General features: G+C 47.9%; 2 protein-coding genes across 2 annotated transcripts; both read right to left on the bottom strand.

Moving 5' to 3' along the window:
* Window positions 1-18,009: 18,009 nt before the first annotated feature.
* Window positions 18,010-33,622, bottom strand: LOC309408614 (nucleolar protein 8-like). The gene is made up of 16 exons (XM_082004500.1): window positions 33,460-33,622; window positions 33,232-33,294; window positions 32,165-32,243; window positions 31,714-31,861; window positions 30,725-30,793; window positions 28,465-30,408; window positions 28,064-28,180; window positions 26,737-26,856; window positions 26,305-26,389; window positions 25,319-25,460; window positions 23,697-23,780; window positions 22,665-22,942; window positions 20,607-20,733; window positions 20,104-20,174; window positions 19,040-19,122; window positions 18,010-18,712 (listed from the first exon to the last, which is right to left on the bottom strand). Exons 1-16 carry the CDS (start codon window positions 33,596-33,598, stop codon window positions 18,659-18,661), a joined length of 3,603 nt encoding a protein of 1,200 aa, XP_081860626.1. The 5' UTR covers window positions 33,599-33,622; the 3' UTR covers window positions 18,010-18,658.
* Window positions 33,623-53,200: 19,578 nt separating this feature from the next.
* LOC309408624 (nucleolar protein 8-like) lies at window positions 53,201-68,718 on the bottom strand (the record flags this gene model as incomplete). The annotated part of the gene is made up of 16 exons (XM_082004512.1): window positions 53,201-53,833; window positions 54,168-54,250; window positions 55,231-55,301; window positions 55,735-55,861; window positions 57,784-58,061; window positions 58,816-58,899; window positions 60,438-60,582; window positions 61,424-61,508; window positions 61,857-61,976; window positions 63,184-63,300; window positions 63,585-65,528; window positions 65,845-65,913; window positions 66,834-66,981; window positions 67,285-67,363; window positions 68,352-68,414; window positions 68,580-68,718. 16 exons carry the CDS (start codon window positions 68,716-68,718, stop codon window positions 53,780-53,782), a joined length of 3,606 nt encoding a protein of 1,201 aa, XP_081860638.1. The 3' UTR covers window positions 53,201-53,779.
* Window positions 68,719-70,176: the final 1,458 nt, after the last annotated feature.

Here is a 70,176-nt window from a genome sequence, read left to right as displayed (position 1 = left end):
CCTCTGGGCCCAGCCCCTAGCGCTGCTGCAAGAGAGGGAGAGGAGGGGGAGGAGGCGGAGGAAGGCAAGAACTGACCATGGAATCCCCCAGTGCAGAGATTAACGGCCAACTTTATTGTGCCGCTGGAGGGGGATCAGGGCCAGCACTCGGGGATGGCGCACGGCTGCTCCCGCGGCGGCGTCCGGGCCGGCTGTAGGGGTTTTGGGCCCGACGTTGCAAGCGGGAGCGCTCGCGAGTCCGCACGGGCCCGGGGGTGCTGGAGCGGCTGCTGCTCTCGAGCGCTGGGGAGCCACAGGAGGACCCCGATGGCAGCTGGCTGGGGGTGCTGGGGCTGCTCCCGGTCTCAGGTGCTGGGGAGCTGCAGGAGGACCCCAGCGCAGCCTGGCTGGGGATGCCGCTCTCAGCACCTGCTGCTGGCGCACAGCTCCTCTCACGATGTCTTCTGGGCCGGCCGTAGGGGTTTTGGGCCCGATGGTGCAAGCGGGAGCGGTTTCTTATGCGGTCGGGCCCAGGGGAGCTGTTGTGGCTGCTGCCCTCAGGGACTTGGGAGCCCTGGGATGACCCTAATGCCAGGTGGCTACCAGTGCTGCGGCTGCTGGTCTGTGGTGCTGGGGAGCCGCAGGAGGACCCCGATGGTGCCTGGCTGGGGGTGCTGGGGCTGCTGGTCTCTGGAGCTGGGGAGCCGTGGGACGGCCCCAGCGCAGCCTGGCTGGGGGTGCCGCTCTCAGCACTTGCTGCTGGCGCACGGCTCCTCTCACGGTGTCTCCTGGGCCGGCTGTAGGGGGTTTGGGCCCGACGTTGCAAGCGGGAGTGCTCTCGCACCCGCGTGGGCCCCGGGGGGACAAAGAGGCTGCTTCCCTGAAGCGGTGGGGAGTCGCAGGAGGAGCCCGATGGTGCCTGGCTGCCAGCGCTGGGGCTGCTGGTCTCCGGTGCCAGGGAGCTGGAGGAAAGCCCTGATGCCGCCTGGCTGGTGGTACTGGGGCTGCTGGTCTCTAATGCCGTGGAGACGTAGGATAGCCCAAATCCTGGCTGGCTAGCATTGCTGAGGCCGGCGAGCTCCGAGCTGGCACTGGAGGCTGTAAGGGGAAGCAGGAAGGTCAAGGCCACAGTCCCCCAGGCCTGGGGCAGGATAGGCCAGAGCGGCGCCTCCAGCCCTCCTGGAGCACAGAGGCTGTGCCAAGCCCACCCTGGGCACCCGCTGCCAGGCCTTGCCTGGCCCCCGGTCCCCACCCAGGGGCACCCGCCTGCTTTGCCGCTTACCGGTGCCCAGGCCAGCACAGCTGTCGCACTCCCAGCTGGCCATGCTGTTGCTCAAGTAGGAGCAGCGCCTGTGGGTGCCCTCGGCAGCGCAGGAGCGGCACAGCAGCAGTTGCCAGGGCCTGGGGAAGCAAACGGGTTCATGGCTGTGAGGGCAAAGCGACCGCAGCACGTGACTGTCCGGCAGAGCCCTCGTTCTCAGTCCCTGTGCTTCGAGCCCTTGGCGAGACAGAGATCCCATGCAGGGTTCCGGGGTGCAGCTTTGGCAACTCACCCCTCTTCGTCTGCCTGCTGCCTGCCTCCTGGACAGAGGCACTCCCTGGCATCGCAGCGCCTGTGCCTCTCATTCAGTGCTGCGTATGCATGGTTGTCCTCCCACGATGGCAGACTGATGGAGAAGGGAAAATTGGTGAGGCCCCGCTGGCCCAGCATAAGAGCAGGGTCTGGCTCTTCCTCCCGGCCCTGTTTCCAACTCCTCCGTGAAGTAGAAGGCCAGACTCACGGGACAGCTGAGGGCCAGGACTGCTGGGGCAGCCCCGGGCACGGCACGGTGCTTATACCATCCTGTCTTGTGAGCCGGGTGGAAGGACACAAACCTGCAGGGGATTTGGATGCCCATGATGAGCATTTCCGAGAAAAAGAGGTCCTTATCCCTACAGAGGGGGCACTGGAAACAAGAAATGCCAGCGCACGCAGCCTGTCCCTGCAGGAGAAACATCAGGAGCACAAGTGAGGCCCGGGTGCTGCTGAGCACCTGCCGTGCCCAGGGGCGAGGGAAGGGCTCCTACCTGGATGCAGCCCCTATGGAACCAGGCGTGTTTGCACGCTGGGCACACCATGGTGCCGTAGGACAGTCTGTCCCCGACAAGGTCCAGGCAGATGAGGCAGGTGGTGTTCTCCTCCGGAGCCGCCTGCACTGCCTGCTCTGGGCGGTGCTCCCAGCAGAAGGACCTGGGGGGAAGAGGAACGCAGTGGGCACGGGGAGAAGCACTGGTTTCATCCTGTGGTGGCGAGGAGGGGAGAGGAGGTACCTGTACTGAGGAAAGAACTGCGTGACGCATCCACCCTCCACAGAACAGGGGAGATGGAAGCTGCGGCTGCAGCCCATCTCCCGGCAGGTGATGGCGGCCCCGCTCTCGCCGCAGACGAAGCAGTGCTGGAAAGAGCACAGCAGCCCCCATCAGCGGCAGCCTCGGGGCCTCCACAGCCAGCCCCACAGCTCCGGGCAGGGCGCAGGATGTGGCCGTGACTGGGTCACACCCCACAGTTCCACCTGGCAGACGAGGCTCCTGTGCTGGAGCCTCCGTGGAGCTGCTGGGAGCAAGACGTTTGTCCCAGAGCTGGTTGGAAGGGCTGGGATTTCTTCCTCAGGGTCTGGGCTGAGCCCCGTCAAACCTCTGCTGGCACAAATGTCCCTGTACTTGTCGGGTCCTCACCTTCTGCGCTGCCCGGTCGACTGTACGTCGAACATCCTCAGGGAGAAATCCCATGAGTCCTACTTTCTTGACCCGTTGCTGATAAAGGTCGTTGGCAAAAAACTGCAGAAGAGAACAGACGAGGAGCGGATGCGGAGAGTGTGGCAGGGACTGCCTGTCGGGAAGCCGGAGGGAGCCCCAGAGGAACTCACCAGGCAAAACTTATGGGCACAGAGCCCTCGCTTCTCCAGTTTGCGCCCACAGATATCTGGGTCAGCCTCAGCCCGGCGACACAGCACACATGCTGGAAGGGAGAGAGCAAATGCCACCGGGAATGAGCACCTCTGCGGGGCCGGGGGAAGCGTCACGCAGGGATCGCCCCCGAGGGCCTGCTCTGTCCCTGCCTAGCCGGCTGACGCGCAGAGCGGGAGGCCTTGCAGAGGAGGGGGTCATTGCAGGCACGGGTGTCCCAGCAGGTGCCCACTGCCCAGCCTGGGCCTCGCTTGCTGAGGAAAGAAGGGGCCCTTGGCCCGGGGCGCTGGGGAGCCCCTGCCTCCCCCTGGCGCTGCTCTCGGCCCCACGCTGACCAGCCCGACAGCCCCGGGCTGTGGGAGGGACACTTTGCTCTCACCCTGCTCCATCGAGTCGGGGGCCTTCTCCATCCCGCCTGACATGGCGCACGGCAACGGTGAGCGCTTGGAGAGTGCCCGTCCACCCTGTGCCAGGGTGTCTCCTCCAAATGCTCCTCTGCTGACTGGGGGAGAAGCGGGATGCAGGGGAGCTTGCAGCACAGGCCCAGAGCCCCGAGGTGCAGGCCCCCCTCCTCCCTCGGTGGCCCCGTGCAAGCCCCGTCCCTCCCCTGCCCTCTCCTCACCTCACCAGGTCGCACTGACGCACGGCCGGAGCCCAGCGCTCCCTTTTGTGGGCTTGGCCCCGCGGGTCACAGTGGCCTCTGTGACAGCAGCGCGGGGGGCCTGCGTGCGCCCTGGGGATGGGCAGGGACGCCAACGCCCTCGCCCTCCTGCCGCCCGCTCTGGCACAGCCCCCGCCTCACAGGGGTGGCTGTGAAGTGCCGAGGTGGGGGGCCGAGCCCTCGGCGCCCACGTAAGCGGGGTGGCTGCTCCTGCAGCAAGTGCAGAGGCAAATGCCATGTACCCCGAGGCAGCCGTCGAGGGTGGCAGGGGTGGCCGAAAGGTGCTCTTCAGGGCTTTGCCACTCCAGGGCTCCAGCCCCAGCCATGGGACGTCTCTGCTCCTGCCCCCGGCACTGGGAGCGCTGCCAGCAGGTCGGGGAAGGCGCTAGGTCCTCTCCGCGCCGCACCGCTACGGCTGCACCTGCAGCACTGCCTCCGGTTCTGGGCTCCCCGCTACAGGGGACAGAAGCGACCTTTGAGCTTGGCCTGGGCTCATGCATCCCATCTGCTAAGACGCGGCGGGTGGCCGGGTCGCAGCACAGGACCTCAGGACAGCACCTGAATACCGCAGGCGGCCCAACGTCTTTCTCCTGAACTCCTTAACGCTTTGGTGATGCGCTGCCTCCAGAACAAAAAGCGGCGGAAGCGCAAGCTGGGGAGTCACGGCGGGAATGGCCTTTTTCCATGGCAATAAACTGCCTTTCCGAGTCTGCGAGAGCCTGTCCTGGGTGGGGTAGGAAACTGCAAGTGGCTGTGGGGCAGCTTTGGAGGCGGTGGGTGGGAGCGTTGGTCTGTTTGAGGGTCAGAGGGCTGTACAGAGGGAACTGGACAGGCTGGATCGATGGGCCGAGGGTGGTCAAGCACTGGAACGGGCTGCCCAGGGACGTGCTTGGGTCACCGTCCCTGGAAGTATTTAAAAGACGTGTAGACGTGGTGCTTAGGGACACGGTTTAGTGGTGGACTTGGCCGTGCTAGGTCAGTGGTTGGACTCAATGATCTTAAGGGTCTCTTCCAACCTAAATGATTCTGTGACTCTAATTACCCTTCAATCATTGCTTATTCACCATTTGGTTACCGTTTGCTTTTCATTCGATCATCAATTAATTACTGTTTGATCATCGCTCAATCATGAATGAAACCCTCTCAGTGAACACCATAACGATGACTTGTCTGAATAAATCACCCGTGACACCAGGACAAAAACCAGATGGGCTCTGAGGCACAACCAGCGCAGGAAGGAAGGAATGCGAAATCCGGTGTTGGGGAATGCAGGTCCGCAATGCAATTCAGGACCAGGAGAGAAACCTGACACCGTGTGTCACCCCTGACGCCCATCTACAATACTAGCTGGCTGCCACTGCCGAGAGCGACGAGGGGCTTCCCAGGCTGCCTCCTTCTGGAGTGCGGCCATCGATGGCTCTACAGGCTGTTCAGAAGGGACAGGCGAGGAAGGAAGGGCAGAGGCGTTGCCCTCTGCGTCAAGAACTGGCTGGAGTGTGAAGAGCTGTTTCTGAAGAATAGCTACAAGCAGGTCGAAAGCTTATGGGTGAGAATCAGGGACCGAGGCAGCAAAGGGAACCCTGTGGTTGGTGTCTACTCCAGGCCGCCCGATCAAGGGGAGTCCGTTGATGAAGCCGCCTTACTCCAGCTACAGGAGGCATCGTGCTCATAGGCTGGGGGACTTCAACCCCCCCGAGATCTGCTGGAAAAGTAGCACGGCGAGCCATAGGCAGTCCAGGAGACTCCTGGAGTGCATGGAGGATAAATTCCTGGCCCAGGTAATAGACAGCCCTACCAGAGGGGATGCGATCCTGGACCTGTTGTTCACCAACGCATGTGAGCTAGCTGGTGGCGTCAAGACTGGAGGCAGCCTGGGCTGCAGTGATCATGCACCGGTGGAGTTTGCAGTCCTGAGGGATATGGGGCAGGCAAAGAGTAAAGTCAGGAGCCTGAATTTTAGGAAAGCAACCTTCCAGCTCTTCAGGGTGTTAGTCAATAGGGCCCCCTGGGAAACTACGCACAGGGACAAGGGAGCAGGACAGAGCTGGCAGATCTTTAAGGTCGCTTTCCATAGAGCGCAAGAGCTGTCGATCCCCAGGCGTAAGAAATCAGGAAAGGAAGGCAAGAGGCCGGCATGGCTGAGTCGAGACCTGCTGGGCAAACTGGAAGGTGAGAAGGAAGGGCACAGGCAGTGGGAGCAGGGACAGGGATCCTGGGACGAGCACAGGGACGCTGCCCGCTTGTGTAGAGATGAGGTCAGGAAGGCCAGTGTGCGGCGGGAGCTGAAGTTGGAAAGGTCGAAAGGTCCTTTGACAGAAGAGGAAGGTCAAAGAAAGCGTACCCCCCATGACGAGCAAGACTGGCAAACTGGTAACAACGGATGAGGAGAAGGTTTGGGAGTGCCTCGGAGCTCACATCGCAATCCCCCTGCAGAGCACTACCTGTTCTGGCCATGGCTAGAGCTTGCGTCTTCCCCATCACAGTCGTCAAGAAGAGAAGGGCAAAGTGCTGCCCTGAGTCCTCTTTTGGACCCTCTACACCTCCTTCCCTTGCTCACTGCCTCTTTGTTGGCAGAAAAGCCCATCAGGTCGCCCAGGCTCCCCTGCCTTCCGCAGGGAGGACAGCTGCTCCCTACGTTAAGGAATCGGCTTTCACGCTGCATCGAGGCTGACCAGGGAGGCACTTCCTGCGCACACCAGACCACCACCGGTAGCTTGCCTGAAGAGCAGAGGCTGGTTCAGATCTGTACAGCCACCCCACGGGATTTCCTTCGTGCTCCGCTCACCAGTGTTCTTTGATTCGGCCGTCTAGCTCTCCGCCAGCTGCCACGGAGCTGTTCAGCAGTCCCTCTGCAACCAAAGCTTCCCTCCTGCCTCCATTACAAAGGTACTTGCTGGTCCCCAACAGGAGGGAAATCCTTTCAGGTGGCTGCCATTTCCCAGGCTTGTGATTTTGGGGGATGAGCCATGAGGGCCATGCCGGCTAGGTGGGCACAGCCCACATTGCTGGGAGACGGGTGGCAGCACTGCCTGGGCCGTGCTGTACCGTGCCAGGCCGCGCTGCCGGGATCAGGGGCAGAGACCCCTGGTCCTGGCGGTGGGTGTGAACTTCCCCGGGGAAACAGAGCAGGCTGCAGGGCCAGCGGGGCCCGAAGCACACGGCCATGGCGCTGGGCAGCCAGCCAAGGCCAGCCCGCAAGGAGGGAGGTCTGGGGAAGGTGCTGCTGGCCGCCGGGGAGAGGACAACCCTCTGGGCCCAGCCCGTAGTGCTGCTGCAAGAGAGGGAGAGGAGGGGGAGGAGGCGGAGGAAGGCAAGAACTGACCATGGAATCCCCCAGTGCAGAGATTAACGGCCAACTTTATTGTGCCGCTGGAGGGGGATCAGGGCCAGCACTCGGGGATGGCGCACGGCTGCTCCCGCGGCGGCGTCCGGGCCGGCTGTAGGGGTTTTGGGCCCGACGTTGCAAGCGGGAGCGCTCGCGAGTCCGCACGGGCCCGGGGGTGCTGGAGCGGCTGCTGCTCTCGAGCGCTGGGGAGCCACAGGAGGACCCCGATGGCAGCTGGCTGGGGGTGCTGGGGCTGCTCCCGGTCTCAGGTGCTGGGGAGCTGCAGGAGGACCCCAGCGCAGCCTGGCTGGGGATGCCGCTCTCAGCACCTGCTGCTGGCGCACAGCTCCTCTCACGATGTCTTCTGGGCCGGCCGTAGGGGTTTTGGGCCCGATGGTGCAAGCGGGAGCGGTTTCTTATGCGGTCGGGCCCAGGGGAGCTGTTGTGGCTGCTGCCCTCAGGGACTTGGGAGCCCTGGGATGACCCTAATGCCAGGTGGCTACCAGTGCTGCGGCTGCTGGTCTGTGGTGCTGGGGAGCCGCAGGAGGACCCCGATGGTGCCTGGCTGGGGGTGCTGGGGCTGCTGGTCTCTGGAGCTGGGGAGCCGTGGGACGGCCCCAGCGCAGCCTGGCTGGGGGTGCCGCTCTCAGCACTTGCTGCTGGCGCACGGCTCCTCTCACGGTGTCTCCTGGGCCGGCTGTAGGGGGTTTGGGCCCGACGTTGCAAGCGGGAGTGCTCTCGCACCCGCGTGGGCCCCGGGGGGACAAAGAGGCTGCTTCCCTGAAGCGGTGGGGAGTCGCAGGAGGAGCCCGATGGTGCCTGGCTGCCAGCGCTGGGGCTGCTGGTCTCCGGTGCCAGGGAGCTGGAGGAAAGCCCTGATGCCGCCTGGCTGGTGGTACTGGGGCTGCTGGTCTCTAATGCCGTGGAGACGTAGGATAGCCCAAATCCTGGCTGGCTAGCATTGCTGAGGCCGGCGAGCTCCGAGCTGGCACTGGAGGCTGTAAGGGGAAGCAGGAAGGTCAAGGCCACAGTCCCCCAGGCCTGGGGCAGGATAGGCCAGAGCGGCGCCTCCAGCCCTCCTGGAGCACAGAGGCTGTGCCAAGCCCACCCTGGGCACCCGCTGCCAGGCCTTGCCTGGCCCCCGGTCCCCACCCAGGGGCACCCGCCTGCTTTGCCGCTTACCGGTGCCCAGGCCAGCACAGCTGTCGCACTCCCAGCTGGCCATGCTGTTGCTCAAGTAGGAGCAGCGCCTGTGGGTGCCCTCGGCAGCGCAGGAGCGGCACAGCAGCAGTTGCCAGGGCCTGGGGAAGCAAACGGGTTCATGGCTGTGAGGGCAAAGCGACCGCAGCACGTGACTGTCCGGCAGAGCCCTCGTTCTCAGTCCCTGTGCTTCGAGCCCTTGGCGAGACAGAGATCCCATGCAGGGTTCCGGGGTGCAGCTTTGGCAACTCACCCCTCTTCGTCTGCCTGCTGCCTGCCTCCTGGACAGAGGCACTCCCTGGCATCGCAGCGGCTGTGCCTCTCATTCAGTGCTGCGTATGCATGGTTGCTCTCCCACGATGGCAGACTGATGGAGAAGGGAAAATTGGTGAGGCCCCGCTGGCCCAGCATAAGAGCAGGGTCTGGCTCTTCCTCCCGGCCCTGTTTCCAACTCCTCCGTGAAGTAGAAGGCCAGACTCACGGGACAGCTGAGGGCCAGGACTGCTGGGGCAGCCCCGGGCACGGCACAGTGCTTATACCATCCTGTCTTGTGAGCCGGGTGGAAGGACACAAACCTGCAGGGGATTTGGATGCCCATGATGAGCATTTCCGAGAAAAAGAGGTCCTTATCCCTACAGAGGGGGCACTGGAAACAAGAAATGCCAGCGCACGCAGCCTGTCCCTGCAGGAGAAACATCAGGAGCACAAGTGAGGCCCGGGTGCTGCTGAGCACCTGCCGTGCCCAGGGGCGAGGGAAGGGCTCCTACCTGGATGCAGCCCCTATGGAACCAGGCGTGTTTGCACGCTGGGCACACCATGGTGCCGTAGGACAGTCTGTCCCCGACAAGGTCCAGGCAGATGAGGCAGGTGGTGTTCTCCTCCGGAGCCGCCTGCACTGCCTGCTCTGGGCGGTGCTCCCAGCAGAAGGACCTGGGGGGAAGAGGAACGCAGTGGGCACGGGGAGAAGCACTGGTTTCATCCTGTGGTGGCGAGGAGGGGAGAGGAGGTACCTGTACTGAGGAAAGAACTGCGTGACGCATCCACCCTCCACAGAACAGGGGAGATGGAAGCTGCGGCCGCAGCCCATCTCCCGGCAGGTGATGGCGGCCCCGCTCTCGCCGCAGACGAAGCAGTGCTGGAAAGAGCACAGCAGCCCCCATCAGCGGCAGCCTCGGGGCCTCCACAGCCAGCCCCACAGCTCCGGGCAGGGCGCAGGATGTGGCCGTGACTGGGTCACACCCCACAGTTCCACCTGGCAGACGAGGCTCCTGTGCTGGAGCCTCCGTGGAGCTGCTGGGAGCAAGATGTTTGTCCCAGAGCTGGTTGGAAGGGCTGGGATTTCTTCCTCAGGGTCTGGGCTGAGCCCCGTCAAACCTCTGCTGGCACAAATGTCCCTGTACTTGTCGGGTCCTCACCTTCTGCGCTGCCCGGTCGACTGTACGTCGAACATCCTCAGGGAGAAATCCCATGAGTCCTACTTTCCTGACCCGTTGCTGATAAAGGTCGTTGGCAAAAAACTGCAGAAGAGAACAGACGAGGAGCGGATGCGGAGAGTGTGGCAGGGACTGCCTGTCGGGAAGCCGGAGGGAGCCCCAGAGGAACTCACCAGGCAAAACTTATGGGCACAGAGCCCTCGCTTCTCCAGTTTGCGCCCACAGATATCCGGGTCAGCCTCAGCCCGGCGACACAGCACACATGCTGGAAGGGAGAGAGCAAATGCCACCGGGAATGAGCACCTCTGCGGGGCCGGGGGAAGCGTCACGCAGGGATCGCCCCCGAGGGCCTGCTCTGTCCCTGCCTAGCCGGCTGACGCGCAGAGCGGGAGGCCTTGCAGAGGAGGGGGTCATTGCAGGCACGGGTGTCCCAGCAGGTGCCCACTGCCCAGCCTGGGCCTCGCTTGCTGAGGAAAGAAGGGGCCCTTGGCCCGGGGCGCTGGGGAGCCCCTGCCTCCCCCTGGCGCTGCTCTCGGCCCCACGCTGACCAGCCCGACAGCCCCGGGCTGTGGGAGGGACACTTTGCTCTCACCCTGCTCCATCGAGTCGGGGGCCTTCTCCATCCCGCCTGACATGGCGCACGGCAACGGTGAGCGCTTGGAGAGTGCCCGTCCACCCTGTGCCAGGGTGTCTCCTCCAAATGCTCCTCTGCTGACTGGGGGAGAAGCGGGATGCAGGGGAGCTTGCAGCACAGGCCCAGAGCCCCGAGGTGCAGGCCCCCCTCCTCCCTCGGTGGCCCCGTGCAAGCCCCGTCCCTCCCCTGCCCTCTCCTCACCTCGCCAGGTCGCACTGACGCACGGCCGGAGCCCAGCGCTCCCTTTTGTGGGCTTGGCCCCGCGGGTCACAGTGGCCTCTGTGACAGCAGCGCTGGGGGCCTGCGTGCGCCCTGGGGATGGGCAGGGACGCCAACGCCCTCACCCTCCTGCCGCCCGCTCTGGCACAGCCCCCGCCTCACAGGGGTGGCTGTGAAGTGCCGAGGTGGGGGGCCGAGCCCTCGGCGCCCACGTAAGCGGGGTGGCTGCTCCTGCAGCAAGTGCAGAGGCAAATGCCATGTACCCCGAGGCAGCCGTCGAGGGTGGCAGGGGTGGCCGAAAGGTGCTCTTCAGGGCTTTGCCACTCCAGGGCTCCAGCCCCAGCCATGGGACGTCTCTGCTCCTGCCCCCGGCACTGGGAGCGCTGCCAGCAGGTCGGGGAAGGCGCTAGGTCCTCTCCGCGCCGCACCGCTACGGCTGCACCTGCAGCACTGCCTCCGGTTCTGGGCTCCCCGCTACAGGGGACAGAAGCGACCTTTGAGCTTGGCCTGGGCTCATGCATCCCATCTGCTAAGACGCGGCGGGTGGCCGGGTCGCAGCACAGGACCTCAGGACAGCACCTGAATACCGCAGGCGGCCCAACGTCTTTCTCCTGAACTCCTTAACGCTTTGGTGATGCGCTGCCTCCAGAACAAAAAGCGGCGGAAGCGCAAGCTGGGGAGTCACGGCGGGAATGGCCTTTTTCCATGGCAATAAACTGCCTTTCCGAGTCTGCGAGAGCCTGTCCTGGGTGGGGTAGGAAACTGCAAGTGGCTGTGGGGCAGCTTTGGAGGCGGTGGGTGGGAGCGTTGGTCTGTTTGAGGGTCAGAGGGCTGTACAGAGGGAACTGGACAGGCTGGATCGATGGGCCAAGGGTGGTCAAGCACTGGAACGGGCTGCCCAGGGACGTGCTTGGGTCACCGTCCCTGGAAGTATTTAAAAGACGTGTAGACGTGGTGCTTAGGGACACGGTTTAGTGGTGGACTTGGCCGTGCTAGGTCAGTGGTTGGACTCAATGATCTTAAGGGTCTCTTCCAACCTAAATGATTCTGTGACTCTAATTACCCTTCAATCATTGCTTATTCACCATTTGGTTACCGTTTGCTTTTCATTCGATCATCAATTAATTACTGTTTGATCATCGCTCAATCATGAATGAAACCCTCTCAGTGAACACCATAACGATGACTTGTCTGAATAAATCACCCGTGACACCAGGACAAAAACCAGATGGGCTCTGAGGCACAACCAGCGCAGGAAGGAAGGAATGCGAAATCCGGTGTTGGGGAATGCAGGTCCGCAATGCAATTCAGGACCAGGAGAGAAACCTGACACCGTGTGTCACCCCTGACGCCCATCTACAATACTAGCTGGCTGCCACTGCCGAGAGCGACGAGGGGCTTCCCAGGCTGCCTCCTTCTGGAGTGCGGCCATCGATGGCTCTACAGGCTGTTCAGAAGGGACAGGCGAGGAAGGAAGGGCAGAGGCGTTGCCCTCTGCGTCAAGAACTGGCTGGAGTGTGAAGAGCTGTTTCTGAAGAATAGCTACAAGCAGGTCGAAAGCTTATGGGTGAGAATCAGGGACCGAGGCAGCAAAGGGAACCCTGTGGTTGGTGTCTACTCCAGGCCGCCCGATCAAGGGGAGTCCGTTGATGAAGCCGCCTTACTCCAGCTACAGGAGGCATCGTGCTCATAGGCTGGGGGACTTCAACCCCCCCGAGATCTGCTGGAAAAGTAGCACGGCGAGCCATAGGCAGTCCAGGAGACTCCTGGAGTGCATGGAGGATAAATTCCTGGCCCAGGTAATAGACAGCCCTACCAGAGGGGATGCGATCCTGGACCTGTTGTTCACCAACGCATGTGAGCTAGCTGGTGGCGTCAAGACTGGAGGCAGCCTGGGCTGCAGTGATCATGCACCGGTGGAGTTTGCAGTCCTGAGGGATATGGGGCAGGCAAAGAGTAAAGTCAGGAGCCTGAATTTTAGGAAAGCAACCTTCCAGCTCTTCAGGGTGTTAGTCAATAGGGCCCCCTGGGAAACTACGCACAGGGACAAGGGAGCAGGACAGAGCTGGCAGATCTTTAAGGTCGCTTTCCATAGAGCGCAAGAGCTGTCGATCCCCAGGCGTAAGAAATCAGGAAAGGAAGGCAAGAGGCCGGCATGGCTGAGTCGAGACCTGCTGGGCAAACTGGAAGGTGAGAAGGAAGGGCACAGGCAGTGGGAGCAGGGACAGGGATCCTGGGACGAGCACAGGGACGCTGCCCGCTTGTGTAGAGATGAGGTCAGGAAGGCCAGTGTGCGGCGGGAGCTGAAGTTGGAAAGGTCGAAAGGTCCTTTGACAGAAGAGGAAGGTCAAAGAAAGCGTACCCCCCATGACGAGCAAGACTGGCAAACTGGTAACAACGGATGAGGAGAAGGTTTGGGAGTGCCTCGGAGCTCACATCGCAATCCCCCTGCAGAGCACTACCTGTTCTGGCCATGGCTAGAGCTTGCGTCTTCCCCATCACAGTCGTCAAGAAGAGAAGGGCAAAGTGCTGCCCTGAGTCCTCTTTTGGACCCTCTACACCTCCTTCCCTTGCTCACTGCCTCTTTGTTGGCAGAAAAGCCCATCAGGTCGCCCAGGCTCCCCTGCCTTCCGCAGGGAGGACAGCTGCTCCCTACGTTAAGGAATCGGCTTTCACGCTGCATCGAGGCTGACCAGGGAGGCACTTCCTGCGCACACCAGACCACCACCGGTAGCTTGCCTGAAGAGCAGAGGCTGGTTCAGATCTGTACAGCCACCCCACGGGATTTCCTTCGTGCTCCGCTCACCAGTGTTCTTTGATTCGGCCGTCTAGCTCTCCGCCAGCTGCCACGGAGCTGTTCAGCAGTCCCTCTGCAACCAAAGCTTCCCTCCTGCCTCCATTACAAAGGTACTTGCTGGTCCCCAACAGGAGGGAAATCCTTTCAGGTGGCTGCCATTTCCCAGGCTTGTGATTTTGGGGGATGAGCCATGAGGGCCATGCCGGCTAGGTGGGCACAGCCCACATTGCTGGGAGACGGGTGGCAGCACTGCCTGGGCCGTGCTGTACCGTGCCAGGCCGCGCTGCCGGGATCAGGGGCAGAGACCCCTGGTCCTGGCGGTGGGTGTGAACTTCCCCGGGGAAACAGAGCAGGCTGCAGGGCCAGCGGGGCCCGAAGCACACGGCCATGGCGCTGGGCAGCCAGCCAAGGCCAGCCCGCAAGGAGGGAGGTCTGGGGAAGGTGCTGCTGGCCGCCGGGGAGAGGACAACCCTCTGGGCCCAGCCCGTAGTGCTGCTGCAAGAGAGGGAGAGGAGGGGGAGGAGGCGGAGGAAGGCAAGAACTGACCATGGAATCCCCCAGTGCAGAGATTAACGGCCAACTTTATTGTGCCGCTGGAGGGGGATCAGGGCCAGCACTCGGGGATGGCGCACGGCTGCTCCCGCGGCGGCGTCCGGGCCGGCTGTAGGGGTTTTGGGCCCGACGTTGCAAGCGGGAGCGCTCGCGAGTCCGCACGGGCCCGGGGGTGCTGGAGCGGCTGCTGCTCTCGAGCGCTGGGGAGCCACAGGAGGACCCCGATGGCAGCTGGCTGGGGGTGCTGGGGCTGCTCCCGGTCTCAGGTGCTGGGGAGCTGCAGGAGGACCCCAGCGCAGCCTGGCTGGGGATGCCGCTCTCAGCACCTGCTGCTGGCGCACAGCTCCTCTCACGATGTCTTCTGGGCCGGCCGTAGGGGTTTTGGGCCCGATGGTGCAAGCGGGAGCGGTTTCTTATGCGGTCGGGCCCAGGGGAGCTGTTGTGGCTGCTGCCCTCAGGGACTTGGGAGCCCTGGGATGACCCTAATGCCAGGTGGCTACCAGTGCTGCGGCTGCTGGTCTGTGGTGCTGGGGAGCCGCAGGAGGACCCCGATGGTGCCTGGCTGGGGGTGCTGGGGCTGCTGGTCTCTGGAGCTGGGGAGCCGTGGGACGGCCCCAGCGCAGCCTGGCTGGGGGTGCCGCTCTCAGCACTTGCTGCTGGCGCACGGCTCCTCTCACGGTGTCTCCTGGGCCGGCTGTAGGGGGTTTGGGCCCGACGTTGCAAGCGGGAGTGCTCTCGCACCCGCATGGGCCCCGGGGGGACAAAGAGGCTGCTTCCCTGAAGCGGTGGGGAGTCGCAGGAGGAGCCCGATGGTGCCTGGCTGCCAGCGCTGGGGCTGCTGGTCTCCAGTGCCAGGGAGCTGGAGGAAAGCCCTGATGCCGCCTGGCTGGTGGTACTGGGGCTGCTGGTCTCTAATGCCGTGGAGACGTAGGAAAGCCCCAATCCTGGCTGGCTAGCATTGCTGAGGCCGGCGAGCTCCGAGCTGGCACTGGAGGCTGTAAGGGGAAGCAGGAAGGTCAAGGCCACAGTCCCCCAGGCCTGGGGCAGGATAGGCCAGAGCGGCGCCTCCAGCCCTCCTGGAGCACAGAGGCTGTGCCAAGCCCACCCTGGGCACCCGCTGCCAGGCCTTGCCTGGCCCCCGGTCCCCACCCAGGGGCACCCGGCTGCTTTGCCACTTACCGGTGCCCAGGCCAGCGCAGCTGTCGCACTCCCAGCTGGCCATGCTGTTGCTCAAGTAGGAGCAGCGCCTGTGGGTGCCCTCGGCAGCGCAGGAGCGGCACAGCAGCAGTTGCCAGGGCCTGGGGAAGCAAACGGGTTCATGGCTGTGAGGACAAAGCGACCGCAGCACGTGACTGTCCGGCAGAGCCCTCGTTCTCAGTCCCTGTGCTTCGAGCCCTTGGCGAGACAGAGATCCCGTGCAGGGTCCCGGGGTGCAGCTTTGGCAACTCACCCCTCTTCGTCTGCCTGCTGCCTGCCTCCTGGACAGAGGCACTCCCTGGCATCGCAGCGGCTGTGCCTCTCATTCAGTGCTGCGTATGCATGGTTGCTCTCCCACGATGGCAGACTGATGGAGAAGGGAAAATTGGTGAGGCCCCGCTGGCCCAGCATAAGAGCAGGGTCTGGCTCTTCCTCCCGGCCCTGTTTCCAACTCCTCCGTGAAGCAGAAGGCCAGACTCACGGGACAGCCGAGGGCCAGGACTGCTGGGGCAGCCCCGGGCACGGCACGGTGCTTGTACCCTCCTGTCTTGTGAGCCGGGTGAAAGGACACGAACCTGCAGGGGATTCGGATGCCCATGGTGAGCATTTCCGAGAAAAAGAGGTCCTTATCCCTACAGAGGGGGCACTGGAAACAAGAAATGCCAGCGCACGCAGCCTGTCCCTGCAGGAGAAACATCAGGAGCACAAGTGAGGCCCGGGTGCTGCTGAGCACCTGCCGTGCCCAGGGGCGAGGGAAGGGCTCCTACCTGGATGCAGCCCCTGTGGAACCAGGCGTGTTTGCACGCTGGGCACACCATGGTGCCGTAGGACAGTCTGTCCCCGACAAGGTCCAGGCAGATGAGGCAGGTGGTGTTCTCCTCCGGAGCCGCCTGCACTGCCTGCTCTGGGCGGTGCTCCCAGCAGAAGGACCTAGGGGGAAGAGGAACGCAGTGGGCACGGGGAGAAGCACTGGTTTCATCCTGTGGTGGCGAGGAGGGGAGAGGAGGTACCTGTACTGAGGAAAGAACTGCGTGACGCATCCACCCTCCACAGAACAGGGGAGATGGAAGCTGCGGCCGCAGCCCATCTCCCGGCAGGTGATGGCGGCCCCGCTCTCGCCACAGACGAAGCAGCACTAGAAAGAGCACAGCAGCCCCCATCAGCGGCAGCCTCGGGGCCTCCACAGCCAGCCCCACAGCTCTGGGCAGGGCGCAGGATGTGGCCGTGACTGGGTCACACCCCACAGTCCCACCTGGCAGACGAGGCTCCTGTGCTGGAGCCTCTGTGGAGCTACTGGGGGCAAGACGTTTGTCCCAGAGCTGGTTGGAAGGGCTGGGATTTCTTCCTCGGGCTCTGGGCTGAGCCCCGTCAAACCTCTGCTGGCACAAATGTCCCTGTACTTGTCGGGTCCTCACCTTCTGCGCTGCCCGGTCGACTGTACGTCGAACATCCTCAGGGAGAAATCCCATGAGTCCTACTTTCTTGACCCGTTGCTGATAAAGGTCGTTGGCAAAAAACTGCAGAAGAGAACAGACGAGGAGCGGATGAGGAGAGTGTGGCAGGGACTGCCTGTCGGGAAGCCGGAGGGAGCCCCGGAGGAACTCACCAGGCAAAACTTATGGGCACAGAGCCCTCGCTTCTCCAGTTTGCGCCCACAGATATCTGGGTCAGCCTCAGCCCGGCGACACAGCACACATGCTGGAGGGGAGAGAGCAAATGCCACCGGGAATGAGCACCTCTGCAGGGCCGGGGGAAGCGTCACGCAGGGATTGCCCCCGAGGGCCTGCTCTGTCCCTGCCTAGCTGGCTGACGCACAGAGCAGGAGGCCTTGCAGAGGAGGGGGTCATTGCAGGCACGGGTGTCCCAGCAGGTGCCCACTGCCCAGCCTGGGCCTCGCTTGCTGAGGAAAGGAGGGGCCCTTGGCCCGGGGCGCTGGGGAGCTCCTGCCTCCCCGACTGCCGCTCTCAGCCCCACGCTGACCAGCCCGACAGCCCCGGGCTGTGGGAGGGACACTTTGCTCTCACCCTGCTCCATCGAGTCGGGGGCCTTCTCCATCCCGCCTGACATGGCGCACGGCAACGGTGAGCGCTTGGAGAGTGCCCGTCCACCCTGTGCCAGGGTGTCTCCTCCAAATGCTCCTCTGCTGACTCTGGGGGAGAAGCGGGATGCAGGGGAGCTTGCAGCACAGGCCCAGAGCCCCGAGGTGCAGGGCCCCCCTCCTCCCTTGGCGGCCCCGTGCAAGCCCCGTCCTTCCCCTGCCCTCTCCTCACCTCGCCAGGTCGCACTGACGCACGGCCGGAGCCCAGCGCTCCCTTTTGTGGGCTTGGCCCCGCGGGTCACAGTGGCCTCTGTGACAGCAGCGCCAGGGGCCTGCGTGCGCCCCGGGGATGGGCAGGGACGCTGACGCCCTCGCCCTCCTGCCGCCCGCTCTGGCACAGCCCCCGCCTCACAGGGGTGGCTGTGAAGTGCCGAGGTGGGGGGCCGAGCCCTCGGCGCCCACGTAAGCGGGGCGGCTGCTCCTGCAGCAAGTGCAGAGGCAAATGCCATGTACCCCGAGGCAGCCGTCGAGACTGGCAGGGGTGGCCGAAAGGTGCTCTTCAGGGCTTTGCCACTCCAGGGCTCCAGCCCCAGCCATGGGACGTCTCTGCTCCTGCCCCCAGCACCGGGAGCGCTGCCAGCAGGTCGGGGAAGGCGCTAGGTCCTCTCCGCGCCGCACCGCTACGGCTGCACCTGCAGCGCTGCCTCCGGTTCTGGGCTCCCCGCTACAGGGGACAGAAGCGACCTTTGAGCTTGGCCTGGACTCGCGCATCCCATCTGCTAAGACGCGGCGGGTGGCCGGGTCACAGCACAGGACCTCAGGACAGCACCTGAATACCGCAGGCGGCCCAACATCTTTCTCCTGATCTCCTTAATGCTTTGGTGATGCGCTGCCTCCAGAACAAAAAGCGGCGGAAGCGCAAGCTGGGGAGTCACGGCGGGAATGGCCTTTTTCCATGGCAATAAACTGCCTTTCCGAGTCTGCGAGAGCCTGTCCTGTTTGGGGTAGGAAACTGCAAGTGGCTGTGGGGCAGCTTTGGAGGCGGTGGGTGGGAGCATTGGTCTGTTTGAGGGTCAGAGGGCTCTACAGAGGGAACTGGGCAGGCTGGATCGGTGGACCGAGGGTGGTCAAGCACTGGAACGGGCTGCCCAGGGACGTGCTTGGGTCACCGTCCCTGGAAGTATTTAAAAGACGTGTAGACGTGGTGCTTAGGGACACGGTTTAGTGGTGGACTTGGCCGTGCTAGGTCAGTGGTTGGATTCGATGATCTTAAGGGTCTCTTTCCAACCTAAATGATTCTGTGACTCTAATTACCCTTCAATCATTGCTTATTCACCATTTGGTTACCGTTTGCTTTTCAGTCGATCATCAATTAATTACTGTTTGATCATCGCTCAATCATGAATGAAACCCTTTCAGTAAAGGGACAGCGCATGGCTGCTCCTGTGGTGGCGTCTGGGCTGGCTGGAGGCCTTTTGGGCCCAAAGTACCAAACCTTGGTAGAGACACTGAGTTGACACAATAAACATGGACCCAACTATAAGCAAATTTAACAGTCTTTTCCAACATTATTTCTCATTACATCTTTGAAAGATCACAATTTTGCAAGTAACATGTTTCTGCAACTTCTTCAGAGAAGAAACAGGACATGGTGGGGACCATTAAGATAAGAAAGATTTATTGTTTTGCTTTCACTTTCCTTCTTGCATCCTTATGCTTCTTCCGACATTCCTGAAAATATTTAGAAACCTCTTATGATGTATTCAAATGTAAATTCACCTGTTTGTCTCAAACGTTTTTTTTTTTTTTTTTTTTTTTTTTTTTTACATGCAGTCAAGTAAACTCCATCCTGTACAATACAGAGTTTCAGTAATTCACCTGACTGGACATCACAACACAATGTTATATACTCTTCTGCACTAAAAATATTTAGTTTCAAGCCCTCCTAAACGTCCCAAATTACTTTTTATTGCAAATTAAGCAAATAAGCAGCTGTGTTCCCTCCTTATGCTGAGCTTTCAGCCACAGCTACCAAGTAACAGATATTAAAATACTCACCTCAAGCAATAATCTACGTCTGTCTTCCCAACCATCTCTTTCTTCACCGAGGTCTACTGATCTACAAAATAATTTAGGGCCCTCTGCACAAAACAAAGAACAAATTAATATGATTAAACACTTCTGAATACGCTGCTGCTTGTAAATCTCACAAGCAACACAGCAATAAAGACAGAAGGCCTAATCTTCCTCTTCCTCTCTTGCCCCCACAACACGGGTGGCTCAAACAGAAATATTATGTATTACAGCCTTGAGTACTAAGAAAAATGAAAGGCGGCAGCAAGCAGTTTTTCTTAATATGCTGAAATATAAATTGCAGTGAAACAGCAGCTGTTTCATTAAAAGCTGAGCACCGTTATCCCATGTCTCCCAAGAAAATTTAAGGATTCAGAGCTCAATTTTAACAGGGTCTGTAAATCAGACAGGCTGGAAGATTACAGTAACTGTATTAATACAGTAACTTCTACACAGACATTTAATAAGTGTTATCTAACATGTCTCAGGACACAAACATTATTTAAGGCCATCCTGAATATAAATATTAACTGCAATTGTTTTGGTGGCCTGTGGGTTGTTTGTCTGGTTTTTGTGTGTGTTGGTTTTGGGGTTTTTTTTTGCACAGGGGTTCTATGTTTGGTTTTATGTTGTTTTGTTTGCTTGTTTTTATCTATGAAATTCATTATATTCACAAGAAAAAGCCCCACATTACTTAGGATCCAGAACCATGTGGGCATATGTGGCAGATACGAATATTCAATATTTGTAACAATAACACCAGAAACACAGAAAAAAGTTACAGATCATATATATGCTTGAAAGGATCCAAACTGTCTAGATAACTTGTCATGTGATTTTTTTTTTTCTGTAAGCCCTAAAAGACCAGCCACATATTACGCAATCATCTGAAAACAGGAAAAGCAAGGTAGCTGTTTTTTTCTTAAACATCTCCTCTGTGTTTTAACTACAAAACATTAATAACTAGGCACTATTTTTTGCTCATTGAATTTCAGTAAGAGTTTGAAAAAAAAAAAAGAAAAAAGGGGGTGAAATAAGTTCCATTATACCTCTTAGTCGTTCATCATCTTTGGAGAAAAAGAAAAATCTAGTACTTTCTGTCTGTGGTAAAGAGAAAAACCTAGACAAACACAAAGGCATTTTAGCATCATAAAAGTTACTGTCAAATTCCATTAACACAAGTTAAAGCTGTAATGCTTCAGAGAAGTAGTATGCATTGAAGAACATTACCCCATAGTAACCAAATATAGCCTTATATAAAAAAACATTTCTTAAGAAAATTTAGTACGTATTTGGCTTTTGGCCAAAGCCAGTTAAGTTGTCATGCATTGAACTAGAAACTCCGCTTTTATATTCAACTTCAAGTGTGGTATTGGGATTTTTTTTTAATATTACATTCTGTGCAGCAAGGAATGGTTTCCTAAGAGAACTTCTATTGTCCAGAGATGTGGAATGAAGATTTTGGTTTCCCGTGACCTCAGTGCTGCTATTAATATTTGCATAGCATCAAACTACTACAGCCAAGTAGACAACAAATACAAATATAACTTGCATTTCTTCGTCCCTTTCCCTTTCTGATGCCTCTGGTTCATCATCACCCTCAGAACTGCTGTCTTGGAAACGTGGATCTTCTTGCCATGTGCCTTTTACAGGTTTTATTGTTTCAATTATGTACGGCTCTGCAATAATATCACAATTAAAAAAATAAATCAGCCTATGCCCCTACTTGCCAGTAAAAATTTCTACTTCAGAGTGAAATACTTAAATTGGAAAAGAGAGATTTAAGGAGGACAGAAACCTCCCCTTCCAGGTTTTCTATCGTCCTCTGAGCAGGTATGAATATCGTTTGCTTTCTCGTATGTCACAAATTCACCCTCAAAATTCACAACTGGTATCATCACAGCATAGGGAAAAAGTGCAGGAGTCCTTCTGAAGCTTGGTGTTAGGGTCCAGGGTTCTATCGAGTCACTCCAACCTAACAATCCTTATCAAGTGAGTTGGGAGTAATTGTGCCTATTCATATTTTTAGCTTGCAGAAGTTGTAATAAAAGCTTTCTTTCACTGCGAACTATCTCAAGTTCCTTTGCAAAGAAACTCAGAATGCCTTAGCTCATTCTTTCTGTGTGTTTAAGCTACGTTATTTTCATGTATGTATTCCTGCCTATAGCATACACAGGCAGTTGCCAGAAGCCCACGGTCACTTAAACACTTGCCTGAGCCCCTACTACTTCACCTCGCCAAAAGGACTGCGGTTACGAACCCATGGCACCCTTTTCTTCTAGTGCATAAGCACAGGACTTGTTTGGATGACCAGCAGAACAGAGAAGATGGCTCCTGTACTGCCTCTCTCTGGCAACATAAAACAGTTTCCAAGCCCAACAGTAACTAGACTACCAAACACAAACAGTATTTTACGCACGAGAAAGATCGGAAAATCCTACTTTGGAAAAAGTGAGCGTTTGCAAGTTTAAATTGTCCAGAAAACATCCATAGTTTACGATCAAAAAAAAAAAAAAAAAAAGAGAGAGAGAGGAGTATCCACATGTTCCCCCTTTCATGGATTCCACATGACACACATGATCTGAAGTCAGGCTAAACAAAAACAACAGCAGCAAGTAAAATCACAAAAATCAACAGAGGTATGTGCAATGGAGAGACTTTTCTTATTTGTTTGTGCCAATACAGCAGCTAGCACAGTGGCCCTGTTGCCACCAAACAGGCTTCTTATGCAATATAAACCAATAATTATTTATAATATTTTATTATGAATATTATGAATAAGCAAATATAACTCTCAGTGCTCAAGCATGGTTCTCCGTGCTAAGAACTTTGTGACCTCTGAACTGCATCTCCACTCAGTTATTTTCCATTTTGTTCTAGTCATCTCCTACATATTCTGAAACCTGTATTACCGCATTCAGAAATCACTGAATACTTTCTGAAGTCAGCAGAAATGTGGGGGTTTGTTGGTTGGGGGTTTTTTTTTTTGCATTTCAGTTCACTTCATACAGTTTCTATTATTTCCTACATTACTAAAGTGACTTGATTTCAGTTTTTTTAATCTTGATTTCATAACGTTTGATTTTGTCTTAGGTTAGGACACCCCCAATAATCACATGTCATCCCGTTTCAATTTTCCAAAGGTACAATAATAAAATTAAGTACATAACAAAGTGTTCTTGGATCTTGGGGTCAACTCTCAGATTTTCTTTTGCGCATAATACTACCTTAATTAACACATTTTATTTAACATCTTGTTGGTTTATACGAAACCTGATTTGACTTGCGTATCATCTTTTTCCCTGTCTATTTGAGAAATTCAGCGGATGACAGCAAGTTTTTCCATCACCGTTCAAAAAAAATTTAAATAATAGTTCCTTCTCAAAACATCCCTTTCAAAAATCCTGGGATGCAAGCATGAATTAGCTGTGATTAAACTACAACAATCTTAGCAAGTGCAAGAGAAGATCGTAATGATTTTGCATAATTACTGACTTTTGCCTCTGAAAATCCTCTGGATTCTGAATTTCTACACGCTATATTAGTCACCAGTGCCTGACATAAGCCGCTCCTAGTAGAAATTGTACTATTACATGTGTTGTGCTGTTACCTTCTTTTATGCCTGACTCCTCCATGTCTCCAAAGAAGGAAAATGTGAAACCACTAGACTCCTGAGCTGTGTTACTCCCAACGTTAGGTCCCAAATCGTCAGGTGGGGTAGAGTCCTCTGCATTGTCTTTGTCCCAGGGTATTTCTTCATTTTTTTCTGACTTGCTCTTTGAAGATCCAAACAACGCTTTTAAATCAACAGCAATATCGTAATACATTTCTTTAGACACTTCAGGCAGTTTCTCGCTCTCCTCCCTCCTCTTCTTCCTTTTAGCTTTACTGAAATGAGATTGTTAAAGGATAGTAACACAGCACATACATTTTTTAAAAGAAAGGTTCCCTAAGAAGCAACCTTGTTAGTAAAATCCACCCAAAGTTATCTAAGCACATTAATGAGTAGTTCACTTGTAAGGTTTGGGCGGTGTTTTTTTTCCTTAGCAATTCCAGGTTCTGGCAACAGGATGTTTCCTATTGCCAGAAACGGGTTTATAGGGCAGCATGACTATCATTTTGGTTTAGACTTTGGACCCGTTTCTTTTCACCTTCTGCAATTTACACACCCTTTGAGGGTAAGCAGTGGGAACAACATCTGAGGTCTGACTCCAAAGGCAGGAACAAGCCTACTTTATAATTAACCACACCCTGACTTTTCCTTTAATATGTGATAGCATATAAATTACGATATTTAGGAGAGATTTCTTTTCTGGCAAAAGAAATTGTTAAGAGCTAATATATGTTTTTCATCACAGATTTGCAAATCTTGAAGTCTATGACCTGAAGCAAAGGGCTAGCCTGAAGGTGAGAAAGACAGACAAAAAATGGCATGCTGAGAGTAGATGGACTATAATGAAAAGATGACATTACATGGTGTTTTTCACGGTCACATTTCTTATAATATCTTGATTTTAGCAATAACAGAGAGAACTAAAGAAAAAACAGGGCAGTCTGCACAGTTTCAAGCTCAGTCTTCTGCTATAGCCATCTTTCCACAGGAAGAAACGTCACAATTATAGTTACCAAGCTGTAATATTACCTCTCTTTCTCTGTAGCACTTGGTCTCCTTTCAAAAACCGCATGGTCCTGTCTTGTGGGATCATAGCGGAGGGCATTAATATCTCTACAAAAACAGAACAGAAAAGGAAAACCATGAGACATGCTAAATGTTCAGCTGAAAGCTACCCTAAACCTTTACAGTCAGATTCAAATTCACACTGACTTCTTTACCAAAAAAGCTCCAGATCAACCCAAAACCTAACTGGCATTTAGAAAGTGCCTGCTAGCCAGTGTCCTGATCACGAAAAGTTATAAACAGAAGTGGCTTTAATTCAAATTGTTGCATTTCATATAAAACATAGACCTCAAGTTGTGTGTGTTATGGAGTAAGTTTATACCTGCACCTGTGCATCTTTTGAGGAGCTCTATCAATATAGCTATACACTGCCATATTCCTTCTAGTACCAAACATTGCATAAATTGGAATAGTCCAAGGAAAAAAAGAGCCCAAAAAACCAAGAAAACCAAACAAAAAACCACCCCATTACGCCCACCTTTCAAGATCTAAACACTTTGGGGACTTTCAGCTAGAGCAGTCTAGGGTTTAGACTGTCCCCAATACTAGCGTAGCAAAGCCCTTATGGCAATGCAAGAACGTAATCGCTTCTTTCCCCTCCCCTCCCTAAATTAAAGCTTACAGCATAAATTAACTGCTTTTAAATGGTTACATACTCTACACTAACTGGGTATTAGAGAACGCTGCCATTCGCAAAACCTTCCTAGATGATCTCTGGGGTCGCACAGATTATTTCCCCCTCTGCTTAGTCTTTAGAAAATACATGAAAATTTGTACAGCAGTCATAGAATTAAACATGATTGTGCAGCAGTCACAATGGTATTTAGCAGTCAGTTGATGCAATTCCAACAGTGACTGTCAGTAAAAATTTACTAATCGCACACTACTGCATTACCCTTAACGCTACGAACTTCCACCAACTCAGTCCACAGACCAATTTCTGTTAAAGCGCATAGTTAAATGTCACTGTACTTCCAACAGTACATTTCCAAACCTCTCTCACCGTCCTCGAACAAAGCTGAGAGCATGCCCAACAGCAACATGTAACAAATTCCTCATCTCATGAAGACATTTCTCTAAAGCAGAAATACAGGTAAATGAAAAAAAGTAAAAATTCTCCACTGCAAAAGAAGTTTGATGCTAATCACCTGTAGGCCAGAGAAAACAACCACCTTATTAACGGCTATGGAAGTTACGAGTCCAACTTACTGACCTACTGCCCAACTCACATGTTCTTTGTTTAGCCACCTTAAGTTTGTCTCCACAGGGAACAGAAATATATCTTACGTAGGCAAGGAATTATTAAAATATTAATTTTCATAACCAACAATCCAATCATTCAGAATCTACTGGAAGAAACTCAGGCAGGCATACAATAATTTTTTTCCCCTAAAATAATGGTAATTACCAGCTGTATAATCTATTGGGACACTCAAGTTGGGAAACTGCATTAAAGACCGACTTCAAATGCACACAACAGAGAAGGACTTGTCTCGGTCAGCTAGGCAGAAATTTTAGTTGTGAATCTTCAGCAAAAGTTAAACCTTCCTAAAATTCCTTTTTTTCTGGTAACAGATGATTCATACTTGAATTTCTTAGCGCTTGTGGCTGTTTTGGTTGGCTTGGGGTGTACCAGGTTGATATTCAAGAGGCTTTCCAGTATTTGCAGATTTTTCTTCTTCTCCGCAGCAAGCTCTTCTTCCTCATCTGCCTTCAAGGTGTTTGTCTCTGCTAAGAGAAAAATATATACATTATTTTTCCCCCGCCACTATGACCTCAGTAAGCCTGTAATATTTTATGTATAACATTACTATAGTGCCAGAAAAGCTCACATGTATCAACATGTCAGTTCCTTTATTTTAAAGCTACTCAAAGGTTTTCACTGTAGACAATCTTTGATTAGAAATGTCACGGGCATCTACTTCATGTGAAAATCCAATCAGTTATTTAACCTGTTCCCTGCTTAGATCACATAACTCTGCAATTACTCTGCCACTGATAGATGCTGTACAGAAGATCACATTAAAGCAATGAAGAGAGTAGCAGAACTAGGCAAGAATTTAAGTTTCAGAAACAAATTCTGAATCTTGAAAACCAGGTTAACAATTTTGGTTTTGGCAGGGGCGGGAAAGAAATGCTGTTTAAAAAAACAATTTAAAAATCTTTCAAAGGCTGACAAATCAGCTGTGGACTGCAGGATGACCACAAAACAAACAGTGGTAAATGAATGTAACGGTCAAAAAGTTTATTTTAACAAGTCACCATTTATCCTGTGAGAAACACGGATAAACGCATTCTGGTATCATCCTGTATTAAAAAATACCTTCAAATACCGACTTATCAGCCAAGTATGTCTCATTCAGCTATTAAAAATGCTTTTGCAACAATCACATTTAAGAAAAACACAGCTACCAATATATGCTATGTTCAGCCACAGCAGAGCTGGGTTCTTTTCTTTAAGGAATCACCAAAGAAGCAGAAGCAGCCCGTAAGTTGCTTCAAGCATACCAAATTAAGGCTCCATGATATAGCTCTATTAGTATCATTACCCAGGAATTATGAGCAGGTTTACCTTCTTCTTCACTGTCACTTTCAAGGAACCGAGCATCCATGCGAAATCTTTCATCTGTGCCAAATCGTGATTGCAATTTCAAGAGCTAAACAAAATGAAATAGATCCTATTAAGCACTGGAGAAGAAAATCATCAACACTGAGTAACTGTTTTTTTTACTATAATTATGGCACCGTACTCATAACCTTTAGCTCTTGATGCCTTTTCCAGAAATTTCTTTGTATTCAAAGACGACAACATCAGAGAAACTCCTCCCATTCCCCAACACACACCATTTCCTCCGTGGCTACTGTTTCCACTATTTAAAAGAATTCTATTGCAAGTTTGTCAAAATCATATTCCACAAGTATGCAAACCTACGTGTTATGTTCTTCTGAAGTGGCATCATGGAAACATAGAAGAAAACTAAATTACAGTGATGGGTTCACTCACTTTTTCACCAGCTTTGCCTTCAAACTGGGGCTTAATTGTGAATCTCTCATCGTCTGTATCATCCTGCTCATCCTCGCTGCTTTCAAAGAGTTTGCCCAGAGTTTTAGGAGCAGATTCATCCTTTGTTAAACAAAAAGAAAATACAGAAGAGCAGCCGTGTACGCAAGCTCGAGAGAATAAATCAGTATCAGCTTTGTTCATGTGCTTTCCAGCTTATCTGAAAAAGTGGATTTCTAGAATAACCAGCTCACTTATTGATCCACGGCCTTCAAATCTTGTACTGTATACACACCTTGTACAATTCTCTTTTACAGTTATGACTATTAAATTTCAACATAGACAAAATATTCATGTAAAGGGTAACTTCAGTTTTACAATATGAAAGAGTTAGGTATAAAAAAAATCCAACTTTCTGATTAGGTCAAGGGAGATCAATTTAAAAACATCAATGTCTAATTATACCTTTCCTGAACAAGCCTCATTTATGGTATAAACTCCAGGACACAGTTTAAATCAGTTGATAAAAATCAGTGATTACAAGAAGTAAGCACTCCATGGCTTCGAAACTATTTTCCACAGAAACTGAGGTTCTTTTAAAGAAAAGGGAAAAATACAGGGCAGGGATTCTAAACACAGGGTAAGGATATATTTGTAAAAGAATTGCTAAACGTGAGGAAAAGGGAGAAAAGTTTTTGAATTGAAAAGTAAGAATGGTCCCAATCTTACTACATCTCTGAAGAAAAAAAACAGCAAAAGCAAAACCAATAGTTTAAAGCTTTAGCAGAGATGTGACTAAAAAAATGTGATGATACAAGAAGTTCTATTCCAGAAAAAAAGTACTTAATTGTGCTCAAGGTATGGCTGTAGAATCCTGAGGAGTCTGCTAAACAAGGTCTCAGTTAGGCAAGGTGTAAAGAGGAAGTCCCACACAACTTCTTTGGACCCTCGCATCACTTGTAAAAACAAAACACTGCACTAATACAGATCCTTCGTCTGGTGTTGGAGATAGCAAAGAGTCCTTCTATACTACTCAAGCCAAATCTCCTCTCCTCCCTTTGACTAAAAGCAGCAAAATTTCAAAACTAATTATGCATAAGCCCTGTAACTTCAACATTCTTTTTCTTTTAATCAAAACCTGAGTATCTTTTATACAAATCTCAATCTCCTTACAAATTGTCCAAGTTCTCCAGCTTTATCAGATGCAAGGTTAAGTTCTCTGAAACCTGTTTCATGTTCGCAAAAAAACAGAAGAATCATTCATTTTAATTCAAACCTTATCTACATTTTTCTGTCACTTCGCTATGAACAACAGTCTAATAACACTTACTTCTTCGTGCACATTTCCCAAATTCGCATCTTTCTGCAACATCTCATCTTCTTCAGCTTCACTTTCCACATCTGAATTGAATATGATGTGTTTATGCTTGCCTGCTGGCTGGCTATCCTATGTGAGAGTGAAACTGTCAAGTCAACCATACCAAACACCTGCAGAGTCATACGTAAGTATCTAAAAGAGATTTCCGTGACATGAAAGGAAGAATCTACTATTCCTCTTGCAATTCTAGGGACATGCCAGGAATTAGGTATGCATCATTTTCTATACACTCGAAAGAAAACTGGCAATGTAATCAGAAATTCCAGAATTTTAAAGTATCTTAAACCACAGCTGTTAACGTCCCTTTCTCTTCTACTGCATACTACTCAGAGAGAAGTTGTGAGTGCAATTACCAGAGTTGAAAGAGCTCCTTGAATGAGTTTCTTCTGTAATTCTCTCTCTTTCTGTCTCTCTTCTAGAGCTGCCAGCCTCCTCTGGTTATCCTGCAACTGTTTCTTTTTCGTATTAGGTTCCTTTGGAGCAGTATCATGAAGACAAAGCTCCTTATTTTCCCAAAGGCTTGTCTTCCCATTCTCACATTGAGTAGCTTCACATTTGGGATTTTTATTGTTTACATCCCTCTTCAATTTTCTTGAAAGCAGCTTTGGGCTTTTCAGTTGTCGTTTAATATGCTTCTGTGACGCTGCAGCATTACTATCCATGTCACTGCCCTCATCTTCACTCTGATCAGCACTAGGAGCAGCGTCTCCATGGTCTGAATTTTGGTCGTCTTGCAAAGAACTCACATCTTTGTTTTTTCCTTGTAAACATGGCCTGGAAACAGGCTGATCTCTCTCATCTGTCACAGAGGAAGCATCTGACAATTCCTTGTGCTGTTCACAATGCCTATTTTGCCCCTTTTTACTGCTGACTTCAAGTGAATACAATGGATGGTTCTTAGACTGTCTTTTAGATGACTCCTCCCCACAGTAAGAAATACAAGCTTCAAGACCTAAACTTCCTACAGACTTCTTTAAGCCAGTGCTGTCCTTCGTTACGTCTTGTTCACAAAGGGACCCCATTCCTCTGAAGGGACGGTATTTCAAATGCAAATTATTTTGTCCCTTGGAGCTTTCTTCATCAGCATTCTCCTCCCCTGCTAAAATCGCAGCAACTACATCGTCAGGACAGATACATTTTTGTTTAACTGCAGCACGAAAATTAGAAAGTTTTGTTTTATTTACAACGTTGCCCTTAGGATTTTCTTCAACAGTGTGCTGACTAGAACGCTCTGTACTATCCGACTCTTCTACTGGTGTCCCAGTGTTTTCAGCAGCTAACGCTTTTAAGTCATCTAAGGTAAGGTCTAAGCGATAACAGTTTTGCATCAGGGATTCATAATCAGAACTGATTTCAGACTCCCCTCTCTCAGGCTCTGAGTAAGAGCTTTCACTATCACTTGTCTTTGTTGTACTGTTAACTGCTGTACTCTGTAAAGCAGCAATTTTGGATTTTTTCCTTTTCTCTTTTCTTTCAACGTATTCTTCTTTTAAATGGCGAGCTTTCAATGAGAAGTCATGTACCAAATCACATTTTTTGCTAGTTAATATTTCTTTATCTCCCACCTTCACCTGTTTAGAATCTTCTGAAATTGCAGTTTTCCTGCTATTTAGATCTGTAGTTTTACTTTCAGCAATAATGTCATCTGTATCTGCTGAATCATAACCATTATCGCATTTCATAGCCTCTTTCTCTCTGGAACTTCCTTTCAGAGCTTTCCTCATGGCATCTGGGTTGCTTAAGGACCAGTGACTTCTGTATTTTAATTCAAAGTTATCCCCAACAATGTCCAAGTGGTCACTTTCAGTCTCAACATCTTCAGCTTTCTGTATTTCTGTCTCTCTCTTTACCATTGCTCCGATTTCCTCTTCAGAATCAATGTCACTATCGGAAACACTCAGATTATTTTGAGCTGTACCTCCAGAAACATTGCTTTTATCTGACAATAAACCTCTCCCTGGTATTTTACTCTCAAGGCTGCTTGATGGAGGCAATGTAGACTTCTCATTGGGTTTAGATTTTGATCTTTGATCTAGCTGTGATGAGCTTGTGTTTTTTAAACGTGACTGGCACCCAGAAGAGAGAACTACTGCTCCATTTAGAGCCTCATTGCCCAGCAGCCTCAGTTTTTTAGGCGGATTCTTAGTTACAGGGAACTCTCCTTGCCGCTTCTTGCTTATGCCATCATCTTTCCCTTCCAAGTGCCAAGTAAGCTCGGATATAGGAACTACATGTGTCAAGTCTGGCTCCAGCTTCCTAAGGTTATGGCAATATTTTGACGGGTCGTATTTCACAACGTTAGTCTGAGTTAAGGAATTAAACCAACATGATCCTTTCAGCAAGCAGACTTCCAGTCTTCATAAGCAGGCTAAATTCTGCGTGAAAGGACAACAGAGTCCTTTGTAATGTTATGACCAGAAGCCTTTAAGCAACTGACTTGCAGTCTAAAACAATTATTCAAATCACACAAACTTATGGCAAGATTTACTATGGGGATTCAGTAAATCAAGTATGACATATTAGTCAATATTAAGACAGTTAGGCAAATGTTTCCCCATGCAACAAAAGAAAGAAGGGAACTGGGCCTATGCCCAACCAATAGGAAAAGGATATTTTTTTTTGTTGTTGACTCCTGAGGTGCAGGATAGGCAAGACTCTGCCAAATTTACCAACAACCCATTTCTAAAAGAAAAGAAAAATAATCAGTGTCAAACAAAAAATGAATGGAAGTAACCCCGGAATAAAACAAGATGCATGTTCGTTGATAACAGAAACACTAATAAAGAACCACCTGAGACTAATTCTTTTTTGTTTACTAAGTGAGAGATATTTGTACTGTGCAACTTAGCCAGCTTCCTTCTCAAAAGAATAATAAACCAAAACCAACCAACCAACCCACCCCCAAAATTTTTTACAACCTGCAAACAGAGACAGACAATAAAGAACTGAATTTCCTTACAAGTACTATTTTTAATATCAGGCTTCTGGTTTATGCATTAACAGTGGTAACTATACAGACAGGATCGCTATTATTTTTGCCTTTTTCCCCTTTCCCACTAAAAAATTAATCCCCCCATCACCCTCCAAAAACATTCTGTGCTTAGCGAATAATTTTGAAAACTTAGTGAATATAATTTTTCTTGCCTAAATTTGCATGTTCAGTGATTGTATTCTAAGTCTTACTTTTGTAAGCGTGTGTAGACCCTGCATGTGCTGAAGCACATAGATCCTGACAACCTAGCCACCAAAAAGCTATACGCTGTATAAAAATAAGACACACGTTCTCTTTACATGCTTTTAAGGGTGCCAGGAAGATAGCCCCAACAGAAGTGAGTAACAAAGCATTTACTAATTTAACATGACAGAGAGGACAGTACGATCAAGACTATTTCCAGTCGTTACACAGAAGGACAAGAGCATTCTACATGTCTACATATAGGGTATTTCTTTAGACTATTTTTCACAAGTTGGATTGTCACACTTAATAAAGGCTTCTTTACATAAAGCTTAGAGATTTGACATCAATTTAGGTGTAATAAGCTTGTGCCTGATTCTTGGGGTGTTGTTTTGTTTGAATTCTCTATATATCTACCCCACCATACCTTATGGTCTGGCACCTCTGTACCTGGTACTGCTTTCATGCGAAAGTCTACAACTCCAGCCCTTTTCAGTGATTCCAACAGACACGTTTTGTCAGTTCTCTGTGGCTCTTCTTTCTGCAGCTTTGCTTCCTCTCTCTCCATGGCGAGCCTGTACCAAGAAGTGCATCGTATTTGAAACAAGGTCTGCCTGTGCGCTAAATTATAGCTGGCAGTGACACTCTGCCACAGAGCGGTAACAATTCGCTACTTAAGGAACTAACATAGCTGCTACCTTTAAGGGAATAAGGACACAAAACATGTGGCAGTATCTAATATGCATCAGCAGTCCACCAATGTCAATGAAAACTAGAAAGAAGAAGATTGTAACAGGTGAAAGCACAGCCATAATGCTATCCTATAAACAGAAAAGGGTAACTTTAGCAACAACATCCACTTGTTTATGGACTTTCACCTGTGCAAAAAGCTTTCTCTGGCCAGCTCAATTTGCAGTGTCCCTCCTTTCCATTTTGTTTTATTTAAAATTGACATGCCTGTAAAACAAGGAGACCCGAAATGAGTATTTTTCTACATTAAAAAAAAAAACCAAAAAAAACGTTAGACCTAACTATGCCTCCTTCTATGATACAGTTTCTTTAACATGATCTTACACCTCATTACTCACTGGATTTCAGTTTGCATATGAAAGGTCTAATACCGAAATCTTAAACAAGAAGGTCTACATCCAAAATTAAAGTTTCAACTTCAGAAGAGTCATTCCAGCCTGTATGGTTCAGATATGTTCAAATACAAACCTGAAAATTCAGGTACACGTTCCCTGAAGTTTCTACACTACTGTCAGACAGGTTCTTCTCTATTTAACTTCTTGCGTACTTTGAAAAACATAGTTAAGGAGTACTGAAAGCCAGAGGAACCAGGAACTTAAGGAAGCTAAGTATCAAGGGCTGGGTTAGCTTTTAGTTGCTCTCAAACAACTTTCCTATTCCTAATAGCAGCACTCCCTAGCTAAAAGGGCATATTACCAATACCTCTCTTTGCGTATAGGGATCTTCACCCGCCATTTCGCTGCTCCATATAACACAGGTGGTTTTCTAACCCTGCGAGTAGTTTTATAATGCAATTATTCTGGGGTTTGTAAAATTGCTTTAGCAGAAGGATGCCTTACATAAACTCTCCTTCTGGCTTTCCGCTCACATCAAGTCACTTCTAACATTTTATTGGCCTGATTAAAGCATTTCAATCACATTTCTTATACCTTTTCATAAAAGGGTTAGAACAAATTCCTACATCACCTATTTTAGGCAGAAGGAATCTTTTTAATCTGCCTACACCCACTTACTGAAAACTCCAGTTGAAGCAACTTCCATAAAATTGCAGCTTAAAGAAAATGGCGTAACTATGACAACAGAATGACACAGGGTCTACCTTGACCACATCCTGATTTAACAACATTAGGTGCATTACCGGTAATGCAACTTGCCTCAAAAGCAGAAATTACATTAAAATAAAAAACGTACTTACACTTTCTAAGATCTGCATCAGATATGCTGACACTGATGTAAGCAAAAGTTTTCACAGGATTCCCTGCTCAACGAGAAACATTCAGTTAATTGCTGTATCATTTCAGCATTTCCTTTAAAACTGAAAATTAAGTTACTTCCTGAAAATAAAGCCTCTGAAGCAAAAACTCCATGTCACACTACCAATTGAAAAACAAGTCACTTTTAAAGGATGATGCAAAACTGTTACCCTGATCGTCTTTTCTGGTAATAATCTCTGCATCCAAAACATGCCCAAACTTGCCAAATCTTTCTTGCAGTTCAGCCTTGGAAACCGTATGGCCAAGCCCTCCAACATATAAGCGTTTTGAAACTTGTTTCTTCTCCATGTTGCAAAGTCAAGCTGTCACGCCTGTAATGCACACTCCGTTTTTCTGAAAGAAGGTAGTAACAGTTCACTAACACTTACGTTGTAGGCATTAATGCAATCACAACACCAAATTACGGAACCAATGGTCCCACCAGAAGTCCTCCATAAAGAACCTTTTGGGAAGGATGCTCCTTCGCTTTGCACCACGCAACTGCTCTAGTCCAGTGCCAGTAACCACTGCCTTACCACAAGCAACCAGGATGCAGGTGTTGGGTTTGGGGTTTTTTTTTTTTTAAGCCTTTCAAGGTTATGACTGGGCGCACGACAGCAAATGTCAACGGCTCTTACCAATATAACATTTCCCAAGGATTTTCTAAGAGGAGGGGAGAGAGGACGGGGACGCCACGCGAGCCACCCACAGCCCCAACCCCCGCCCCCGCCGCCCCCGAGAGGCCGAGGCACCCCCCGGAGCTCCGGGAACCACCACGCCGAAGAGACGCTACTGCTGTCCCTCACCGCCTTCACGTGCGAGCCTCCTAGCGCCACTCAATTTATCTTCCCCCTCGCATCCCTTCCTAGCGCTCACTCGGGGGGGGGGGGGGGGGGGAGGGGGAGGAAAACGCGCGTTCCGCTTCCTGGGGCCGTTGGATTCCGACCGCTTCCTCGCCTCTTTCAGGTTCCTGTTTCCGGCCGGTCCAATGTGATGGGAGCATACGAGTTGGGTCTTGTGACCGGGGAAGGTTTGGCCGTAACTAACCAGGAAGAAAAGTGGGGGGATTTTCCGCAAGACGTAAGCACAAAATTAAGGAAATAGGGGGCAAAATAACTGTTTTTCTGTCCATCTCGAAGAACGGCCCCCGGAAGCGCCCTTCAAAAGCAGCTCTGTTGTTTCGCGTGGGGGGAGCGAGGTCGCGGCCGGCGCTCCCTGCTCGGGCAGCAGCTGTGGTAGCGCCCGGGCCCGCAAGCGGGCGGCTTGGGCGCGCAGTTCGAAGGCGCGGGGCGCGCGCGCGGAGCGGTGCCTCTCGCGCTACAGTGCCTCAGGCGCCGCAGCCGTTGGCGGGCGGGAGCCTCTCCTCTCTCCTCAGCGTCGGCCGTTTGGGCGCCGCCGCTGTGGGGGCCCCTGCGCTGGCTGGGGCTGCGGGCTGGCTCTCCTTGGGCGGGCTCGGTGCCGCCCGGGTCGGCTCTGGCGCCTGTGAGCCCCGACCTCTGGTGTCTTGTGGGCGGACTAGGGGTGGCACCGGCTCTTTGGTGTTGCCAGCGGTCACCTTGTGAGGGCTGAAGGCAAAGCAACGAGAGGCAGAACCTCGCCGGCTCGTTTCTCACAAACTCTTGAACGCTCTTCCCAGCTCATCCTGTGGCAGCTTAAAAGCAAAGGAGTGTATACGGGCAGGTGCGTAGAAATGTGAAATATTTACCGTTCATGCACAAATAGATGTGTGCCTACGCTTAGGGTGAGGCGAAATGATGGATTGTTTGCCGTTAAAGTTATGTTTTATGTAGGTACGGGTGTTTTTTTCTGGAGATAATGCTCTTTGAAGTCATAACTAGTCTTTGAGTCTTCTGCAGTCTAGTAAAATCACTTGAGTTAATATAACTGTAAGCACAATTTGTGTTCTGTTGCTGTTTTCAAAACAGGCAGCTGTTAAAAGAGGAATTGGCTAGTAACCTAGGGTAAAGTTCTGGCTATTGTAACGTTTTTCTTTTTCCCAATGTACTCTTTATTATGACCAAAGCTTTTTTCAATGTGTCCAATTGAAAAAAAAAAAAAAAAGTGATAGGATGCCTTAAGTTTGGAGAACTTCCCTTTCTTGTCCCCACTGATGTTGTCTGTTGTCACACAGTGCATAAGATTGCTTTAAATCTTCAGACGAAGTCACAACTAGGCACAACCGCAGCAATTCCTTAATTGCATTTTTTTATTCACAAAATAAGTTTTTAATGTAAAAGGTGTTTTGAGTGTTGTTTTCTTATATGTGTTATTCAGATGATGTTTCTTATGAGGTAAATCAACAAAATCCTGTTTCCCCCCTCATCCCTTTTTAGTGAAACGTGTTCATGTGGATCTTGCAAATGCAATAGTGGTTTTCTAAAAATGCACATAGAACTAGATTATTTTTTTTCCCCTGGTTGAAAGTGTCAATACATGGGTATTGAGCTGCATAATATTCTCCACAGTCCTTTGAATGTGTCGTGTCTGGGCTGAATGTCAGATTTTTTTTTCCCCCCTCCCCTTAAAATTGCAATTTATTAATTTGGAATTATTTGTGAAGCATGGTTCTTTGTGTCTCTTTGCTGTTTACTTCAAAGGCAGATTATGCTGTTGTGTTAGGAACAGCTGTGTTTTATTTAATCAGGTGGATCGTTAGGTGGATTTGCCGAAGCTGGATTTGGTTTATGTATCTGATTATGTTTGCTTTTTATCTGCAGAACAGCTGGTTGTTCTAGTACAGCAAATTTAAGACAGCTGAATACACTCCTGGATGAAATCATGATTAGTTAAGAGGATTCTTAAAGAAAGCCTTTGACTATGGTAGATTTGTAATGTAACTTCTGTATTTGGAGGTTATGTGGTGATCTGTTTCTTAAAATTGATTTAGTAACTGCATTTGGACTCAGTGGATTAAGTGTTTGAGGAACTAATGCGATAAAACTATGTTTTTTCAAAATTGTTATCTGTTTTGGAAAAAACTCTTCTCTCTTTCTTTTTTTTTTTTTTTTTTTCTTTCTTTCTTCCTTCTTCTTTTATGTGAAGTCAGAAATTTGTCCCATTCTTGCTGGTATCCTGTAGTTGCCTGTGTTTACTGGAGGTAGAATATTTTCTGTTCAGGATGCTTTTAGCAGAGTGAGTTACCATGTTTCTTAGGAAGCTTTGTTACATTCAGCATTACGGAAAAAGGGGCTTTTCTGCTTTTGTAATATCTACTTGCAGACCAGTGTTTTCCTAAGTGGACTTCCTAGGGTTTAAATAGGAGTTACACTGATGGTAGAGTACTGTAGTATTAAGAGCAAAGTTTTACTGCAAGTCTACTTCTGTTTGCAAGTTGGTGACAAAATTCCTTCAAACTTGGTTCCTGAGGATCAAGGTTTATATGTTAATCTTCCATAGCAAATAGGAGTGTTTGCCATTCTAGAATTTTTTTTATGGAGGTATAAATTATGATACTTATCAAAGCTACCAGGGATATTTTAAAATTGTACATACCAATTCTTCCGTTTTCAGAAGTCATAGAATATAGTAGGATTGCCTCATTTTAAGCAGAGGGGTGGGAGAAACAATTGCCTAATGTTCTCTCTGCATTTCTTAAATTAATTCCTTGGATAAAAGTAATTTATTTTGAAAATGGATTTTTTTTTCCTAACAGATATACTTATTTTGTTTTTTCTAGTAACCTTGATTCTGAGAAATGGACAACAGCATTTTCCAAGTTTATGAAGACGAAATCCAGTCGCTAGAAGAAGAAATTAAACTATTGGCTGAAAAGTATGAAGATAGCCAACAAGAATCCACCTTTTTTTCTGACGAGGAGATATTAATGTCAATGTATGCCTGTGTTACATGTTGGGTTAATAGTGTTTCTTTGTCAAAATTGTTTAGGATCAGCTTTTGCCGCTATATTAGGACTTTCCTTATGTTATTTTTACAGTGTTGATCTTGTTGCGGACATGGGCTATATATGGTAAAAGACTACAAATAATAAATAGTTGATCTCTTTTTACTGCCTTCTGTTGGTAGTTTGTGCTTTCTTAGAGTTTTGTTTGGTTGGTTTGTTAAAAGGTGATCATAGTGGTCAGAGCATGGCATCAGGTACATTACTGTGGTGGCCGTGCAAAGTTGTTGACTGCAAAGGCCATGTTTTCCATTATGCACTGTGAAATAGCTCAGTGGACATTTACTTAAAAGCAAAAAAAAGGTGACTGGTGACATGTAGGGGTGTGACTAGTTATATGTTGAAGTGGTGCCATGTTAGGGCTTTGTATTTCCATTATTCAACTGATACCCAACTGATAGCCTACTGTAACTGTAGAGTCTGTAGATAAAAGAAGTCATTTAGATGAGTAAAGGCATCATAGTTAATTTTTATTGTATGTTCTTCAAAATGGATACTTGCATCTTAAGATTTATAATAAAGGCTGTGACTACCTGTCAGCAAGCATAAAGTATTTATATAAGTTAGAATAGTTTACTGTTCCTCGTAATATGATCCAGCTGAAATTTGACTCATTGCAAACTGATCTTGGTCTGAAAATCGTCAGATGGCATTACAAATGCCTTTTAGTGGCATTGCTGTACTGATGTGACAAAACATGTTCTTACGTCTGGTTTTCTGCCCTTCTGATGCTTTTTTTTTTTCTTTTTCAATTCTAGACAATCATTCCAAAGAGAATTTCAGGGAGCATGTAAGGGACATGAATCTCCATCAGACCTGAAAGGTCAACTTGAAAGTTTGGAAAGAGATCTCACATTTTTAATGAAATTTACTGGTATTCAGTTCACAAGTCATTCCAAGAAAACAGTGGAGAAAAGTAAGCATGTTTGTGTCCTTTACTGGTGCTATACTGAGCATACTGTTTCAGTCCATTACATTTGCAAATGCATGTTGTGATTCTACTTTCAATGTGAACAGAAAGACAATTATTTTGAAATACAGTAGAATTTTCTTTATTGACCAAATAGTTTCTGAATAAATGTAGTACTGTGCATAGTGGGGAAAGTGAAAGACTACTGTGGAGTTAGGTTTGGGGGTTTTTTAACATGTTTAACTTGACTCCTTTATGTGAGGGATGGTAGCAGTTGGTACTTTACATATGACTAACGAAAGAAATGCAGTAATTATTTAATAGACTCATAATCCAGTATTTTGTTACCTTTAATTTATAACAGCTAGAAACACAACAGTGTGGAAGCACAGACTCTCAGGGGTTTGCCACGCCCTGTCTTTTCAATTGGAATTCCAGCTTCTTGAAGTGCAGGTAAGGATCAGTGTGTGTTTAAAACAACCACTAAGCAAACAAACAAAACTTCCAGTGGACAAATGTCAATACTGCCCTTTCCATCTGAAACCTTCAACTGGTATTTTGTCAATTGATTGCCTGGGTCTCCTTAATTTAAGTCTCTGTGGGTTGTTTTCGCTCTGTAACAGCTGGACCCACCTTTTGAATTCCGTGTGGATCTAAGCAAAATAGTTGGGAAGGTCAGGTTCAACATTCAGTCGCAAAATTCTTATGTTCTCCGATAGTCAGAGATCTTATTCTGGAGGCTGGAAGATTCCGAATCTTACCTCTATTGAGGGACCTGAGGAAAAGCTAAAACACTACAAACTTGCACAATTGTTTGGCTTGGTTGTTTTTTGCTTTGGTTATATTTCTATTCGCTCGGTTAGTGTGACTAGCCATTACATCACGGGACTGCACAGAAATTACACTACTGATTACAGATTTTTTGCAAGGAAGGTCTTTCATAAGAATCTATTAACACAGAATTCAAAATGATAAGCAGTGGAAAACAGCTGCAACCCCAATTTGTGATAATGTTTTTGACATCAGGAAATTTCCTTCTCAAGAAAACTTGATTTTTCAGCTCAGCTTTCAAAGTATTTTGTAGCTTGTGTGTGATGGGACCTGATAGTATTAGAAGCTGCCTTGCTATGCAAAGATGTCCTTTGTAATCTTGAGAAAAGCCATATTATGAATTTAGGGAATGAGTTGTTAGTCACATGTGGATTGCATAATTTGAAACTGCAGGAGTTCAGATGAATTTAGGTTATTCTGCAACCTGTTAAGTCCATGTATGACCTGAAACTTGTGGTCCTAATGATATAATTTTACCATTTGCTTGTATAAAACTGCATTTAGCTTTGAGCATGGAAATAGCCCGCATCAGTCATGCGACTTCAATTAGTGTTTATTTCTCACCTGTATGCTCCTGCAGAATCATGACTTCTTTTAGTGTCAGTGGAGCTCAAATGAGTAACTTAATGTTTGTTTAAAAGGGCACTGGTGCTCCTTAAATCGATTGCACCACTAGACGGCAGCACTTGTCTAGGCAATGCCTAAAACCTCTTACTACTTCGGCGCTGAGGAAATACGCTATGTAGAGTAAGTGATGTATAGAATACCAAGTGTATCTATTTAGAAAAAAAAGGAACACTTCAGTCGAAAAAAATATAATTTTGAGTTAGTTTTCATGTGCATTTATTTTCTTAAAATAAAAGCACATGGCACCTGTAACTTACAATTTAATATGCAATGCAGGCAATGGATAAATTTATCTTAAGTTAATAAACTTTGAATTGACAATATTTTAGGTATTTGTATGGTGTGGGTTGTGGATGTGTTGTGGAAAATGGCAAATCAGCTAAGGCAACACCAATGAAGAGTACAGTTTTTAATTGTGCATACAGGTTTTGGTGTTTCATACCCAAGTCAGGAGTACACTTACTGTTTCAAACACAGACTAATTTCTGCTCCTTTACTCAGTTTTTGTGATTGTATATGAACCTGAAATTTATGAAAGGTTTTGCATTTGCTTAAAGGTTAACGTGTTTTAGCTGCTGTACAAATCATAATGGAATGGTTTGGTTAGAGCTGTAAAATACAACCATTATGTACAGTTCTGTATTTTCATTTTGTTAGAACTGTTTAAATCAAATAGATTTTGAAAGAATGTAGTAGTTCAAAAATTCAGGCTTAAGGATTGTATTTTTAAGATACACAGTTCTGTAGTTTTATGATGGAAGAATTACTCTCTTCCATGTCTTTGTAATGAAGAAGCATGCCTCATGACTAGATTGTTAACAGCTCCACTCAGACGTTTTGCTTAGTTTTAGTTGTCTGCTTCTGTGGTGTAAAAGTAGTGGCAAGTTATCTTGGTTTTGCTGCAGACTTTTACACTGCGCAGGTCATCCTATGGTGAAAGCAGTAGGTCCTCTGTGGGTACAGGAGTCTGCCTCCATAGCTCTCGGGAGAGTTATGACTTCAGGCCAGACTAAGGCGTGGAAACTTAGCTTTAGCGTTTTGATGCCTCTAGTGTACAAAAATGGAGACACCCCTTTTATAAGGTACGGCATTAAAGGCTGTATTCAAAATAACCTCCTCCTGAGATCAGCATGGGCAAGATAGCGTAAAGTTGCCACTGGTTTCATCCGTGTTGAGAAATAAAAGGCGAAAGCTGTTTTGGGGAAATGCTTAGTAGGTAACAAACACACTGGTATGCAGCAGAAGATAAAGAATAATTCTTTTCACACTGTTAGCTCTCGCTATTTAATCTAGTAGTTAAGTTACAATACAGTTAATTCAGCTCCATAGTACCTTAAGTCAAATCTGTTAATACACAGTAACAAGTTGTTCTCGTAATTATCTCTAATTTGATCTTAAACGAATTGTTAAATGTCACTCATGTTAAAAGCTGTATTCCGGGATACAACTGTACAAAGAAGGGTGGGCAGATCTGAGTTCAGTCTGACTAGCTTTGAATGGTGGAGATTATGTCTCTATTACTGTAGTACTGGTCACTGCCTGACGTATTCTACACCTGAGCTGGTTCTTTAGTTTTGACGCAGCGTCAGACTAGCATATAGTGTATATCCGCAAGCTGACTAGTGTTTTGCCAGCTTTGAGTGCAAGCAAAGAAGCTCCCGTCTGTTCACCATTGTGCATAGATGGATGCTTACGAAGGTCAAAATGTGGATGAAGAAAACAGGTTAATGCTGAGAGAAATGATTGAGTCCCAAACAGGATTCCAATTTAAGTTTACACTTTATTAAACGAATAGAGGCAAGCGAACAGCGCTGGGTGCGCCGGGAGTCTCCGCTGTACGCACGCCGTACAGTTCCTGTTCTTGGTTTATATCCTGTCTGCTAATACATATTCATGAATAGGCGTGTCTTCTTCGGCGCATGCCCTCTTCTCCTTCTAGAGTCTTCTTGAATCTTCCTCAGCGTGCCCCCAGGATGACCCCAAACTTTATGCATGCACTTTACAAGTTTCTCTTTACACAATACTATGCGGTCAGTGGTCAAACTGGTTTGAGCCGATATACCAGCAAAGTAGTTTAAGTTTCTCCTGTAAAATAAAAGTTTTGGTGGGAAAGGCCGAACGGGTTACCCCTTTTTACGGTGCAGGAGAAATCCATAAAAGTACAGAAGGTTACACTTCATCACATGAATCAGATGAACGTATTTCACAGCTCCCTAATTAAACACTAACTTCAGGAAAGACTTCAGTGTGTTCTGAACTGCCCTAATCCCCTGTCATTTACCTTGGTTTAAAGCAATATCCTGTTAACCCACGTTAACCTCTTAATGGAAAATATACATATTTTAAGTTGATTCAAATGACTTACTGCATCTTACATGCCAGTTTCATCTCAAAGAAACTAAAAAGTTTTTCTAAGGCGAAAAATATTTTTAAATTATGTGTAAGCAGAAACTAAAACAAATAGGGCATGGGAAACACTGTTAGATTTTTATATTTTTTTAACTACATGGCATAAGTGTCAGGGTTAAAAAGCTAAAGATTAAATCAGACAAGCTCTAGGCATATGTGCTAATACAGACAGCTTTTTCAATCTTCTCATCAATGAATGTATGTGTGTCTTAATATCACATTCCCTCTTTTTTTTAATCATAAGAACTCTTTCAAGCCTTTAACATCTTTGTTTATGCTGCCTTAAAGAAATCCACCCAAAAAAATGCCTTTGCTTTTTTAACTGACAATATTCTTCAAGAACGCTTATACAGGACAGGCCCCACTTTCTCCTTTCAAAGAATTATCATTTTCATGATGTGTTATACAATGGGGGAATATTTTGTCTTCCACAGAAGGTGAATACTATAGGACATCATTGTGGAAAGCAGCTGTATAATTCAGTTAGCTATATGGCGCTTCTATTTAACATAGCAAAGTGTAAAATGAAAATAGAGAACAAAAGTCAGGCTGCCTTGTCTTCAACATCCTGAAAGTTAAATACAGTATGTTCTGGAGGTAGCAAAACAAAGATTGTAGGGGGTGTGCATCCAAGTTTTCTTAAGGAGGATCATTTTGCAAAACCAAATGACATCAAAATACATGCATCGGAAATGAGCACTCAAGAGCTGAAAAGCAGAAATGCACTAATCACACAAATTCTAATAAAACTGATGTAGAAAAAAGTTGGAATTCCCTGTAGAGCTGTTTCAAACACTGTAAATACCGCTTCTAAAAACATGGGGAAAGTTTCACTTTAATGGGAAAGTTATTGACTAATATTGATAAACTTCTCAAAGCTCCTTCCTTTACAGGGATGAAAGCTGCACGCAACATGTTTACTCTTCTCTGCCGCTGCAGTTGCACTGGGTCGGAACGGCTAACAGAAAATGCAAGCTGCAAATACATGGAAGAGGAGAAGGCAGGTAGGAGTAGGGCTGGGAAGTTACAAAACTTTCCATGCCAAAGGACAGGGAGTCCTTTGAAGGCATGGTTGGCTGGGCAGAAAAAAAAAAAATACTCAGAAAATCAGTCACCGAGCGCAATCTACCCGCTAGCGAGTTGTGCTTTCAGTTGTGCCAGCCTGCGTAACCTCAGCCTAACCGCGCTCAGCCTGGCGCCGGAGCTGGCCGAACAGCCAGCAGCGCCAGCCAGGAGCTGGCACCGCACGATCGGGCCCCACGGGCGGCCCCGGGGTCGCGTCGCGGTTGAGCAGAGCCCGCAGCGGGGAGGGGACCCCGGCGGGAGAGCAAACACCAGCGCTGAGCCCGCGGGTCACGCAGCCGCACTTCTATTTTTGTCTTTTGTTTTGGACACCGAGCAGTTGTGGGTCAGCGGTTCTCCCACAGCCCATTTTGTGTTTAGTTCCTTAGTGCTACTGCAGGCAAACTGGAGTGGCGGGTAATATTAAAAAAAAAAAAAAATTCAGGGAGCTGGATCTTTGTCTCTCTGCCTGAATTCTAGCTTGGCAAGCAGAGTTTAAAACCAACATAGGACATCCTGCCCCACGTGTAACTGCCACACTGGACCGCAGGTTAGCTGCTCCTCTTCCTCGCTACATAATCCCCCTAAACTTCTAACACACCAAAATGCGCTTAGTTCCACAGTTACAGTTGTATGCTTATTGCTTAGCATCCACATCAGCTTTTAGTTTATGCTTGTCATCCACATTAGCTTTTAGTTTATGCTTTCATACTTTTTCTCAAAACAAAAAACAGAACAAAAACCCAACCCTACCAAGTACTGTTGGACATATTAGCCAGCGTGTCAAAAGTTTCTGGATAGAATGACCAAATGCAGATTTAATATATTAATCTTGCCATAGTAATCTCCTAGTTGAGGATACCATTTCCATACCCAGATGTTTAAAACAAGGACCTTCTACATGACAATTATCTACGCTGAGATTTTGGCCATGTTTGCATTCAGAAGGTACTTGATTGCTAGTAAAAACATAAGCCAAATTCTCCTGCTGGGAGTTTGCATCAGACCGTGTTCCATCTGAGTCTGAGACTGCCATTCTCCAGGGCAAACAGACTGAATCCAAATATATTGGTGCTTAAGCAAATTAAACAAGAATGATTCCTCATTTTTGCTCAGCAATATCTTAAGTAAAACACGAAAACATAATGCATGCAAGACAACTGCGGTTTTCTTTTTTTAGTGCAAGCTGCAGCACCAACAGTTTTTGCAGAGAGCAGACTGTTAACCACCACTGTAAGCCATGTCTGTGGCTTTTTTTTTTTTTTTTTTTAAGGCACTGCTCCACTCAGGTGTTTCAACACTTACCTGCCTTGGATGAAAACAAGCTAGCAAGTTATACAGAATTACCGCCTCTCAGCTGAAACATGGAAACTGATGGTGCAATGTAAAATGAATTACCTTAAACCACTTTTGCGGTTGATTTACCACGTTATCTTGCATTGGACAGAGGGTAACAACATGGACGTGCTCACTACCATCTCTTCTGGCAAGCATCTGTTCTATCACTATGCTACGGTGCAGTGAAATGACTGCAGGAGCCAGGCTAGGGCCAGCTTTCAGTGCTTCAGGTTGCCAAAGCTCTTGGGAAGCCCGGACACTTGTTCAGCTAGCTAACCCACGCTGAACTCTGTGTTCCTATTTGAGTACCGTTGTGCTCAGTCCAGCTGGATTAAAGCTAAGTAGCGATATCCCTTCTGAACCAAACACAGCCGTAGCCTCAGGCTCCCAGGACCTTTAGGGAGAATGTCCTCACTCTCAAGCTGAACAAGCTATTTTTGGATTACACAAAATCGATGTTAATAGACCTGCAGTAATGAAATGCTGGCATAAACCAGCACCTGTCTTCCAGCAAAGGGATGGCTAGCGATGGCTTCCACAGTTGTTCCTGAAGTGCTGTGCTGCTCAAGTCACTTTTCAAAGGTGCTTCCATGCATCAGGCTGGCTGGGGAAGGGGAGAGCATACCCATGGAAGAGTGACGTTAGGTGGAGGAGCTACCACAGCTGGGTTTTGCAACTGGAAGCAACTGGTCTCTCCTTTTTCCCCCTTGTTTTGCCACCATCTTTCACACTCTCCCCCCGACACTGTGCGCAAGGCCTGAAAGCACACACAGCATGCTACCGGCATAACGGCAAACAGCCGGGGCGGCGGCAGGGGTCCCGCTGGGCTCTGAAGTATGTGGTATCAGACAGCCGATACATGCATGCTCAGGTGCAGAAAAACACAACTGTCAATCTAAACAAGTTAGCTGGCCGCCTTTTGTGCATGCAGACCTAATAACTACGCGGTTTGCTGAAAGGCAGGCTCATCATTTTACCTGCAAAATGGTGTAAGCAGACCGCCAGAGTGTAGAACTGGCTGCCTGAGACATACGCAGCAAAAACCTCCATGCTTGGGAGAAGACTCTACAGAGCTAAGCCGAAGCTAAAGGATCAATAAACATAGCCATATTGACAAAAAAAACCCCAAACAACAAAAGCCCCAAAACATGCCAAATAAGAGCTAATGGGATGATGTATGAGGTTGCGTTTGAGGCCCCTTCCTTGCTCCCCAGCCCATCCTGGCCAGGACTGGGCAACCAGGCAGCTGGCTACAGCCGCGTTCGCCTGCAGTCCCCAAAGCTCATACAACCCGTGCCACCGTCAGGAAGACGCTGATACAGCATCTCCATCCCAGCTCTGGCAAGGTAACAGCTTTCCGTTCACGGCATGCAGTATGGCCATGTCGCTGCTGCTGACAGACAGGTGTTTCCCGTGCAACGTTGCATATTTGCAACTCATCAAGCCAGTAGCATGACTAGATAGAGTATTCCAAACACCCGACTTTAAACACCCCGGGGGAAACCATAGGTTTGTAAGGAAAGAAAAGGTATGTCAAAAGACAAAGGGGATGAAAGGGAAGACTGAACAAAGATACTAAACATTCATGTTTGCAATATCCTGGAATATAACAGGTGAAACATGATGAAAAAAGCTGCTAAATTTTAAGACATCAAAATGTGCCACCTTCGTAATTTTGCAAATATGTAAAAATATTTTAAAAAGCAGTCAGGTATTCCTTTGGCCAGTCATATTTAGTTAATAAAATGATTTGATACAGCAGTCTTCATTCTTAAAATATTCCAAGGACCGGAGTAATCTGAGTGATTAGCTTCCAGGAAAGCACTGATTGCTTGCAAAACAAGTCAGCCATTTTGTGTAAGCAACAATGCTGATCCATGCATCAGTGCAGATTTACTAGAAAGAGGGTTTTCTAGCAATGTGCTAGAAATGTGTTCCTTGTTATGGTAAAAGTCAAAGAGAACTTAGATTAGTGCTCCTTCACCTTCTGCAGCTATCCTACATGAAAATCCGTGCAGGTTGAAATGTGCCGCTGTATAAACTTCAGTGAAGCCAGAAGGGCTGATAGCAGGTGCCCAGCACTTTTACTCCTTTGCGCTAATTTGGGGCTTTGATGTAACTATTTCTTAGTTTAATGCCCAATCGAAGTGGCCTGAAAAGATTAGTTGTGGTTGAAACGCTATACTGCTGTAAATAGTATGTCATTAGGTCTCTTCGTACTACGGTGCACTATGCCTAGCAGTTAACAGTTGTGAAGCTCTGGATCACAGGAAAGCAGTGCATTAGCACATCAATGCTACAGGAATTCTTAGAAGAAAATAAGAGCATGCAGAAGTAGTAAGGCAGTGTGCTGCAAAAATGTGGTACTTATTACAACTAGGACAACCTCCGAGCCTCAGAAAGAGAAAGGATGGTGCACCACAAAAAGCAGTTAAATGTAAGATCTTCACAAAGCAGCATGACACACCAAGGTATGTAAAAACCGAGTCTGATCTCATGGCTTTCAAGGATGAAGCCTGTTACCTATAAGCATATCTTCTCATGTTTGCCAAAGAATATGCGAGAGTAAGTAAAGAAATTTTCTTGTATCGGTTTTCAAACTTCTACAATGCAAAATGAATTCTGAAGACTGAAAAAACCAACCAAAATGAAAGCATGACTCAGACAACCTTCAGAAGGCACAGAGAAGAAAACAAAAAGAAAAAATATCGTTTTTCTTCTTCATCTACTCAGCACTTTGGCTATTTGCTTTTTGATCTTCTGTCCTTTAACTTGTTCCTCTCAAGACAAGACAGTTTTCAGCTTGCTTATCTCATCTCAGCTGTGTGTTTCCCCAATCACTGACTTCCTATTTAAAGTCTGGTTTGCCTGAAATAAGCAACAAGGGATTCTCAGTGGAAGAGACTTGCACAGGCCTCTCCACTGCTGACCATTCGCCTCTACCAATGCTCACAGTCACTCCCTAACACACCCGAGCTTCCCATCTTTCTGCGAGGGAAAGATTCTGCAAAAGTCTAGGAAGGAGCAGGTAGGGAAGACTGAAACCCTCCCTTGCTAACTGCCTTCTGGAAGGCCTACGAGGGTTGGGCGAGCAGTACTGTGGTTCAGGCGTCACTCACAAGCAGCCCTGACTGAAATCAGCCCTGCTGTGCAACCTTGGGAATTGTGCTGGGCCCTATTGTCTCAGGAGCCGAGGAGTCTAGGCCACATCTTACCAGGACCTAAGAGTACGAGCCCAAGCTGGGACTAGACAAAACTAAAACTGCCATGGCTGCACGCTTGCACATACACCAAAGGGGACTTTGACTACCAGACAACCACTTCACGCTCTAAGTATCCGTAGCCGCCCGCACTGAGCCCACCGAGCTCTCCTGTACAGCAGCAGGCTGCACGGTGGCGATCTCTGCCTCGAGCAGGGACGCCTCTCAAGCTTGCACCACTTACCCCGCCTCTGATGTATGTAACGAGGTAAGCGACATTTTGCATTAGGCCTAAAATTATATTGTATTCTAATGACATTTATATATCCAGCTATAGCATAGCTATTAGAAGTGTAGTACGTAGTAGAGTGTGTGACTGCTGACGAAATCATCATCTAATCATCGTCTACATTGCCATCGAAATCATTGTCAAACTATTTAGGACTGTTCAGGGCATGCGGGTGACGTGGTGGTGAGAGGCCGTCCTGGGTGTCATGAAATGACAGAGCTCCTTCCCTTGCTCATTGCCTCTTTGTTGGCAGAAAAGCCCATCAGGTCGCCCAGGCTCCCCTGCCTTCCTCAGGGAGGACAGCTGCTCCCTACTTTAAGGAATCGGCTTTCATGCTGCATCGAGGCTGACCAGGGAGGCACTTCCTGCGCACACCAGAAGACCACCGGTAGCTTGTCTGAAGAGCAGAGGCTTGTTCAGATCTGTACAGCCACCCCACGGGATTTCCTTTGTGCTCCGCTCACCAGTGTTCTTTGATTCGGCCGTCTAGCTCTCCGCCAGCTGCCACGGAGCTGTTCAGCAGTCCCTCTGCAACCAAAGCTTCCCTCCTGCCTCCACTACAAAGGTACTTGCTGGTCCCCAACAGGAGGGAAATCCTTTCAGGTGACTGACATTTCCTTCAGGTGGCTGACATTTCCCAGGCTTGTGATTTTGGGGGATGAGCCATGAGGGCCATGCCGGCTAGGTGGGCACAGCCCACATTGCTGGGAGACGGGTGGCAGCGCCGCCTGGGCCGTGCTGTGCCGTGCCAGGCGGCGCTGCCGGGATCAGGGGCAGAGACCCCTGGTCCTGGCGGTGGGTGTGAACTTCCCCGGGGAAACAGAGCAGGCTGCAGGGCCAGCAGGGCCCGAAGCACACGGCCATGGCGCTGGGCAGCCAGCCAAGGCCAGACCGACAAGGAGGGAGGTCTGGGGAAGGTGCTGCTGGCCGCCGGGGAGAGGACAACCTTCTGGGGTCAGCTGCTGAGAGAGAGGGAGGGGGAGGAGGCGGAGGAAGGCAAGAACTGACCATGGAATCCCCCAGTGCAGAGATTAACGGCCAACTTTATTGTGCCGCTGGAGGGGGATCAGGGCCAGCACTCGGGGATGGCGCACGGCTGCTCCCGCGGCGGCGTCCGGGACGGCTGTAGGGGTTTTGGGCCCGACGTTGCAAGCGGGAGCGCTCGCGAGTCCGCACGGGCCCGGGGGTGCTGGAGCGGCTGCTGCTCTCGAGCGCTGGGGAGCCACAGGAGGACCCCGATGGCAGCTGGCTGGGGGTGCTGGGGCTGCTCCCGGTCTCAGGTGCTGGGGAGCTGCAGGAGGACCCCAGCGCAGCCTGGCTGGGGGTGCCGCTCTCAGCACCTGCTGCTGGTGCACAGCTCCTCTCACGATGTCTTCTGGGCCGGCCGTAGGGGTTTTGGGCCCGATGGTGCAAGCGGGAGCGGTTTCTTATGCGGTCGGGCCCAGGGGAGCTGTTGTGGCTGCTGCCCTCAAGGACTTGGGAGCCCTGGGATGGCCCTAATGCCAGGTGGCTACCAGTGCTGCGGCTGCTGGTCTCTGGCGCTGGGGAGCCGCAGGAGGACGCCGATGGTGCCTGGCTGGGGGTGCTGGGGCTGCTGGTCTCTGGAGCTGGGGAGCCGTGGGACGGCCCCAGCGCAGCCTGGCTGGGGGTGCCGCTCTCAGCACTTGCTGCTGGCGCATGGCTCCTCTCACGGTGTCTCCTGGGCCGGCTGTAGGGGGTTTGGGCCCGACGTTGCAAGCGGGAGTGCTCTCGCACCCGCACGGGCCCCGGGGGGACGAAGAGGCTGCTTCCCTGAAGCAGTGGGGAGTCGCAGGAGGAGCCTGATGGTGCCTGGCTGCCAGTGCTGGGGCTGCTGGTCTCCGGTGCCAGGGAGCTGGAGGAAGGCCCTGATGCCGCCTGGCTGGTGGTACTGCGGCTGCTGGACTGTAATGCCGGGGAGCCGTAGGAAAGCCCCAATCCTGGCTGGCTAGCATTGCTGAGGCCGGTGAGCTCCGAGCTGGCACTGGAGGCTGTAAGGGGAAGCAGGAAGGTCAAGGCCACGGCCCCCCAGGCCTGGGGCAGGATAGGCCAGAGCGGCGCCTCCAGCCCTCCTGGAGCACAGAGGCTGTGCCAAGCCCACCCTGGGCACCCGCTGCCAGGCCTTGCCTGGCCCCCGGTCCCCACCCAGGGGCACCCGCCTGCTTTGCCACTTACCGGTGCCCAGGCCAGCGCAGCTGTCGCACTCCCAGCTGGCCATGCTGTTGCTCAAGTAGGAGCAGCGCCTGTGGGTGCCCTCGGCAGCGCAGGAGCGGCACAGCAGCAGTTGCCAGGGCCTGGGGAAGCAAACGGGTTCATGGCTGTGAGGACAAAGCGACCGCAGCACGTGACTGTCCGGCAGAGCCCTCGTTCTCAGTCCCTGTGCTTCGAGCCCTTGGCGAGACAGAGATCCCGTGCAGGGTCCCGGGGTGCAGCTTTGGCAACTCACCCCTCTTCGTCTGCCTGCTGCCTGCCTCCTGGACAGAGGCACTCCCTGGCATCGCAGCGGCTGTGCCTCTCATTCAGTGCTGCGTATGCATGGTTGCTCTCCCACGATGGCAGACTGATGGAGAAGGGAAAATTGGTGAGGCCCCGCTGGCCCAGCATAAGAGCAGGGTCTGGCTCTTCCTCCCGGCCCTGTTTCCAACTCCTCCGTGAAGCAGAAGGCCAGACTCACGGGACAGCCGAGGGCCAGGACTGCTGGGGCAGCCCCGGGCACGGCACGGTGCTTGTACCCTCCTGTCTTGTGAGCCGGGTGAAAGGACACGAACCTGCAGGGGATTCGGATGCCCATGGTGAGCATTTCCGAGAAAAAGAGGTCCTTATCCCTACAGAGGGGGCACTGGAAACAAGAAATGCCAGCGCACGCAGCCTGTCCCTGCAGGAGAAACATCAGGAGCACAAGTGAGGCCCGGGTGCTGCTGAGCACCTGCCGTGCCCGGGGGCGAGGGAAGGGCTCCTACCTGGATGCAGCCCCTGTGGAACCAGGCGTGTTTGCACGCTGGGCACACCATGGTGCCGTAGGACAGTCTGTCCCCGACAAGGTCCAGGCAGATGAGGCAGGTGGTGTTCTCCTCCGGAGCCGCCTGCACTGCCTGCTCTGGGCGGTGCTCCCAGCAGAAGGACCTGGGGGGAAGAGGAACGCAGTGGGCACGGGGAGAAGCACTGGTTTCATCCTGTGGTGGCGAGGAGGGGAGAGGAGGTACCTGTACTGAGGAAAGAACTGCGTGACGCATCCACCCTCCACAGAACAGGGGAGATGGAAGCTGCGGCCGCAGCCCATCTCCCGGCAGGTGATGGCGGCCCCGCTCTCGCCACAGACGAAGCAGTGCTGGAAAGAGCACAGCAGCCCCCATCAGCGGCAGCCTCGGTGCCTCCACAGCCAGCCCCACAGCTCTGGGCAGGGCGCAGGATGTGGCCGTGACTGGGTCACACCCCACAGTCCCACCTGGCAGACGAGGCTCCTGTGCTGGAGCCTCTGTGGAGCTACTGGGGGCAAGACGTTTGTCCCAGAGCTGGTTGGAAGGGCTGGGATTTCTTCCTCGGGCTCTGGGCTGAGCCCCGTCAAACCTCTGCTGGCACAAATGTCCCTGTACTTGTCGGGTCCTCACCTTCTGCGCTGCCCGGTCGACTGTACGTCGAACATCCTCAGGGAGAAATCCCATGAGTCCTACTTTCTTGACCCGTTGCTGATAAAGGTCGTTGGCAAAAAACTGCAGAAGAGAACAGACGAGGAGCGGATGCGGAGAGTGTGGCAGGGACTGCCTGTCGGGAAGCCGGAGGGAGCCCCGGAGGAACTCACCAGGCAAAACTTATGGGCACAGAGCCCTCGCTTCTCCAGTTTGCGCCCACAGATATCTGGGTCAGCCTCAGCCCGGCGACACAGCACACATGCTGGAGGGGAGAGAGCAAATGCCACCGGGAATGAGCACTTCTGCGGGGCCGGGGGAAGCGTCACGCAGGGATTGCCCCCGAGGGCCTGCTCTGTCCCTGCCTAGCTGGCTGACGCACAGAGCAGGAGGCCTTGCAGAGGAGGGGGTCATTGCAGGCACGGGTGTCCCAGCAGGTGCCCACTGCCCAGCCTGGGCCTCGCTTGCTGAGGAAAGGAGGGGCCCTTGGCCCGGGGCGCTGGGGAGCTCCTGCCTCCCCGACTGCCGCTCTCAGCCCCACGCTGACCAGCCCGACAGCCCCGGGCTGTGGGAGGGACACTTTGCTCTCACCCTGCTCCATCGAGTTGGGGGCCTTCTCCATCCCGCCTGACATGGCGCACAGCAACGGTGAGCGCTTGGAGAGTGCCCGTCCACCCTGTGCCAGGGTGTCTCCTCCAAATGCTCCTCTGCTGACTCTGGGGGAGAAGCGGGATGCAGGGGAGCTTGCAGCACAGGCCCAGAGCCCCGAGGTGCAGGGCCCCCCTCCTCCCTTGGCGGCCCCGTGCAAGCCCCGTCCTTCCCCTGCCCTCTCCTCACCTCGCCAGGTCGCACTGACGCACGGCCGGAGCCCAGCGCTCCCTTTTGTGGGCTTGGCCCCGCGGGTCACAGTGGCCTCTGTGACAGCAGCGCCAGGGGCCTGCGTGCGCCCCGGGGATGGGCAGGGACGCCGACGCCCTCGCCCTCCTGCCGCCCGCTCTGGCACAGCCCCCGCCTCACAGGGGTGGCTGTGAAGTGCCGAGGTGGGGGGCCGAGCCCTCGGCGCCCACATAAGCGGGGCGGCTGCTCCTGCAGCAAGTGCAGAGGCAAATGCCATGTACCCCGAGGCAGCCGTCGAGACTGGCAGGGGTGGCCGAAAGGTGCTCTTCAGGGCTTTGCCACTCCAGGGCTCCAGCCCCAGCCATGGGACGTCTCTGCTCCTGCCCCCAGCACCGGGAGCGCTGCCAGCAGGTCGGGGAAGGCGCTAGGTCCTCTCCGCGCCGCACCGCTACGGCTGCACCTGCAGCGCTGCCTCCGGTTCTGGGCTCCCCGCTACAGGGGACAGAAGCGACCTTTGAGCTTGGCCTGGACTCGCGCATCCCATCTGCTAAGACGCGGCGGGTGGCCGGGTCACAGCACAGGACCTCAGGACAGCACCTGAATACCACAGGCGGCCCAACATCTTTCTCCTGATCTCCTTAATGCTTTGGTGATGCGCTGCCTCCAGAACAAAAAGCGGCGGAAGCGCAAGCTGGGGAGTCACGGCGGGAATGGCCTTTTTCCATGGCAATAAACTGCCCTTCCGAGTCTGCGAGAGCCTGTCCTGTTTGGGGTAGGAAACTGCAAGTGGCTGTGGGGCAGCTTTGGAGGCGGTGGGTGGGAGCATTGGTCTGTTTGAGGGTCAGAGGGCTCTACAGAGGGAACTGGGCAGGCTGGATCGGTGGACCGAGGGTGGTCAAGCACTGGAACGGGCTGCCCAGGGACGTGCTTGGGTCACCGTCCCTGGAAGTATTTAAAAGACGTGTAGACGTGGTGCTTAGGGACACGGTTTAGTGGTGGACTTGGCCGTGCTAGGTCAGTGGTTGGATTCGATGATCTTAAGGGTCTCTTTCCAACCTAAATGATTCTGTGACTCTAATTACCCTTCAATCATTGCTTATTCACCATTTGGTTACCGTTTGCTTTTCAGTCGATCATCAATTAATTACTGTTTGATCATCGCTCAATCATGAATGAAACCCTTTCAGTAAAGGGACAGCGCATGGCTGCTCCTGTGGTGGCGTCTGGGCTGGCTGGAGGCCTTTTGGGCCCAAAGTACCAAACCTTGGTAGAGACACTGAGTTGACACAATAAACATGGACCCAACTATAAGCAAATTTAACAGTCTTTTCCAACATTATTTCTCATTACATCTTTGAAAGATCACAATTTTGCAAGTAACATGTTTCTGCAACTTCTTCAGAGAAGAAACAGGACATGGTGGGGACCATTAAGATAAGAAAGATTTATTGTTTTGCTTTCACTTTCCTTCTTGCATCCTTATGCTTCTTCCGACATTCCTGAAAATATTTAGAAACCTCTTATGATGTATTCAAATGTAAATTCACCTGTTTGTCTCAAACGGTTTTTTTTTTTTTTTTTTTTTTGTTTTTTTTTTTTTACATGCAGTCAAGTAAACTCCATCCTGTACAATACAGAGTTTCAGTAATTCACCTGACTGGACATCACAACACAATGTTATATACACTTCTGCACTAAAAATATTTAGTTTCAAGCCCTCCTAAACGTCCCAAATTACTTTTTATTGCAAATTAAGCAAATAAGCAGCTGTGTTCCCTCCTTATGCTGAGCTTTCAGCCACAGCTACCAAGTAACAGATATTAAAATACTCACCTCAAGCAATAATCTACGTCTGTCTTCCCAACCATCTCTTTCTTCACCGAGGTCTACTGATCTACAAAATAATTTAGGGCCCTCTGCACAAAACAAAGAACAAATTAATATGATTAAACACTTCTGAATACGCTGCTGCTTGTAAATCTCACAAGCAACACAGCAATAAAGACAGAAGGCCTAATCTTCCTCTTCCTCTCTTGCCCCCACAACACGGGTGGCTCAAACAGAAATATTATGTATTACAGCCTTGAGTACTAAGAAAAATGAAAGGCGGCAGCAAGCAGTTTTTCTTAATATGCTGAAATATAAATTGCAGTGAAACAGCAGCTGTTTCATTAAAAGCTCAGCACCGTTATCCCATGTCTCCCAAGAAAATTTAAGGATTCAGAGCTCAATTTTAACAGGGTCTGTAAATCAGACAGGCTGGAAGATTACAGTAACTGATTAATACAGTAACTTCTACACAGACATTTAATAAGTGTTATCTAACATGTCTCAGGACACAAACATTATTTAAGGCCATCCTGAATATAAATATTAACTGCAATTGTTTTGGTGGCCTGTGGGTTGTTTGTCTGGTTTTTGTGTGTGTTGGTTTTGGGGTTTTTTTTTGCACAGGGGTTCTATGTTTGGTTTTATGTTGTTTTGTTTGCTTGTTTTTATCTATGAAATTCATTATATTCACAAGAAAAAGCCCCACATTACTTAGGATCCAGAACCATGTGGGCATATGTGGCAGATACGAATATTCAATATTTGTAACAATAACACCAGAAACACAGAAAAAAGTTACAGATCATATATATGCTTGAAAGGATCCAAACTGTCTAGATAACTTGTCATGTGATTTTTTTTTTTCTGTAAGCCCTAAAAGACCAGCCACATATTACGCAATCATCTGAAAACAGGAAAAGCAAGGTAGCTGTTTTTTTCTTAAACATCTCCTCTGTGTTTTAACTACAAAACATTAATAACTAGGCACTATTTTTTGCTCATTGAATTTCAGTAAGAGTTTGAAAAAAAAAAAAGAAAAAAGGGGGTGAAATAAGTTCCATTATACCTCTTAGTCGTTCATCATCTTTGGAGAAAAAGAAAAATCTAGTACTTTCTGTCTGTGGTAAAGAGAAAAACCTAGACAAACACAAAGGCATTTTAGCATCATAAAAGTTACTGTCAAATTCCATTAACACAAGTTAAAGCTGTAATGCTTCAGAGAAGTAGTATGCATTGAAGAACATTACCCCATAGTAACCAAATATAGCCTTATATAAAAAAAACATTTCTTAAGAAAATTTAGTACGTATTTGGCTTTTGGCCAAAGCCAGTTAAGTTGTCATGCATTGAACTAGAAACTCCGCTTTTATATTCAACTTCAAGTGTGGTATTGGGATTTTTTTTTAATATTACATTCTGTGCAGCAAGGAATGGTTTCCTAAGAGAACTTCTATTGTCCAGAGATGTGGAATGAAGATTTTGGTTTCCCGTGACCTCAGTGCTGCTATTAATATTTGCATAGCATCAAACTACTACAGCCAAGTAGACAACAAATACAAATATAACTTGCATTTCTTCGTCCCTTTCCCTTTCTGATGCCTCTGGTTCATCATCACCCTCAGAACTGCTGTCTTGGAAACGTGGATCTTCTTGCCATGTGCCTTTTACAGGTTTTATTGTTTCAATTATGTACGGCTCTGCAATAATATCACAATTAAAAAAATAAATCAGCCTATGCCCCTACTTGCCAGTAAAAATTTCTACTTCAGAGTGAAATACTTAAATTGGAAAAGAGAGATTTAAGGAGGACAGAAACCTCCCCTTCCAGGTTTTCTATCGTCCTCTGAGCAGGTATGAATATAGTTTGCTTTCTCGTATGTCACAAATTCACCCTCAAAATTCACAACTGGTATCATCACAGCATAGGGAAAAAGTGCAGGAGTCCTTCTGAAGCTTGGTGTTAGGGTCCAGGGTTCTATCGAGTCACTCCAACCTAACAATCCTTATCAAGTGAGTTGGGAGTAATTGTGCCTATTCATATTTTTAGCTTGCAGAAGTTGTAATAAAAGCTTTCTTTCACTGCGAACTATCTCAAGTTCCTTTGCAAAGAAACTCAGAATGCCTTAGCTCATTCTTTCTGTGTGTTTAAGCTACGTTATTTTCATGTATGTATTCCTGCCTATAGCATACACAGGCAGTTGCCAGAAGCCCACGGTCACTTAAACACTTGCCTGAGCCCCTACTACTTCACCTCGCCAAAAGGACTGCGGTTACGAACCCATGGCACCCTTTTCTTCTAGTGCATAAGCACAGGACTTGTTTGGATGACCAGCAGAACAGAGAAGATGGCTCCTGTACTGCCTCTCTCTGGCAACATAAAACAGTTTCCAAGCCCAACAGTAACTAGACTACCAAACACAAACAGTATTTTACGCACGAGAAAGATCGGAAAATCCTACTTTGGAAAAAGTGAGCGTTTGCAAGTTTAAATTGTCCAGAAAACATCCATAGTTTACGATCAAAAAAAAAAAAAAAAAAGAGAGAGAGAGGAGTATCCACATGTTCCCCCTTTCATGGATTCCACATGACACACATGATCTGAAGTCAGGCTAAACAAAAACAACAGCAGCAAGTAAAATCACAAAAATCAACAGAGGTATGTGCAATGGAGAGACTTTTCTTATTTGTTTGTGCCAATACAGCAGCTAGCACAGTTGCCACCAAACAGGCTTCTTATGCAATATAAACCAATAATTATTTATAATATTTTATTATGAATATTATGAATAAGCAAATATAACTCTCAGTGCTCAAGCATGGTTCTCCGTGCTAAGAACTTTGTGACCTCTGAACTGCATCTCCACTCAGTTATTTTCCATTTTGTTCTAGTCATCTCCTACATATTCTGAAACCTGTATTACCGCATTCAGAAATCACTGAATACTTTCTGAAGTCAGCAGAAATGTGGGGGTTTGTTGGTTGGGGGTTTTTTTTTTTGCATTTCAGTTCACTTCATACAGTTTCTATTATTTCCTACATTACTAAAGTGACTTGATTTCAGTTTTTTTAATCTTGATTTCATAACGTTTGATTTTGTCTTAGGTTAGGACACCCCCAATAATCACATGTCATCCCGTTTCAATTTTCCAAAGGTACAATAATAAAATTAAGTACATAACAAAGTGTTCTTGGATCTTGGGGTCAACTCTCAGATTTTCTTTTGCGCATAATACTACCTTAATTAACACATTTTATTTAACATCTTGTTGGTTTATACGAAACCTGATTTGACTTGCGTATCATCTTTTTCCCTGTCTATTTGAGAAATTCAGCGGATGACAGCAAGTTTTTCCATCACCGTTCAAAAAAAATTTAAATAATAGTTCCTTCTCAAAACATCCCTTTCAAAAATCCTGGGATGCAAGCATGAATTAGCTGTGATTAAACTACAACAATCTTAGCAAGTGCAAGAGAAGATCGTAATGATTTTGCATAATTACTGACTTTTGCCTCTGAAAATCCTCTGGATTCTGAATTTCTACACGCTATATTAGTCACCAGTGCCTGACATAAGCCGCTCCTAGTAGAAATTGTACTATTACATGTGTTGTGCTGTTACCTTCTTTTATGCCTGACTCCTCCATGTCTCCAAAGAAGGAAAATGTGAAACCACTAGACTCCTGAGCTGTGTTACTCCCAACGTTAGGTCCCAAATCGTCAGGTGGGGTAGAGTCCTCTGCATTGTCTTTGTCCCAGGGTATTTCTTCATTTTTTTCTGACTTGCTCTTTGAAGATCCAAACAACGCTTTTAAATCAACAGCAATATCGTAATACATTTCTTTAGACACTTCAGGCAGTTTCTCGCTCTCCTCCCTCCTCTTCTTCCTTTTAGCTTTACTGAAATGAGATTGTTAAAGGATAGTAACACAGCACATACATTTTTTAAAAGAAAGGTTCCCTAAGAAGCAACCTTGTTAGTAAAATCCACCCAAAGTTATCTAAGCACATTAATGAGTAGTTCACTTGTAAGGTTTGGGCGGTGTTTTTTTTCCTTAGCAATTCCAGGTTCTGGCAACAGGATGTTTCCTATTGCCAGAAACGGGTTTATAGGGCAGCATGACTATCATTTTGGTTTAGACTTTGGACCCGTTTCTTTTCACCTTCTGCAATTTACACACCCTTTGAGGGTAAGCAGTGGGAACAACATCTGAGGTCTGACTCCAAAGGCAGGAACAAGCCTACTTTATAATTAACCACACCCTGACTTTTCCTTTAATATGTGATAGCATATAAATTACGATATTTAGGAGAGATTTCTTTTCTGGCAAAAGAAATTGTTAAGAGCTAATATATGTTTTTCATCACAGATTTGCAAATCTTGAAGTCTATGACCTGAAGCAAAGGGCTAGCCTGAAGGTGAGAAAGACAGACAAAAAATGGCATGCTGAGAGTAGATGGACTATAATGAAAAGATGACATTACATGGTGTTTTTCACGGTCACATTTCTTATAATATCTTGATTTTAGCAATAACAGAGAGAACTAAAGAAAAAACAGGGCAGTCTGCACAGTTTCAAGCTCAGTCTTCTGCTATAGCCATCTTTCCACAGGAAGAAACGTCACAATTATAGTTACCAAGCTGTAATATTACCTCTCTTTCTCTGTAGCACTTGGTCTCCTTTCAAAAACCGCATGGTCCTGTCTTGTGGGATCATAGCGGAGGGCATTAATATCTCTACAAAAACAGAACAGAAAAGGAAAACCATGAGACATGCTAAATGTTCAGCTGAAAGCTACCCTAAACCTTTACAGTCAGATTCAAATTCACACTGACTTCTTTACCAAAAAAGCTCCAGATCAACCCAAAACCTAACTGGCATTTAGAAAGTGCCTGCTAGCCAGTGTCCTGGTCACGAAAAGTTATAAACAGAAGTGGCTTTAATTCAAATTGTTGCATTTCATATAAAACATAGACCTCAAGTTGTGTGTGTTATGGAGTAAGTTTATACCTGCACCTGTGCATCTTTTGAGGAGCTCTATCAATATAGCTATACACTGCCATATTCCTTCTAGTACCAAACATTGCATAAATTGGAATAGTCCAAGGAAAAAAAGAGCCCAAAAAACCAAGAAAACCAAACAAAAAACCACCCCATTACGCCCACCTTTCAAGATCTAAACACTTTGGGGACTTTCAGCTAGAGCAGTCTAGGGTTTAGACTGTCCCCAATACTAGCGTAGCAAAGCCCTTATGGCAATGCAAGAACGTAATCGCTTCTTTCCCCTCCCCTCCCTAAATTAAAGCTTACAGCATAAATTAACTGCTTTTAAATGGTTACATACTCTACACTAACTGGGTATTAGAGAACGCTGCCATTCGCAAAACCTTCCTAGATGATCTCTGGGGTCGCACAGATTATTTCCCCCTCTGCTTAGTCTTTAGAAAATACATGAAAATTTGTACAGCAGTCATAGAATTAAACATGATTGTGCAGCAGTCACAATGGTATTTAGCAGTCAGTTGATGCAATTCCAACAGTGACTGTCAGTAAAAATTTACTAATCGCACACTACTGCATTACCCTTAACGCTACGAACTTCCACCAACTCAGTCCACAGACCAATTTCTGTTAAAGCGCATAGTTAAATGTCACTGTACTTCCAACAGTACATTTCCAAACCTCTCTCACCGTCCTCGAACAAAGCTGAGAGCATGCCCAACAGCAACATGTAACAAATTCCTCATCTCATGAAGACATTTCTCTAAAGCAGAAATACAGGTAAATGAAAAAAAGTAAAAATTCTCCACTGCAAAAGAAGTTTGATGCTAATCACCTGTAGGCCAGAGAAAACAACCACCTTATTAACGGCTATGGAAGTTACGAGTCCAACTTACTGACCTACTGCCCAACTCACATGTTCTTTGTTTAGCCACCTTAAGTTTGTCTCCACAGGGAACAGAAATATATCTTACGTAGGCAAGGAATTATTAAAATATTAATTTTCATAACCAACAATCCAATCATTCAGAATCTACTGGAAGAAACTCAGGCAGGCATGCAATAATTTTTTTCCCCTAAAATAATGGTAATTACCAGCTGTATAATCTATTGGGACACTCAAGTTGGGAAACTGCATTAAAGACCGACTTCAAATGCACACAACAGAGAAGGACTTGTCTCGGTCAGCTAGGCAGAAATTTTAGTTGTGAATCTTCAGCAAAAGTTAAACCTTCCTAAAATTCCTTTTTTTCTGGTAACAGATGATTCATACTTGAATTTCTTAGCGCTTGTGGCTGTTTTGGTTGGCTTGGGGTGTACCAGGTTGATATTCAAGAGGCTTTCCAGTATTTGCAGATTTTTCTTCTTCTCCGCAGCAAGCTCTTCTTCCTCATCTGCCTTCAAGGTGTTTGTCTCTGCTAAGAGAAAAATATATACATTATTTTTCCCCCGCCACTATGACCTCAGTAAGCCTGTAATATTTTATGTATAACATTACTATAGTGCCAGAAAAGCTCACATGTATCAACATGTCAGTTCCTTTATTTTAAAGCTACTCAAAGGTTTTCACTGTAGACAATCTTTGATTAGAAATGTCACGGGCATCTACTTCATGTGAAAATCCAATCAGTTATTTAACCTGTTCCCTGCTTAGATCACATAACTCTGCAATTACTCTGCCACTGATAGATGCTGTACAGAAGATCACATTAAAGCAATGAAGAGAGTAGCAGAACTAGGCAAGAATTTAAGTTTCAGAAACAAATTCTGAATCTTGAAAACCAGGTTAACAATTTTGGTTTTGGCAGGGGCGGGAAAGAAATGCTGTTTAAAAAAACAATTTAAAAATCTTTCAAAGGCTGACAAATCAGCTGTGGACTGCAGGATGACCACAAAACAAACAGTGGTAAATGAATGTAACGGTCAAAAAGTTTATTTTAACAAGTCACCATTTATCCTGTGAGAAACACGGATAAACGCATTCTGGTATCATCCTGTATTAAAAAATACCTTCAAATACCGACTTATCAGCCAAGTATGTCTCATTCAGCTATTAAAAATGCTTTTGCAACAATCACATTTAAGAAAAACACAGCTACCAATATATGCTATGTTCAGCCACAGCAGAGCTGGGTTCTTTTCTTTAAGGAATCACCAAAGAAGCAGAAGCAGCCCGTAAGTTGCTTCAAGCATACCAAATTAAGGCTCCATGATATAGCTCTATTAGTATCATTACCCAGGAATTATGAGCAGGTTTACCTTCTTCTTCACTGTCACTTTCAAGGAACCGAGCATCCATGCGAAATCTTTCATCTGTGCCAAATCGTGATTGCAATTTCAAGAGCTAAACAAAATGAAATAGATCCTATTAAGCACTGGAGAAGAAAATCATCAACACTGAGTAACTGTTTTTTTTTACTATAATTATGGCACCGTACTCATAACCTTTAGCTCTTGATGCCTTTTCCAGAAATTTCTTTGTATTCAAAGACGACAACATCAGAGAAACTCCTCCCATTCCCCAACACACACCATTTCCTCCGTGGCTACTGTTTCCACTGTTTAAAAGAATTCTATTGCAAGTTTGTCAAAATCATATTCCACAAGTATGCAAACCTACGTGTTATGTTCTTCTGAAGTGGCATCATGGAAACATAGAAGAAAACTAAATTACAGTGATGGGTTCACTCACTTTTTCACCAGCTTTGCCTTCAAACTGGGGCTTAATTGTGAATCTCTCATCGTCTGTATCATCCTGCTCATCCTCGCTGCTTTCAAAGAGTTTGCCCAGAGTTTTAGGAGCAGATTCATCCTTTGTTAAACAAAAAGAAAATACAGAAGAGCAGCCGTGTACGCAAGCTCGAGAGAATAAATCAGTATCAGCTTTGTTCATGTGCTTTCCAGCTTATCTGAAAAAGTGGATTTCTAGAATAACCAGCTCACTTATTGATCCACGGCCTTCAAATCTTGTACTGTATACACACCTTGTACAATTCTCTTTTACAGTTATGACTATTAAATTTCAACATAGACAAAATATTCATGTAAAGGGTAACTTCAGTTTTACAATATGAAAGAGTTAGGTATAAAAAAAATCCAACTTTCTGATTAGGTCAAGGGAGATCAATTTAAAAACATCAATGTCTAATTATACCTTTCCTGAACAAGCCTCATTTATGGTATAAACTCCAGGACACAGTTTAAATCAGTTGATAAAAATCAGTGATTACAAGAAGTAAGCACTCCATGGCTTCGAAACTATTTTCCACAGAAACTGAGGTTCTTTTAAAGAAAAGGGAAAAATACAGGGCAGGGATTCTAAACACAGGGTAAGGATATATTTGTAAAAGAATTGCTAAACGTGAGGAAAAGGGAGAAAAGTTTTTGAATTGAAAAGTAAGAATGGTCCCAATCTTACTACATCTCTGAAGAAAAAAAACAGCAAAAGCAAAACCAATAGTTTAAAGCTTTAGCAGAGATGTGACTAAAAAAATGTGATGATACAAGAAGTTCTATTCCAGAAAAAAAGTACTTAATTGTGCTCAAGGTATGGCTGTAGAATCCTGAGGAGTCTGCTAAACAAGGTCTCAGTTAGGCAAGGTGTAAAGAGGAAGTCCCACACAACTTCTTTGGACCCTCGCATCACTTGTAAAAACAAAACACTGCACTAATACAGATCCTTCGTCTGGTGTTGGAGATAGCAAAGAGTCCTTCTATACTACTCAAGCCAAATCTCCTCTCCTCCCTTTGACTAAAAGCAGCAAAATTTCAAAACTAATTATGCATAAGCCCTGTAACTTCAACATTCTTTTTCTTTTAATCAAAACCTGAGTATCTTTTATACAAATCTCAATCTCCTTACAAATTGTCCAAGTTCTCCAGCTTTATCAGATGCAGGGTTAAGTTCTCTGAAACCTGTTTCATGTTCGCAAAAAAACAGAAGAATCATTCATTTTAATTCAAACCTTATCTACATTTTTCTGTCACTTCGCTATGAACAACAGTCTAATAACACTTACTTCTTCGTGCACATTTCCCAAATTCGCATCTTTCTGCAACATCTCATCTTCTTCAGCTTCACTTTCCACATCTGAATTGAATATGATGTGTTTATGCTTGCCTGCTGGCTGGCTATCCTATGTGAGAGTGAAACTGTCAAGTCAACCATACCAAACACCTGCAGAGTCATACGTAAGTATCTAAAAGAGATTTCCGTGACATGAAAGGAAGAATCTACTATTCCTCTTGCAATTCTAGGGACATGCCAGGAATTAGGTATGCATCATTTTCTATACACTCGAAAGAAAACTGGCAATGTAATCAGAAATTCCAGAATTTTAAAGTATCTTAAACCACAGCTGTTAACGTCCCTTTCTCTTCTACTGCATACTACTCAGAGAGAAGTTGTGAGTGCAATTACCAGAGTTGAAAGAGCTCCTTGAATGAGTTTCTTCTGTAATTCTCTCTCTTTCTGTCTCTCTTCTAGAGCTGCCAGCCTCCTCTGGTTATCCTGCAACTGTTTCTTTTTCGTATTAGGTTCCTTTGGAGCAGTATCATGAAGACAAAGCTCCTTATTTTCCCAAAGGCTTGTCTTCCCATTCTCACATTGAGTAGCTTCACATTTGGGATTTTTATTGTTTACATCCCTCTTCAATTTTCTTGAAAGCAGCTTTGGGCTTTTCAGTTGTCGTTTAATATGCTTCTGTGACGCTGCAGCATTACTATCCATGTCACTGCCCTCATCTTCACTCTGATCAGCACTAGGAGCAGCGTCTCCATGGTCTGAATTTTGGTCGTCTTGCAAAGAACTCACATCTTTGTTTTTTCCTTGTAAACATGGCCTGGAAACAGGCTGATCTCTCTCATCTGTCACAGAGGAAGCATCTGACAATTCCTTGTGCTGTTCACAATGCCTATTTTGCCCCTTTTTACTGCTGACTTCAAGTGAATACAATGGATGGTTCTTAGACTGTCTTTTAGATGACTCCTCCCCACAGTAAGAAATACAAGCTTCAAGACCTAAACTTCCTACAGACTTCTTTAAACCAGTGCTGTCCTTCGTTACGTCTTGTTCACAAAGGGACCCCATTCCTCTGAAGGGACGGTATTTCAAATGCAAATTATTTTGTCCCTTGGAGCTTTCTTCATCAGCATTCTCCTCCCCTGCTAAAATCGCAGCAACTACATCGTCAGGACAGATACATTTTTGTTTAACTGCAGCACGAAAATTAGAAAGTTTTGTTTTATTTACAACGTTGCCCTTAGGATTTTCTTCAACAGTGTGCTGACTAGAACGCTCTGTACTATCCGATTCTTCTACTGGTGTCCCAGTGTTTTCAGCAGCTAACGCTTTTAAGTCATCTAAGGTAAGGTCTAAGCGATAACAGTTTTGCATCAGGGATTCATAATCAGAACTGATTTCAGACTCCCCTCTCTCAGGCTCTGAGTAAGAGCTTTCACTATCACTTGTCTTTGTTGTACTGTTAACTGCTGTACTCTGTAAAGCAGCAATTTTGGATTTTTTCCTTTTCTCTTTTCTTTCAACGTATTCTTCTTTTAAATGGCGAGCTTTCAATGAGAAGTCATGTACCAAATCACATTTTTTGCTAGTTAATATTTCTTTATCTCCCACCTTCACCTGTTTAGAATCTTCTGAAATTGCAGTTTTCCTGCTATTTAGATCTGTAGTTTTACTTTCAGCAATAATGTCATCTGTATCTGCTGAATCATAACCATTATCGCATTTCATAGCCTCTTTCTCTCTGGAACTTCCTTTCAGAGCTTTCCTCATGGCATCTGGGTTGCTTAAGGACCAGTGACTTCTGTATTTTAATTCAAAGTTATCCCCAACAATGTCCAAGTGGTCACTTTCAGTCTCAACATCTTCAGCTTTCTGTATTTCTGTCTCTCTCTTTACCATTGCTCCGATTTCCTCTTCAGAATCAATGTCACTATCGGAAACACTCAGATTATTTTGAGCTGTACCTCCAGAAACATTGCTTTTATCTGACAATAAACCTCTCCCTGGTATTTTACTCTCAAGGCTGCTTGATGGAGGCAATGTAGACTTCTCATTGGGTTTAGATTTTGATCTTTGATCTAGCTGTGATGAGCTTGTGTTTTTTAAACGTGACTGGCACCCAGAAGAGAGAACTACTGCTCCATTTAGAGCCTCATTGCCCAGCAGCCTCAGTTTTTTAGGCGGATTCTTAGTTACAGGGAACTCTCCTTGCCGCTTCTTGCTTATGCCATCATCTTTCCCTTCCAAGTGCCAAGTAAGCTCGGATATAGGAACTACATGTGTCAAGTCTGGCTCCAGCTTCCTAAGGTTATGGCAATATTTTGACGGGTCGTATTTCACAACGTTAGTCTGAGTTAAGGAATTAAACCAACATGATCCTTTCAGCAAGCAGACTTCCAGTCTTCATAAGCAGGCTAAATTCTGCGTGAAAGGACAACAGAGTCCTTTGTAATGTTATGACCAGAAGCCTTTAAGCAACTGACTTGCAGTCTAAAACAATTATTCAAATCACACAAACTTATGGCAAGATTTACTATGGGGATTCAGTAAATCAAGTATGACATATTAGTCAATATTAAGACAGTTAGGCAAATGTTTCCCCATGCAACAAAAGAAAGAAGGGAACTGGGCCTATGCCCAACCAATAGGAAAAGGATATTTTTTTTTGTTGTTGACTCCTGAGGTGCAGGATAGGCAAGACTCTGCCAAATTTACCAACAACCCATTTCTAAAAGAAAAGAAAAATAATCAGTGTCAAACAAAAAATGAATGGAAGTAACCCCGGAATAAAACAAGATGCATGTTCGTTGATAACAGAAACACTAATAAAGAACCACCTGAGACTAATTCTTTTTTGTTTACTAAGTGAGAGATATTTGTACTGTGCAACTTAGCCAGCTTCCTTCTCAAAAGAATAATAAACCAAAACCAACCAACCAACCCACCCCCAAAATTTTTTACAACCTGCAAACAGAGACAGACAATAAAGAACTGAATTTCCTTACAAGTACTATTTTTAATATCAGGCTTCTGGTTTATGCATTAACAGTGGTAACTATACAGACAGGATCGCTATTATTTTTGCCTTTTTCCCCTTTCCCACTAAAAAATTAATCCCCCCATCACCCTCCAAAAACATTCTGTGCTTAGCGAATAATTTTGAAAACTTAGTGAATATAATTTTTCTTGCCTAAATTTGCATGTTCAGTGATTGTATTCTAAGTCTTACTTTTGTAAGCGTGTGTAGACCCTGCATGTGCTGAAGCACATAGATCCTGACAACCTAGCCACCAAAAAGCTATACGCTGTATAAAAATAAGACACACGTTCTCTTTACATGCTTTTAAGGGTGCCAGGAAGATAGCCCCAACAGAAGTGAGTAACAAAGCATTTACTAATTTAACATGACAGAGAGGACAGTACGATCAAGACTATTTCCAGTCGTTACACAGAAGGACAAGAGCATTCTACATGTCTACATATAGGGTATTTCTTTAGACTATTTTTCACAAGTTGGATTGTCACACTTAATAAAGGCTTCTTTACATAAAGCTTAGAGATTTGACATCAATTTAGGTGTAATAAGCTTGTGCCTGATTCTTGGGGTGTTGTTTTGTTTGAATTCTCTATATATCTACCCCACCATACCTTATGGTCTGGCACCTCTGTACCTGGTACTGCTTTCATGCGAAAGTCTACAACTCCAGCCCTTTTCAGTGATTCCAACAGACACGTTTTGTCAGTTCTCTGTGGCTCTTCTTTCTGCAGCTTTGCTTCCTCTCTCTCCATGGCGAGCCTGTACCAAGAAGTGCATCGTATTTGAAACAAGGTCTGCCTGTGCGCTAAATTATAGCTGGCAGTGACACTCTGCCACAGAGCAGTAACAATTCGCTACTTAAGGAACTAACATAGCTGCTACCTTTAAGGGAATAAGGACACAAAACATGTGGCAGTATCTAATATGCATCAGCAGTCCACCAACGTCAATGAAAACTAGAAAGAAGAAGACTGTAACAGGTGAAAGCACAGCCATAATGCTATCCTATAAACAGAAAAGGGTAACTTTAGCAACAACATCCACTTGTTTATGGACTTTCACCTGTGCAAAAAGCTTTCTCTGGCCAGCTCAATTTGCAGTGTCCCTCCTTTCCATTTTGTTTTATTTAAAATTGACATGCCTGTAAAACAAGGAGACCCGAAATGAGTATTTTTCTACATTAAAAAAAAAAACCAAAAAAAACGTTAGACCTAACTATGCCTCCTTCTATGATACAGTTTCTTTAACATGATCTTACACCTCATTACTCACTGGATTTCAGTTTGCATATGAAAGGTCTAATACCCAAATCTTAAACAAGAAGGTCTACATCCAAAATTAAAGTTTCAACTTCAGAAGAGTCATTCCAGCCTGTATGGTTCAGATATGTTCAAATACAAACCTGAAAATTCAGGTACACGTTCCCTGAAGTTTCTACACTACTGTCAGACAGGTTCTTCTCTATTTAACTTCTTGCGTACTTTGAAAAACATAGTTAAGGAGTACTGAAAGCCAGAGGAACCAGGAACTTAAGGAAGCTAAGTATCAAGGGCTGGGTTAGCTTTTAGTTGCTCTCAAACAACTTTCCTATTCCTAATAGCAGCACTCCCTAGCTAAAAGGGCATATTACCAATACCTCTCTTTGCGTATAGGGATCTTCACCCGCCATTTCGCTGCTCCATATAACACAGGTGGTTTTCTAACCCTGCGAGTAGTTTTATAATGCAATTATTCTGGGGTTTGTAAAATTGCTTTAGCAGAAGGATGCCTTACATAAACTCTCCTTCTGGCTTTCCGCTCACATCAAGTCACTTCTAACATTTTATTGGCCTGATTAAAGCATTTCAATCACATTTCTTATACCTTTTCATAAAAGGGTTAGAACAAATTCCTACATCACCTATTTTAGTCAGAAGGAATCTTTTTAATCTGCCTACACCCACTTACTGAAAACTCCAGTTGAAGCAACTTCCATAAAATTGCAGCTTAAAGAAAATGGCGTAACTATGACAACAGAATGACACAGGGTCTACCTTGACCACATCCTGATTTAACAACATTAGGTGCATTACCGGTAATGCAACTTGCCTCAAAAGCAGAAATTACATTAAAATAAAAAACGTACTTACACTTTCTAAGATCTGCATCAGATATGCTGACACTGATGTAAGCAAAAGTTTTCACAGGATTCCCTGCTCAACGAGAAACATTCAGTTAATTGCTGTATCATTTCAGCATTTCCTTTAAAACTGAAAATTAAGTTACTTCCTGAAAATAAAGCCTCTGAAGCAAAAACTCCATGTCACACTACCAATTGAAAAACAAGTCACTTTTAAAGGATGATGCAAAACTGTTACCCTGATCGTCTTTTCTGGTAATAATCTCTGCATCCAAAACATGCCCAAACTTGCCAAATCTTTCTTGCAGTTCAGCCTTGGAAACCGTATGGCCAAGCCCTCCAACATATAAGCGTTTTGAAACTTGTTTCTTCTCCATGTTGCAAAGTCAAGCTGTCACGCCTGTAATGCACACTCCGTTTTTCTGAAAGAAGGTAGTAACAGTTCACTAACACTTACGTTGTAGGCATTAATGCAATCACAACACCAAATTACGGAACCAATGGTCCCACCAGAAGTCCTCCATAAAGAACCTTTTGGGAAGGATGCTCCTTCGCTTTGCACCACGCAACTGCTCTAGTCCAGTGCCAGTAACCACTGCCTTACCACAAGCAACCAGGATGCAGGTGTTGGGTTTGGGGTTTTTTTTTTTTAAGCCTTTCAAGGTTATGACTGGGCGCACGACAGCAAATGTCAACGGCTCTTACCAATATAACATTTCCCAAGGATTTTCTAAGAGGAGGGGAGAGAGGACGGGGACGCCACGCGAGCCACCCACAGCCCCAACCCCCGCCCCCACCGCCCCCGCGAGGCCGAGGCACCCCCCGGAGCTCCGGGAACCACCACGCCGAAGAGACGCTACTGCTGTCCCTCACCGCCTTCACGTGCGAGCCTCCTAGCGCCACTCAATTTATCTTCCCCCTCGCATCCCTTCCTAGCGCTCACTCGGGGGGGGGGGAGGCGGGGGAGGAAAACGCGCGTTCCGCTTCCTGGGGCCGTTGGATTCCGACCGCTTCCTCGCCTCTTTCAGGTTCCTGTTTCCGGCCGGTCCAATGTGATGGGAGCATACGAGTTGGGTCTTGTGACCGGGGAAGGTTTGGCCGTAACTAACCAGGAAGAAAAGTGGGGGGATTTTCCGCAAGACGTAAGCACAAAATTAAGGAAATAGGGGGCAAAATAACTGTTTTTCTGTCCATCTCGAAGAACGGCCCCCGGAAGCGCCCTTCAAAAGCAGCTCTGTTGTTTCGCGTGGGGGGAGCGAGGTCGCGGCCGGCGCTCCCTGCTCGGGCAGCAGCTGTGGTAGCGCCCGGGCCCGCAAGCGGGCGGCTTGGGCGCGCAGTTCGAAGGCGCGGGGCGCGCGCGCGGAGCGGTGCCTCTCGCGCTACAGTGCCTCAGGCGCCGCAGCCGTTGGCGGGCGGGAGCCTCTCCTCTCTCCTCAGCGTCGGCCGTTTGGGCGCCGCCGCTGTGGGGGCCCCTGCGCTGGCTGGGGCTGCGGGCTGGCTCTCCTTGGGCGGGCTCGGTGCCGCCCGGGTCGGCTCTGGCGCCTGTGAGCCCCGACCTCTGGTGTCTTGTGGGCGGACTAGGGGTGGCACCGGCTCTTTGGTGTTGCCAGCGGTCACCTTGTGAGGGCTGAAGGCAAAGCAACGAGAGGCAGAACCTCGCCGGCTCGTTTCTCACAAACTCTTGAACGCTCTTCCCAGCTCATCCTGTGGCAGCTTAAAAGCAAAGGAGTGTATACGGGCAGGTGCGTAGAAATGTGAAATATTTACCGTTCATGCACAAATAGATGTGTGCCTACGCTTAGGGTGAGGCGAAATGATGGATTGTTTGCCGTTAA

This window comes from Phaethon aethereus (genome assembly GCF_964289735.1).
Source record: "Phaethon aethereus genome assembly, chromosome: 11".
NCBI lineage: Eukaryota > Metazoa > Chordata > Aves > Phaethontiformes > Phaethontidae > Phaethon > Phaethon aethereus.
This window is presented reverse-complemented; position numbering and strand designations above follow the sequence as displayed.

Coding starts and splice junctions, on each gene's coding strand:
- LOC309408614 (XM_082004500.1), bottom strand. CDS start 33,598: ATGGAGAAGAAACAAGTTTCAAAACGCTTATATGTTGGAGGGCTTGGC. Junction 31,862..32,164: donor AGAGAAAGCTTTTTGCACAG/GTGAAAGTCCAT, acceptor TTCTTGGTACAG/GCTCGCCATGGAGAGAGAGG. Junction 23,781..25,318: donor ACAAGCGCTAAGAAATTCAA/GTATGAATCATC, acceptor CTGTTTTTGTAG/AGATATTAATGCCCTCCGCT.